We start from the raw sequence: 72,089 nt of genomic DNA, 5'->3' as shown, positions 1-72,089 counted from the left end.
TCGGTAGCGCGATCCGTTTAGCTTCACGAGTCGGTGGGCGGGGCTACAGAAGCAGGCGTACATATTAATCTGTTGGGGCAGCGTTTCACCACACGATGACGTCAAGGGTCGACATATTCTGAGATTGAGCGTTTGCTGGGCCTGGTGTCAATAAAAGCTTTTCGTTGACTAACAAGGACGTTTTCAGCTCCGAAACTCACAGGATATTCTTATATCACGATGAACTTTTATATATCAAAGGCTCAAGGGAAAGTTGATTTCTCAATTCATCACCCCTTTAAATCTCTTTGTGGACGAAAGGATCTGTCTGATATCATAAAATGCATATTTAGTTCAGGATGAACTTAAAATTGCGAGAAATAAAGTCAGAACTGTGTGTCACAGCTTTAAACCTTTGTGTAATAACATCAAAAACAGTTCCTTCTATACCACTACTAACAATGAAGTGAGTCATGATCTGAAATTTAACAGATATACATACATTTTCCAAACTACTGGTCCAATGTTGCTACAGCATAATATCATACAGGTATAAATTCCTTTTTAAATGTGAATTAAATAGTTCACATGCTAGTTTCCATGGCAGAGTTCAAGATAAATCTTTTCATTCCCACTGGAGCAGCCAGTTTGCCAAGTCTCAAATGATTATTAAACGGCAAGCACAAACTATGCAAAGCCTTCCGGCGCATTCAGTGTCCGAATTCACTCACTCGTTTTCATTCACTCCCTCAAGTGGACTATATTAGTGGAGTAATGTAGCGAATAGTGAATGAGTGTTTAGGGGGCAACCCTTGTTATTATCATTGGTGTCTGAGAACTTTTTAATTAAAGTCACAGCAACTAGGCTACAAAAGTTCTGTGTAAAGGAATTGCTGAAAAGATGTTAAGTTTAATATCTTTTTCTGGCCATCTTAACAGTTTGTGCGCCTTGTGGTGATATGCGCCAACTTTTAAGTGATTCTTCTTCTCAGCCGTCAGACGACAGGCCGATGAGCTGAATAGTTGTAGGTTGCGCCACCTAGTGTGCAGGTGTAAAATAAATTCTCGGTCAGCGCCACCTATCATGCAGGTGTGAATTAGCAGAAGGCTAATTCTGGACGGTTGCCATAGTATAGGTGGTTACAAGTGTGTTAATGTTGTAAACTCACGTTACCTGCTTCAACTACGTGATCCATGGTAGGGAATCTCTTGAACACGGCTGTGCTGACGGAGCGCAGGATCAGGAGCGCGGACAGACTCGCGTAGCGCATCAGCGTGCGGCGCAGCATCCTGCCGTGCTCGTCCCCGCCCTGCACGCCGCCAGAGAGCGTGCACATGATCCTGTCCGGCAGCGGGATGGAGGTGTACTGATTCCACCAGCGATTCACTATTAATGTCACGTAAAACCCTGTGTAATATAAAGAGTTTTTTATGAATGCTTGTCATTTGCTAAAATCCCTTTCACTTATTGACATCATCCTCCAATGTTTTATGAGAAAACAACATAAACATTATTGATGAATTCTGTCAGTAAGACTATTTTTTGAGAAATTATTCATTTTATTCAGCAATAAATCACTAACCCTCTGGTGATTTTCGGTCCTTTCTGACCAAATATTTTTAGAAAAACATTGACGAAAAAAAGTTCTGTGGAAAGGAATTGCTGAAAAAAATGGGAATCAATCAAAGTTTCTCAAACAAACTTGAGTCTGTGCTCCAAAACATTCAAGATTTATGATCTCATTTAAGATTTATGATAGTTTAAGTTGGAAACTTAATTTTCAGGTCCATGCTCATACACTCACCTAAAGGATTATTAGGAACACATACTAATACTGTGTTTGACCCCCTTTCGCCTTCAGAACTGCCTTAATTCTACGTGGCATTGATAAAACAAGGTGCTGAAAGCATTCTTTAGAAATGTTGGCCCATATTGATAGGATAGCATCTTGCAGTTGATGGAGATTTGTGGGATGCACATCCAGGGCACGAAGCTCCCGTTCAACCACATCCCAAAGATGCTATATTGGGTTGAGATCTGGTGACTGTGGGGGCCATTTTAGTTCAGTGAACTCATTGTCATGTTCAAGAAACCAATTTGAAATGATTCGAGCTTTGTGACATGATGCATTATCCTGCTGGAAGTAGCCATCAGAGGATGGGCACATGGTGGTCATAAAGGGATGGACATGGTCAGAAACAATGCTCAGGTAGGCCGTGGCATTTAAACGATTCCCAATTGGCACTAAGGGGCCTAAAGTGTGCCAAGAAAACATCCCCCACACCATTACACCACCACCACCAGCCTGCACAGTGGTAACAAGGCATGATGGATCCATGTTCTCATTCTTTTTATGCCAAATTCTGACTCTACCATCTGAATGTCTCAACAGAAATGGAGACTCATCAGACCAGGCAACATTTTTCCAGTCTTCAACTGTCCAATTTTGGTGAGCTTGTGCAAATTGTAGCCTCTTTTTCCTATTTGTAGTGGAGATGAGTGGTACCCGGTGGGGTCTTCTGCTGTTGTAGCCCATCCGCCTCAAGGTTGTGCGTGTTGTGGCTTCACAAATGCTTTGCTGCATACCTCGGTTGTAACGAGTGCTTATTTCAGTCAAAGTTGCTCTTCTATCAGCTTGAATCAGTCTGCCCATTCTCCTCTGACCTCTAGCATCAACAAGGCATTTTCGCCCACAGGACTGCCGCATACTGGATGTTTTTCCCTTTTCACACCATTCTTTGTAAACCCTAGAAATGGTTGTGGATGAAAATCCCAGTAACTGAGCAGATTGTGAAATACTCAGACCGGCCCGTCTGGCACCAACAACCATGCCACGCTCAAAATTGCTTAAATCACCTTTCTTTCCCATTCTGACATTCAGTTTGGAGTTCAGGAGATTGTCTTGACCAGGACCACACCCCTAAATGCATTGAAGCAACTGCCATGTGATTGGTTGATTAGATAATTGCATAAATAAGAAATTGAACAGGTGTTCCTAATAATCCTTTAGGTGAGTGTATATGTATTATACTACTGCATAAATATAATTTAGTACCATAAAATCCCATAAAAAACTAAATATTAAATACAAAATTAAAATACAGTACAATAATTTCATTAAAAAAAAAATGATTTCATTTTTCCCCGACAAGCAGGTTAAATTGATCAAAAGTGACAGTAAAGGCTTTACACTATTACAAAGATTTCTATTTCAAATAAATGCTGTTCTTTTGAACGTTCTCAATCAAAAAATCCTGGGGGGAAAATGATCAATTATAATCATCATATTAGAATGATTTCTGAAGGATCATGTGACACTAAAGACTGGAGTAATGATGCTGAAAATTCAGCTTTGATCACAGGAATAAATTACACTTTAAAATATATTCACAGAGAAATAGATATTTCAACCTGCAATAATATTTCACAACATTACAGTTTTTACGGCATAAATAAATGTAGCTTTGGTGAGCATAAGAGACAAAAATATAAAAAAAATATTATTATTATATTATCAATCCCAAACTTTTGAACGGCAGTGTAAATTAAATCACAAGCATAAAATGTTATGATATTTATTCATCGGATGATCTTAAAACATTAAAACATTCAATACTGACTGAATTAAGTGGTTATACGGGAAGTGCGTACCTAATACGAAAGACATTGGGATGAGACTGGCATAGTGGTTGCAGTAAATGGAAAGCTTTTCAAAGTATCTCTTCTGACCATCCACAAGGAAGAATCTGCTGAAGAAAATGATGTAAATAAAATATGCCTCTCTTTCCAAGCATCAGATGAGGACATTAACACAAACACACACACACCTGTATGTGATGCTGATTGCTGTGTACATGGCGAAGAAAGCCAGGAACTCTTTGTACAGAACTTTATAGATGCTTCCCCTCCAGGCCAGCAGGAGTTTGGAGAAGCCGCAGAAGCGCGCATTGGCCACTCTAGCGGTGTAAGTGACGGTCATCACGCACCACTGACGCCCCGCACAAACGGGGCAGCGTACTGGAAAATAACAAGGCTTAAAGAGAAGATTAATGTCTCCAGAAGCACACCACAGTAAAGACAAGATCAGATTAGTTTAAAGGGTTAGTTCACCCTAAAATGAAAATGATCCCATGATTTACTCACCCTCAAGTCATCCCAGGTGTGTATGACTTTCCTATTTCAGCCGAACACAATCAAGTTATATTAAAAAAATATCCTGGCTCTTCAAAGCTTTATAATGGGGGTGAATGGTACCTTAGATTTTGAAGCCCAAAAAAGTGCATCCATCCATTATAAAAGTACTCCACACGGCTCCGGAGGGTTTAATAAAGGCCTTCTGAAGCGAAGCCAAGCGTTTTTGTGAGAAAAATATCCATATTTATAACTTTATAAACTATAATCACTGGCTTCCGTTAACAGATTTATGCATAGGCATTCTAAAATCAACAACAGAAAAACAGGGGGAAAAACAAGTGCCCACATAACTACAGCTACAATAATCTTCATAACCTTTAAGCTGATGAAAACGTGAAGTGATGGACTGAGCGACTCAGATGCAGCCGTTCTCATGACGGAAAAAACAAGGCATTCATTGGACAAAAACTCCCTAACTTCAATTGAGCTTGATTTTGGTAAAGTGTTCACAATAATGCAAGTATATGATCACATATAAAGCCACAATATCAAATTTGACATCACAGTGTTTAATTATGTATTTTTTCCACTTCCTTTAAAAGTAGCGGTGTGTTTTGGGGGTACGGTGTGAGCCTAAAATTTAAGCCCCGCAAAATTTTGGGGGGGCCTAAAATTAGTTTTTGCCTCTGTCTGTCACAATAAAAGGTAAATCCGGCCCTGCGTACGCCAGTCTAGTTCTGGCGGAAGAGTGACCTCTGACCTGTAGAGTGACCTTTGACCCGACGCATGACGTAGGATGTAGGCGTAGCGCAAGCGTAGGTGAGAGTAGACGCCTCTCTTGCGCTTCAAACAACAAACTCAAGCTCCTCCCACATTTCTCTTGAAAAATTCTCGTTTTAGATTTCTAATTCGTGATCAGTGTTTTGTTTTGCTTCCGTGTTCATCAATATGTCATGCGTCGGGTCAGAGGTCACTCTTCCACCGGAACTAGACTCGTGTACGGCCGTTACCGGAAGCCAGTGATTATAGTTTATAAATATGGATATTTTTCTCACACAAACGCTTCAGAAGGCCTTTATCAACCCCCCGGAGCCGTGTGGAATACTTTTATGATGATGGATGCACTTTTTTGGGCTTCAAAATCTCAACCCCCATTCACTGCCATCATAAAGCTGGGAAGAGCCAGGATATTTTTAAATATTACTCTGATTGTGTTCGGCTGAAAAAAGAAAGTTATATACACCTAGAATTACTTGAGGGAGAGTAAATCATGGGTCAATTTTCATTTTTGGGTGAACTAATCCCTTTTACTGCTATATATTTACATCCAAAAAATAATTATATTATTGTGTTGATCATGTTTTAATGCAAAAACTTGTGCTGCTATTGAGGTGGGATATGGGTAAGGTTAGGCACAGGTTTGGTGGTATGAGTAGCTTTAAGGCTGGGTTAAGGGAAAACTCCACAGCAGGTTTTTCCGCAGAATTGGACCCCCCCCCACCCCCCACCCCCCACCCCCCACACACACACACACACACACACACACACACACACACACGTTTTTGGGCGGGGTTTGAAGAGCAATTGGGCTGGGTTTGTTATGCAAACCTGGCAACATTGTAATTACATAAATGAATTAAGCTTTTATTACATGCAGGTATTGTTTAAAAATAAGTACAATGTAAGAACATGTATGTATGTAAAGCATTGTATCAAATGATTCATTTAAATGTTAGTTATTATATACATTTTATGTTTCAATAAAAATGTGCATATTTGCTAAAACAGCACAAAATAGGTTTCTACATAATATTATTTGGTATTCTTTTTGAGTTTTTATGCGTTTGGTTGAGGATCAGGATGTCAAGATGTGTCTGATATCCTGCTGTGGATCCCATGGGACAAGCGCTTTGTCATCTAAAACACAGAGGCAGGTAAATGTGGGTATAAACGCGACGTTCCCGGAAAAACATGCTGAACTGCCACAGGTGTTTATTTTTCCACGAGATTTCGCATGAGAAACAAACTCACAAGCATTTCTGCCACAGTCTGTTATTCAATTTCCAACACATTTACTTTTGTTTGTTTTTCCAATATTATATACTCAGTATTGCAATAAATGTATAACAATAAATAACAATAATAATAATTATAAAATGACTCTGTTCAAAAAACCTAATGTAAGAAAATGTCTAAATGAAACTATATGTGTTCTTACCTTTTCTCCTCAGCCTCAGAGGAGTGAAATAATTCACTGCATATTTTCACAAGATGTTCCAGAGGAGCTGAGTGTGTTTCTGTCGTTTCTTATGTTCTGACAGGAGCTTGAGGTCTCTGCATCGGGTCAAACGCACCTCCTCCATCAGGAGGTGGGACTTTAACTGAGGAATCATCTCTGCATCTCTCTCAGACTCACTGACGTCTACCGTTAAGATTATACAATATCCACAATGACACAAATAACATACAAACACAGTATTTCCTCTATGCAAGAACACTTTACAAACATGTAACTGTACAGTATGTGTGAATGTGCAGGCAAGAACGGGGCAGGTGGTCACACTCTATAACAACGTTTTGGGTCAAAAGTCTAATTGTGCAAATCGTCACCTTGGAATTATAAGGTTCTACACTCTAAAAATTGCTGGGTTAAAAACAACTCAAGTTAGGTTGAATATGGACAAACCCAGCAAATGGGTTGTTTTGGGTAAAAAAGAGGTTGGGTAATATGTTTGCTTAAAATGACCCAATTGCTGGGGTTGTCCATTTTCAACCCAGCATTTTTTTGTGTATCTGACATTTTGTGTCAAAATTGAGTTATTCACCTATCGTTATTCTGTGACAACTTATTTACATTATGTGATGTTTTTTTCTAAGGTTGTGTACATTTTGGGACTTTTTATTTAGAAACCAAAAAGGTTCTATCTACAGTCAAATGGAATGAAAAAACTTTGAAGCTCAATATTTCAGAACTGCTCAGAATGCAGATAGAACCTTATAATTGCAAAGTGGCGTCACGAGGTCTATTAGAAGTATTTTTCTATTAGAGAAAAAAAAAATAGTGTTCAAAACTGTCTCAAAGCATGACATTTTTGGTTGTGAATTATGTTAAATATTAGTGTTATATTATTTTTTGATACAAGTGAAAGGTTATTTATAACTGATAGTTGTCTCGTGTTTTATATATTGTAGTTTTATACAATTCACAATTCATACAACAGGCCAACAAAGCAATGTTTTGATATGTTACTATTTTTTAACTATTCGATTAAAAAGCCTTTAAACAGCCTATCAAATATTTGAATACAGATCTGTTGTGGAAGATGGATTTTGTTAACTTTATTGATAACTTTTTAATTATTTCATATTTCAAACAAAGTTTTATTGTTGTTGTTGTGAACAATGTCCTCTAATCAAAATTGAATTTACCTCAGAGAAAATTTTAATCATAACTGAAACAAAATTTGTCTCGTGCTTTATATTTGTAATTTGACACAATTCATTACAACAGCGCGGAACAGCCCAAACCAATGTTTTGATATTTTGTTAAAAAAAATGTTTTGCTGTTTCATTGTTAGAATTGTTTAACTATTAAATTAAAAAGCCTTTAAACATCCTATCAAATATTTTATAACAGATATGTTGTGGAAGATGGATTTTGTAAACTTTTTTGATAACTTTGTAATTATTTCATAATTCAAACAGAGTTTTGTTGATGTTGTTGTTGTGAACTATGTCCTCTAATCAAAATTTAAATTACATTTTAATCATAACTGATTTTTTTAATATTTTTTTTTACAAAAGTTATCTCATGTGCTTTATATTTTGTAATTTGACACAATTCATTACAACAGTACAATATTTTGTATACCTTTTAAATTTCTGCATTTTCATTAATTGTTAAAAGACTAAAACGCCTTTAAACAGCCTATAAAATGTTTAAAATGCAGATGTTGTGGAAGATTTTTTTATTTTATTTTTTTTTATAAAGAACTTTTGTTCATATTATTTCATATATCAAACAAAGGCATTTCTTTTCAAATAATTGACAATCAACAGCACGTTCCTTTTGTGACATGCTCCACATTATCTATAAGCAAAATTATCTTCAAAAACACACAAACTCTCAGGAAAATTCACTAAACCAAAAAGTGTGACAACTAGCCCCAGCCTCCGCCTATATTCTGTTGCTATTGAATAAAGACAGACAGCAGTTACATGGAGGTCTTTGATGTGGTAAATCTCCATTGCGTTCCTCCAGCGGTGCGTGGACTGGTCCGGGCCGGAGCCCCGGGGTAAATCCGTGGCCTGCTCATTAGTGAAGACTCCCACTGCGGCTCACGGCCCTGATGGATAGAGAGCGACAGGCAGGCATTTCAGTCTCAACCAAACAGCACTTTCAGAAAGTTACACGCGAATACATTAACGTAGAATATAGATTAAACTTACCATGATGTACATCGACGACCCTAGTTGAATTTATGTGACAAGTTAGGTTGTAACGCATCTTAAACAGGAGCAGCCTGTCTGTCCCCTCTTCTCTCTTGTAACCTTATGAACACCTGTGACATAGACCATTGTTCTGGCACTATGGGGGTCTTGTTTTTGTCCAGGATGAAAGGTGGCCACTGTGGCCTCTATGCAGAAAACGTGCAAACACGTGTCTCCAGACTCCACTTTGAGTGCTTAAAGTCACCATGAAATCAAAATGGACAATTCTTCTTTTTTTATGAAATATTTTAGTATTAATTATAAATTACTTATTATTATTATTATTATTATTATTATTATTAATTCCTGTGCCACACAATCTTCCCCTTCCCTGGTGCAAAGCTCATTTCTTCTCTGATGACGTGTTTACTGGCATGAGGGCGGAGCAATCTGTCACTCACATGCAATCGACCAATAGCAAACCACAACCATTTAATTTGAGCAGTAATGATCTCGGGACCGGAGTCTGTGCAGTAGTGACCTCGGGACCAGAGTCTGCACAGTAGTGACCTCGGGACCAGAGTCTGCACAGTAGTGACCTCGGGACCGGAGTCTGCACAGTAGTGACCTTGGGACCGGAGTCTGCACAGTAGTGACCTCGGGACCAGAGTCTGCACAGTAGTGACCTCAGGACCAGAGTCTGCACAGTAGTGACCTCAGGACCAGAGTCTGCACAGTAGTGACCTTGGGACCGGAGTCTGCACAGTAGTGACCTCGGGACCAGAGTCTGCACAGTAGTGATCTTGGGACCAGAGTCTGCACAGTAGTGACCTCGGGACCAGAGTCTGCACAGTAGTGACCTCAGGACCAGAGTCTGCACAGTAGTGATCTTGGGACCAGAGTCTGCACAGTAGTGACCTTGGGACCGGAGTCTGCACAGTAGTGACCTCGGGACCGGAGTCTGCACAGTAGTGACCTTGGGATCAGAGTCTGCACAGTAGTGACCTCGGGACCGGAGTCTGTGCAGTAGTGACCTCGGGACCAGAGTCTGCACAGTAGTGACCTCAGGACCAGAGTCTGCACAGTAGTGATCTTGGGACCAGAGTCTGCACAGTAGTGACCTCGGGACCAGAGTCTGCACAGTAGTGACCTCGGGACCAGAGTCTGCACAGTAGTGACCTCGGGACTGGAGTCTGCGCAGTAGTGACCTTGGGACCGGAGTCTGTGCAGTAGTGACCTCGGGACCAGAGTCTGCACAGTAGTGACCTTGGGACCAGAGTCTGCACAGTAGTGACCTCGGGACCGGAGTCTGCACAGTAGTGACCTCGGGACCAGAGTCTGCACAGTAGTGATCTTGGGACCAGAGTCTGCACAGTAGTGACCTCGGGACCAGAGTCTGCACAGTAGTGACCTCGGGACCGGAGTCTGCACAGTAGTGATCTTGGGACCAGAGTCTGCACAGTAGTGACCTCGGGACCAGAGTCTGCACAGTAGTGACCTCGGGACCGGAGTCTGCGCAGTAGTGATCTTGGGACCAGAGTCTGCACAGTAGTGACCTCGGGACCAGAGTCTGCACAGTAGTGATCTTGGGACCAGAGTCTGCACAGTAGTGACCTCGGGACCAGAGTCTGCACAGTAGTGACCTCGGGACCGGAGTCTGCACAGTAGTGATCTTGGGACCAGAGTCTGCACAGTAGTGACCTCGGGACCAGAGTCTGCACAGTAGTGATCTTGGGACCAGAGTCTGCACAGTAGTGACCTCGGGACCAGAGTCTGCACAGTAGTGATCTTGGGACCAGAGTCTGCACAGTAGTGACCTCGGGACCGGAGTCTGCACAGTAGTGACCTCGGGACCGGAGTCTGCGCAGTAGTGATCTTGGGACCAGAGTCTGCACAGTAGTGACCTCGGGACCAGAGTCTGCACAGTAGTGACCTCGGGACTGGAGTCTGCGCAGTAGTGACCTTGGGACCGGAGTCTGTGCAGTAGTGACCTCGGGACCAGAGTCTGCACAGTAGTGACCTTGGGACCAGAGTCTGCACAGTAGTGACCTCGGGACCGGAGTCTGCACAGTAGTGACCTCGGGACCAGAGTCTGCACAGTAGTGATCTTGGGACCAGAGTCTGCACAGTAGTGACCTCGGGACCAGAGTCTGCACAGTAGTGACCTCGGGACTGGAGTCTGCGCAGTAGTGACCTTGGGACCGGAGTCTGTGCAGTAGTGACCTCGGGACCAGAGTCTGCACAGTAGTGACCTTGGGACCAGAGTCTGCACAGTAGTGACCTCGGGACCGGAGTCTGCGCAGTAATGATCTCGGGACCGGAGTCTGCGCAGTAGTGATCTCGGGACCGGAGTCTGCACAGTAGTGACCTCGGGACCGGAGTCTGCGCAGTAGTGATCTCGGGACCGGAGTCTGCACAGTAGTGACCTCGGGACCAGAGTCTGCGCAGTAGTGATCTCGGGACCGGAGTCTGCACAGTAGTGACCTCGGGACCAGAGTCTGCACAGTAGTGATCTTGGGACCAGAGTCTGCACAGTAGTGACCTCGGGACCAGAGTCTGCACAGTAGTGACCTCGGGACCGGAGTCTGCACAGTAGTGATCTTGGGACCAGAGTCTGCACAGTAGTGACCTCGGGACCAGAGTCTGCACAGTAGTGACCTCGGGACCAGAGTCTGCACAGTAGTGACCTCGGGACCGGAGTCTGCACAGTAGTGATCTTGGGACCGGAGTCTGCAAAGTAGTGACCTTGGGACCGGAGTCTGCACAGTAGTGACCTCGGGACCAGAGTCTGCACAGTAGTGACCTTGGGACCAGAGTCTGCACAGTAGTGACCTCGGGACCGGAGTCTGCGCAGTAGTGACCTCGGGACCGGAGTCTGCGCAGTAGTGACCTCGGGACCGGAGTCTGCGCAGTAGTGACCTCGGGACCGGAGTCTGCGCAGTAGTGACCTCGGGACCGGAGTCTGCGCAGTAGTGACCTCGGGACCGGAGTCTGCGCAGTAGTGACCTCAGGACCGGAGTCTGCGCAGTAGTGACCTCGGGACCGGAGTCTGCGCAGTAGTGACCTCAGGACCGGAGTCTGCGCAGTAGTGACCTCAGGACCGGAGTCTGCGCAGTAGTGACCTCAGGACCAGAGTCTGCGCAGTAGTGACCTCAGGACCAGAGTCTGCACAGTAATATCCACGGTTTCCGATGGTTGTATGAAAACTGATGGTTTCCGGGTTGTATGAAGCCAGTCCCTCAAAAATATGCAATGGGCTCAGATTGGTTAGCTGGCCCAGTGTGTTATGATTCGCTAACCGCCTAGTCCACGTTTGTCGGAAACATCACGGCCCTTACCTTTACCGGTAGACTGTGCTTTGGTAGTATTAGAAACAATGGCGTCAATAAAACCATACCAATTGGAGCCCGAATCAGACCCAGACAATTTTAGTGAAGATGATCGAGCAGAACCTGTTCAGTCCTCAAGAGTAAAGACTGCGGATCTATAGTGATCGCTACTGAATGGCACTGTTACTTTTGTATTTTTAGAACGATTATAGCCAAATATCTGTCGCCAGAACTATTAACCCAAAACGAACACTAAACATTAGCTTTACTAGTAGCCAAATCAAACACAGAACAGTGTTTAGCATGCCTGTAGATAAACAATACATAAAAGCTCTAATCAAAGAATAATTTACACTAATGCCAAGTTCGCTGTTGAGATTTAAAAAAAAGTTTGTAACATTAGGTGTTTGTCGGATAACGTTAAGTATGAATGAGCATTGTCATACTTCCTTGCTACAACGTACAATTAACAATAGGAACTATTACAGGAAAACACATTGCCGAAAAATAAATCATACTTACAGGTTGTGGCCCGTAAAAAGCTTCTGTTTTTAAATCCATCTTTCAGGACAAGCCGTTGTGCGAATCCTTCATTGAACTTGCAAAGATTGTGGAAGCTTTCCTCCGTGAGATGTGCAGCGGGGGCCGCGCGCGCCCGTTGTGGATTCACACTGGCAGTGTTTGTCTCGCGCAGCTGAACCGCGGCTCGTGTATTGCAAATACAGACGAATATTGTCCATTATGTCACATTTTCCAGTCTTCTGGAAATCTGCTTTGATTTATAATGGGCAGCATATATCTGCTGCCAATGCGACCTGTTCCCCTCTGTCTCATACAAGGCACTGCAACGCACCCCCCTCCCTAGGAAGGCTGAACCAAGTGGACCTGCAATCCGGATGAAAATAACAGCGTTTCGTCTGCATTGCGGCAACAACACTCCAGCCTACCAACTATACCACAACAACGCAGCGATACAAAATGGCCTCGCCCCCCCCCCCCCATATTTAATATTCTCGGAGGAGGGGTTTATGTAAATATTGGGGCTGGTGATGTCAGAGACCCTGGAGGAATGTGTGTAGTCCCTACCGGCCGTTTGCTGTAGTCCTTAGAAATTGATTTCTTTAAAAGCAAATATCTCCCTTTGCTTTAAACTTTGAACGTTGTAACTTTGCAGATGTTGTTTATGCTCAAACAGCAACATTACACGCTAGCTAAAGTTAGAAAAGTGAAATCGTGGTTTACCACCCCTTTAATAAACCATCATAAATGTATGTTGCTAGTGTTTTAAATCCATACAATAGATTTGAGGAAAAGACTGAAGTGCAAGTTATTCGAACTGACATAAAAAAAAAATTTTTAGGAGCTACAATAGTTTTTTTTTTTTAAAAGAAAACAGCTTAAAGGGATAGTTCACACAAAAATTAAAATTAGCCCTTGATCCAAACTTTATCAAGCATTATCTAAAATATCTAGCTTCTGCCAGCCCTATATACTCTGACTTCTGTATTAAACTTACGCAGAAAGTGTAACACCTCTCAGTAAAATATCTAGCTGCCGCCAGACCACCTTCCGTATTCAACTTACGAAAAAAAGCGTAACTGACGCGACATATGAGGTCAAACATAGCATAAGCATTTTGACGTCATATGTCGCGTCAGTTATGCTTTTTTCCGTAAGTTGAATACGGAAGGTGGTCTGGCGGCAGCTAGATATTTTACTGTATAAAATTTTAAATATGGATCTTACACAAACGCATGGTTTCGCTTCAGAAGGGCTTTATTAGCCCCCGGAGCCCTGTCGATTACTTTTATAATGGATGGATTTACATTTAATCATTTAACCAACGATTTTATCCAAAGCGACTTACAAATGAGGAGAGCAATAGAAGCAATCAGACAAATAGGGCGGAACAACATACAAATGCTGTAACTAGTCTCAGTTAGTCTAGCGCAGTACACATTTAATATTAAATAAACAAACAGAAAAACAAACTGTTTTTCTGACAAACAAAAAGAATGAAAATTCTGTCATCATTTACTCACCCTCAAGTTGTTCCAAACCTGTGTGAGTTTCTTTGTTCTGCTGAACACAAAAGAAAATATTTTGAAGAATGTTTGTAACAATTTTTTCCCTACTATGGTAGTCAATGGTTGCTCTATCTACTTTGTTACATTCTTCAAAATATCTTCTTTTGTGCTCAGCAGAACAAAGAAACTCATACAGGTTCGGAACAACTCGAGGGTGAGTAAATGATAACAGAATTTTCATTTTTGGGTGAACTATCCCTTTAAGTGCTAGTCTTAATTGGTCAGGTGCTGCTGGATAAGATGTGTTTAGATGTTTTTTGAAAATGGCTACAGACTCGCTGCCACTCACAAACAGCTACTGTATGGTTTAAGAAGACATGGAATATAGTACACAAGTATATGGACCACTTTCATCGTGCTTAAAAAAAAAAAAAAAAAGATAAAAAGGACAAAGACATATTCTGACAACCTTTCCTTTTTCTCCAAGGAAGAAATTCATAGGCTACTGGTTTCCAACAACATAAATTCTTATTTTAAGTGAATTTAATAGACTACTCACTCAAATTTTTCACTTGAGTTCTTAAAATCTTAGTTTTTCCACAAAAAACTTGTTTTTTTTGTAAATAAATAAATACTTTAACTCAGCAAGGATGCATTAAATTGAACCGTAAGTAGATTTATACAACAGAATTCAGTTTTTTTTTTAAATCAGTTTTTTCATCAAAGAATGCATGTTTTCTACATTTATAATAATCATAAATGTTTCTTGAGCATCAAATCATCATATTAGAATGATTTCTGAAGAATCATGTGACACTGAAGACTAGAGTAATGATGCTGAAAATACAGCTTTGATCACAGGAATAAATTACATTTTATAATATAATTACAATCAATAAAAAGATGTTTTAAAAACATCTTACAAACCCCAAACTTTTGAATAGTAGTGTAAATAAATTCTCGTCATCGAAGGTGTAAAATTAAAACTTCAAAAAGAAACCTAAACTCATTGGATAGTGTTTTTAATGTACCACTGCTGCAGTGTTTGCCACTGAAACTGTTCTGCAGTTTCCACTCGAGATGATTAGTTGTGATGTACAATGTGTGCATGAACAATTAGCCTTGGTATTACACACAAAACATAAATAACTGGACAGAAGCACCTGCTGCAGTAGATGGAGAATAGTGTTTTATTTGCTTTGAAACTCAAGTGTGCTTCTACAAAAAGAAGCCAAAATTTGGAAAGGCAGTAACTAGTTGTAAATGTAGAAGGAAGAAACTTCAGAAAAACTGAATGATGACTGATAAAGATCCCAATCTCTCGTTCTGATATCCTATCAGGTTAGTGACTTCTTGCCCCTGCGCTTCATGAACTAAGGAGCCCACATGCTGTGAAATCACAGGATGATAAAAGCAGGAAAACACACTTAATGTCATCATAACCAGCGTGGCGTGTACTGTGATATTGTGGTCTGGGCTGACAGGTTGCAGTGTTTTTGCAGCAGGTTTAAATAAGCATCTGACCTCCTTGAAGGGTGCAAGTGTGTTCCTGTTGTGATGCATGCGGACTGCCAAATGACGAGGAGGACAAGAACAAGAGAACGAATGTTGTGCTTCACAACTCAAAACCAGAAACGGACGTCGCTTAAATAAATGTTATAGAAGATCTGAACAGAAATTATCTTAATCATTGCAAGTCTATATAAATACATCACTTTAACTAACGGCAAAAAATTAATTAAATACATTGAATCGCAATGTTTGTACACGGTAATTACAGTTTGATTCACTGAAAATAGAAGTTTAAAGGATAGTTCATCCAGAAGTGAAGATTCTGTCATTATATACACATCCTCGTCGTAACAAACGTCATGCAGTCCGTGCAATAGATTTCACATACACAATCAAATAGTGCTTCAAAATATCTCCGTTTTACATTAAAAAATAAAAACCTAGGGTTTGGAACAACATGAGGGTGATTACATAATGACAAAATACTCTCTCTCTCTTTTTTGGGGGTGAACTATCCCTTTTTAACAACTAACTAAAATATGTATCGTCTCCTTAAGTTGGACCCTCTCAGTTAACACCACTACTGAACCAATATAAAGTCTATTAAGACTGACCAGAATCTGAAATAAAGGTTTATGGTGTCATTCACTGACCCTAAATCAGATTAAACTGAATTGGTGATGATTTGTAATGATACTACTCCTGTTCAACCGCTGAATCAGAGCTGAACTGATGTACATTCCTGCGCCAATATCAATTTGAAACTCCTTTCTTGAACACACATCAGGAATGAGTGTTTTTTTCTTATGCTTAAATACAAACACCATCATCACAAAGCAACATAATCCATCAAGATTGTTTTATGTTTCTAAGCAGGCCGCTTAACTCTCGGCTGACATTCGTTACGGATCATTGGAGCAACATGGTGGCATACATGAACAGAAAACCAGAGAGAGTGGAGAGACAGAGGGACGCATGTATCAGAGACAAGCAGAGGAGGTGGGATGCGATGGTGTGTGTTTGATCCGTGGGAATCGTTTAAGTCACTTCTTGGGGGGGATGTAGGGCTCCAGCAGCTGCATGGAGAAAGTGTTGACCTTGTCCGCTCCTCGAACCTCGTGCGGCAGCAGAGGCAACTTTATTATGTGGAAATCTTCATATAAATCCTCCATCTGAGAGAGCGAGAGCGAGAGGAAATGAAATAGAGAGGAAAGGAAAATAGGGAAGGGAAAAAAAAAAAAAGAAAATGGGGAGGAATAGAGGAAAAGGGCATGGATAAAGACAAAGAGGAAAGGAAATGCAAAGAGAAAAGAAATGGAAAATACATAGAAAATTAAGGAAACAATTTGGGAAGGAGAAGGAAAGAGAAAAGGGAAAAGTAAGGCAAGGTGCGAAAATGAGAAAAAGAAAAGTATAAAAGAAAGAGGAAGAAAAATGGAATAATAAAACATTATTGGAAAAGTATAAAGGGAAGAGATAAAAAGTAGAAGGGGAGGAAAAATTGGGAAGGAGAAGAAAATGAGAAAAGGAAAAGCATGAAGGAAAGAGGAAGAAAAAGACGGAAGGGGAAAATAGAGAGGAGGGATATTAGAAATTATTAAGAAAAGTATAAAGAAAAAGGAAAAAATAAACGGAAAAAGAAGGAAAATAAAGGGAAAACAGAAAAGGAAATGGAAAAAGCAGAAGGGGACGAAAAATTGGGAAGAAGAAGAAAATGAGAAAAGGGAAAGCACAAAAGGACAGGAAGAAACCAATAGACAGAAGGAAATTAATTTAAAAAATATATAGAATGAAGAAAAGGAAACCGGGAAAGGAAAATGAAGGAAAAGAAAAAAAAGAATAAGTAGTAAGGAAAAACAAACAGGAAAAAGATAGAAGTAGGAAAGGAAAGAAAAAGGAAAAATTGGGAAGGAGAAGGCAAGGAAACAGGAAAAGTAAGGTTAAGTACGAAAAAAGGGAATAAAAAGGAAGAAGAAAACAAAGATGGAAGGGGAAAAAAAGAAAAAGAAGTATTGAGGAAAAGCAATGAAGAAAAAAAAGGAAAAGTTAAGAGGATAGGGAAAGACAAAAGGAAATGTATACGGGAAAAAGAAGAGGAGGAGGAAAAAGTGGGAAGGAAAAGGAAAGAAAACGAACAGGGAAAGGGGAAAAGCAAAAAATAAGATGGAAAGGAATTGCTCTTAATCATAACAAGTCTATAGAAATACATTAATTTAACAGAAAAAATTAAATGAGAAATTGGTATGGTTTCATTTGATAACAGTTATTGTACCTGACCTAACCTATCCTTCCACCAGTCATTAATCTGTGTTAATGGAAGTTCACAGTGCATTAACTCATGTTAACAGATACAACTTTGATCTTAATAATGCATTAGTAAACTAAGATCTAAAGTATTATTCACTATTAGTTCTGTAACTAATGAAACCTTATTATTGTAAAGCGGAATCACAGGTTTCTGTGCCATATAAATGCCATCATATGCAATTAGTCATAACTTGTCCCAAACACACACCTGGTCCAGATACTTGGACTGGATCTTGTGTCGGGCTTCACACATCTTGCAGGGCCGCTCGCTGTCGGGGAAGACCAGCTGGTTGACGATAATGTTATGCGTGTCGATGCGACACTTGGCCAGCTCCTGGATCAACCGCTCCGTCTCGTACAGAGACAGGAACTCTGCGATGCACACGCAGATAAACGTCGTCTGCTCCTGTACGCATCAGGACACACATTTTGGTTTGTTTTAGAACACATCTGTCCAGGCACTAGCAGGGACTACTGCGACGTGACACTCACCGGGTCCTTAAACTGCTCGCTGACGGAGCGGATGACAGGCAGAGTCTCCTCCAGTTTAGACGCCAGCTGATCTGCATTCATGTCTCCCAGGCCCAGCATGTTACACATCTGCAGTCATTTGACAGAACTACACTTAGAGCTTACATTAAATTGTAGTTTAGAAATGTAGACTTTTTTCTCTATATTACACTATTTCACAAATATTCCGTTTCCCAGAATGCAGTGCGGATACCTGTGAGATGAAGGGGCTGATCTGGTTCTTGATCTGCATGAGGCGGCCCAGTCCTCGCTCCACGATGGTGGGGAAGTTGAGCAGACGCAGAGTGTGTCCCGTCGGGGCCGTGTCAAACACCACCACTGAAAAATTCATGCCTTTCACTAACCTGCAGAAGAAGAAGAAGAAGAAGATGACAGATAAGAATGAGAATGCATAAAAAAAATAAACAATAATAATATATATATTACACTGATCAGGCGTAACATTATGACCACTGAACGGTGAAGTGAATAACACTGATTATCTCTTCATCGCGGCTCCTGTTAGTGGGTGGGATATATTAGGCAGCAAGTGAACATTTTGTCCTCAGAGTTGATGTGTTAGAAGCAGGAAAAATGGGCAAGAGTAAGGATTTGAGTGAGTTTGACAAGGGCCAAATTGTGATGGCTAGACGACTGGGTCAGAGCATCTCCAAAACTGCAGCTCTTGTGGGATGTTCCCGGTCTGCAGTGGTCAGTCTCTATCAAAAGTGCTCCAAGGAAGGAACAGTGAAGAACCGGCGACAGGCTCATGGGCGGCCAAGGCTCATTGATGCACGTGTGGAGTGAAGGCTGGCCTGTGTGGTCCCATCAAACAGACGAGCTACTCGAGCTCAAATTGCTCAAGAAGTTAATGCTGGTTCTGATAGAAAGGTGTCAGAATACACAGAGCATCTCAGTTTGTTGTGTATGGGTGCCCATGCTGACCCCTGTCCACCGCTGAAAGCACCAACAGTGGCATTTTTAGTCCATCTCTGCAAAACGTACTGCCAGATTCTGGAAGATGAATTCTTCAAACAGTGGTACTAGAGGATGTGGTGCTGGTCCTTCAAGAGTCATTCTCAACCTATCTGTCCATAAAGCCTATAAAAAAACCTTCTTCATGTATTTTACAACACTTCAGCTTGTGATTCTTATCTAGTGGGGGTCATTTTTTAGGATTCTTTACCTAACTGAAGTCTCTGAGATCCTGACACCTTGCACTTCTGGAGACTCCAGGTAGGTTGCAGCTTTGGAAAATGGTGGCGCTGGAGACTAAAGGGTTCCTGATGGTTTCACCCTTAATTCTTCACCTTAATTCTTAATTCTTTTGCAGTTAACAGGTGTCTTTTCTCCGCCACCTGTTTTTGTCAGATCCTGCTGACCCAACAAGCATTTCACTGTCCAATGGTCACGCCTTAACTGCAATGTCTAGTATTGCATTAGTATTGCATCCTTCTCATGGGCATTTAATACTTTTTGACTTTTCAGTCTGAGTTAAATCTCTTTTTTGGCTCAATTTATCTGTAAAAGAAAACATGCCTAATAATTCTGCACACCTGAATATAAGGTGTTTTTCATTTCCAGCCTTCATGAACAATTATATATCACTTATACATTATTAAATACTAAATCAATAGTAGTTATTAGGATTACTGTGGTTTGGAATTGGTCAAATGTGCCTGGAAAAAAAATAAGATCAGAAAATCAACGTGCCTAATAATTCTGCACTCCCTGTACAAGCACACACAAGTGAATATTAATGAATGTGAGCAAATATCATTTAAAATAGTTTGAAATAGTGCTAAAAAGGCAAACTTATTTTTCCTTATATGTACAGTAGGCTATATACATATGAGTTGATACTGAATCAAGATATATTAATATATAATTGTTAATATATTAAAATAAATCGATATTTGTGCCAATCACCAACCCCAAATTCCCCGCCCACCACCACAAATTGGTTTCTAATCTGTGGGAAACACTGAACACTACTAATTTATTTTATCACCAGCGCAAGAACCACGAAAAAGAATACAGAGAGAGTCAACGAGCAAAAACTGCAAAAGCAGCGTCGAGTGGTGGCATAAGCGCTCAAAACAAACTCCAGACACAAACGCTGCAACAGGCTTTTATGCTCTGTAAGAATACTACTTGGAAACATCTTTACACCTACATGATGCTGCAAGAGAAGTCTGGGTGGTGTTACTGTTAAAAGCTGGCTGCTGCTATATGTTGAAATATTTTAGTGGCAGGTGTTAACTTTACCAACAGTCTTGCTTGAAAAAAAGGTTCTAAATAGGGATGCACCGAATATTCGGCCACCGAAAATTTTCGGCCGAAAATGGCCCAAAAGTGCATTTTCGGTTTTCGGCCGAAATACTTTTATCACCGAAACAACACGGCCGAAATGTTGTGATGACGCAAACAGAAACCGCGACCTGCACGTGCTTGTCTGAAGCAGTATATTTGAGAAACACCTACGTCAGCTCCATGTACAAGCACTGACAGCCAGAGCTCATGTTCTCGATGAGAAGAGGAACAAACTTCACTGTGAGTTCCCACACAAACATCGATCAACATGTATCACGAAATTCAAACGATAAATGCCGTTTTGACGCTCTTTAATGTGGCATCACTGATCACATCACAGTTCAAGCCGCGGCGCGCGCGCGCGTGAACGCGATCATCTGTGAGCGCGATCGATCATCTCTTCCTTAAGAATAAACATGAATGAACATCTAAGGTATGTTGAGGATACATTAACACTTACTGTCACGTATCATATGTGGTGTAATTGCTCAATCAGTGTTTCAACAGCGAAAAGACGTCAATATAACTGCTTGTAAACTAGCCTAAACAATGTCATGCAACTTTAGCATCACATTTACCTCAGGCAGTCATTCAGTGTCCACAGAATTTTATTCACTAGAGTAAATCAACTCTTTCACTAAATATATGACCTATATTAGCCGTTATATTCATTATATTCTACTTAACCTGTTAATGATATCTTGATTATTTCCTGTATGTTTAAATAAACCTGTCATGAAAATGACAGACACTGTGTATAAATGATTATATTTCAACAACGAATTGGAGAAAAAACTATTTTATTATTAGATTATTAGTTATTGCAAAAACTGCCTTATGTGAAGTTTGCATGTTTGTGTACGATGTTATTTGAGTGTTGATTATTAGACCTAAAAAATAAATAGCAACTGAATTTAGGCTAATAGTTTGGGCTCTGTTGTTAACCTTTAATATTAATGTGCAAGTAAGGGCTCCCTATATAGTTTACAGCAATATCTTCAATACACTTTTAGTTATAATTTAATTCATTTAAGAACAGATACTTTTTTTTTCCAGTAAACCAATAAAAATAAATAAAAAGTCATTTTGTAAAACTGCTGTACCGAACCGTCAGTTTTGTGTACCGTTACACCTCTATTCTACAGTTAACATATGGGCTATGGCAGTCTTTGCTTTGATACACTATTATGTTGAAGGCCTACAGAGAAAATAGTTTTATCTTTAAGCAGTTGCACTTGTTCTGAATGCACTCTCTTGTAGTAGTCCTACAGAGAAAAATTTTAAATGCACTAGACCTAAATGTACTTTGTTTTTATGAGAGAACATTTAATTTTAAAATCTTTCTGTAGGCCTGTACATTATTATTTAATGCACAAATGAGTGGGGTCAAGTTAAACATTTTAGTTTGAATTTTATTTTATACTGTGCATTGTTGCAATGTGCTAAATAAATATTGGCATAATTTGTAATTGATTTATTCTTTGAAACTTTAATATTAATTTATGCAATTACAATGCCTTGATTTTAGTAAAGTTAGTAAACAGTCATAACCATAAATGCAATACTAATAATTGGCATAATTTATTTCGGTGTTTCGGTTTTCGGCCTTGGTTTCCTCTTTTTCGGTTTTCGGTTTCGGCCAAGAATTTTCATTTCGGTGCATCCCTAGTTCTAAATAAAATAAAAATTTAGTCCATACTACCTTTATTTGTTTTGTATATCATTTCAAACTGCATTTCCACATTGCAATTTTGTATAGACTATTCATGAACTGAATTAACAGAAAAATTGCTATATCGTTATGTATATCGTTATCGGGATATCAAATGAGCTATATCGGGATATGAAATATTGGCCATATCGCCCAGCCCTATATATAATATATATATACATTTAACATTTTAGATAGATTAATGAGTTAATAAGTAAAAAAATTTAATTAATTATAAAATGAAATATTTTATATATGTACGTGGCGTAGACAACTAGACTAGATGTAAACAATGGCACTGCATAAAACGGCCAAGAAAGCCAGAGTTTTATATTGTATGACCGTTTGTGTACTGAATTATGTAATTTACAGTAGTTCCTTCCCTCATGAAAGATGTTAAGCGCACACTTTCACCTCTATCTGATTCTAGGATTTTCAAACACTTCTTAGCTTTGAAGATAGGCAATTCATTTTGGAGCGTGTTTTTCCTTCATGACTTACAGCGGTCTATTGAAGAACTGTTTGAAATGCAGATGGAGAAAATGAAAGCCAAATCACATCTGGTCTAAATACCCCGTGACCAGAGCTTTTCGAAACGGCGCATTTGAAAGATTTTGAAATGATTACAGTGGAATAAGTTCAACACATGATGCTGTGCATGTCTGACCTCATGACCTCTGCGTAGCTCATGGCCTCATCGATGCCAGGAAACGCACTCATGGCTTCCTGCATCATCTTCTTCCCCATACTGAGCATGTTGTCCTCCTCAAAGAACTCATCGGGCAGCTCAGCCACACCAAGACTGGGGTCGATCTCCTACAGAGATAGAGAACACAATATTATCTCATGCATTTTATCATCTTTAAGTTGAATTCATTTTTATATTAAATTCATTTTAAACACAGGGACGTTAAACTAAATCTCAAACAACAGGGGCCATTAAACCAGATAATACATCGTTTCTGTAAAGCAATCTTGGTTTCATATCACTCTTCTTCTTGCAACATCTTCACAGTAATTTTTTTTTATTTGGCAAGAACAGCACAAGTTCCTGATGTAAATCACACACACGAGTTTAAAGGGTTAGTTCACCCAAAAATGAAAATTCTGTCATTAATTACTCACCCTCATGTCGTTGGACACCCGTAAGACCTCCGTTCATATTCGGAACACAAATGAAGATATTTTAGTTGAAAGCTGATGCTGAGAAAGGCTTCAGATAGGCCTCCATTGGCATTCAGTACATTGACACTTCCAAGATCCATGAAAGGCACTTAAAACGTCGTTACAAAGTCTATCTCACCACAGTGGCTCTACAATAATCATACAATGCGACGACAATAGTTTTTGTGCGCAAAAAAAAATCAAAATAACACCTTTATCCAACTTGTTCTCGACTTCCGTGTATGCCTCCACGACGCATGCGCGAGAATATGACGCAGATCCGGCGTTCGGACATATGACCCAGAAGCGATTTGTTTACGAGCAGAGGAAGAAGCGCGTGTCTAAGCTGTTGGATTCTACATTGATCGTGCTTTAGGTCTCGGCGTAGTGCTCAAAATGGAGCTTAAGTGTGTATTTCATCGATTCCCGAACACCGGCGCTACGTCATATTCTCGCGCATGCGTCGTGGAGGCACACACGGAAGACAAGAACAAGTTGGATAAAGGTGTTATTTTGATTTTTTTTGCGCACAAAAACTATTGTCGTCGCATTGTATGATTATTGTAGAGCCACTGTGGTGAGATAGACTTTGTAACGACGTTTTAAGTGCCTTTCATGGATCTTGGAAGTGTCAATGTACTGAATGCCAATGGAGGCCTGTGTGAAGCCTTTCTCAGCCATCAGCTTTCAACTAAAATATCTTCATTTGTGTTCCGAATATGAACGGAGGTCTTACGGGTGTCCAACGACATGAGGGTGAGTAATTAATGACAGAATTTTCATTTTTGGGTGAACTAACCCTTTAAACATGTGCTACGTGTCTCAACTTTAAATGACATGTAGGGCTGGGCAAAACTAGTAAGCAAAACTAACCGGTATAATAGAGCTTTTTTGTGACATACTAACCCAAAAATTAAATGTTATCATTTACCCTGATGTTGTTCCAAACCCATAATGCTGCGTTCACACCAAACGCGAATACAGCGTCAAAATCGCGTCTACCGCGTCTAGTTTGACGCGTGGAAATTTTTAATCCATTCGCGCGTCTGCAGCGAATTGGACGCGCATAGAAATTGAGCGTTTGAAGCGAAGTGACCGCAGCGAGCAGGTTCCTGATTGGTTAATGCGGCGCGAATTGACGGCAAAGTAAAAAATGTTCAACTCGGGCGTCAAGACGCGAATTCGCTTCAAACGCGCGAATGCACAAAAAGCATGACTAGCGCATAACGCGCATGTCACGCAAGAAGCTCAAGTCGCGTCCAATTCGCGTGAATGAGGCGGAATCGCGTCTATCGCGCCGCAGGACCTCCAGACACGCGTCAACACGCCTCTCCATTGAAATCACTCACTCCTGGCGCTCTATTCGCGCTTGGTGTGAACGCAGCATAAAGGCCTGTTCACACCGGGACGATTTTCGCACGCGTTTATCGCCGACGTTTAACGCCTCGGGACTAAACAATGGGCGCCAACAGGGCTCCAGACTAACTTTTTTCACTAGGAGCACAGTGGCCCCCAACTGAAAATTTAAGGGGCACAACCAGAAATTTTAGGGTCGCACACCGTAAATCAACATGCTAACCAAATCTACTAATTTCCACTGTATTACTAATAGGGATCGGTATCGTTAAGGTTTTAATGGTATTACTACTCTTACCGATACTGCTTATCGATCCGGTACTTTAACAGTATACTTACTGGTTCTTTTTATTATACTTTATTTAATTTTTTTATAATAAAAAAAAACATAATTAAGAACATAATTAACATGGCTTTATAATCTGAAAAGTAAAATATCTATAGCAAAAGAAACCGCAAAGTTTGAACAAAATATAAAACATCTATTTGTAAATGGACCAGTGTGCAGGCATTCGGAAGGTCTGCTAACATTAATATTACAGTAAAGAACAAACCTACAAAGAAATCTAATAAAGTGATGAAATGTAAAATAACACTGCATAGTTTTCACTGCAAAAATTGATAGATTAATGCTTATAAAAGCTAAAGTTATTAATTCAAGAGATGTGAATATTTTCTATTTGCCTTTTGTTCAATTCGAATTAATGGCTCAATCGTCAGCAGGTTTATTAGACGCTGCCCCTTTAAGACCGATCGAATGTGAACTAATATCATATTCTCCTATTTCTCCAAACTATTTACGCCCATTTAAGATATAAACTGTTAAAATAACTACTCTCCAATCCGGTCATTTTGACACCGGCTATTTGTTGTTTATTTGATGGTTTAGAAGCGCACACGAAGCCTATAAATATTAAGTGCAAGTCGGTCCATTTCGCAGCACACACACATAAACCGCCTTGAAGTTGGAAACAGCGTCTCTTGTGCGGATTATTGTGCATTTAATAGCTCTTTATTATCAAACACATCCCGCAGTTTAGCAACAGTAGAGACTACAGTTTACAACAATCACTGAATCTGACGTTTAGTTTAGGTTTAATGAGAAATGACAGCGCAGCTGTGAAGGGAAGGATGAGCTCGACTGAACACGGAATAGTTTTACCTCATACCATCTTTTTATAATTCTTGGAAGCCAAAATCGAAAATAAAATTAGATTAATATCACAGCACATCCCTAAAGTTTAAGCAGACTAAACTTTTGTGTAGTTCTTGGCCATCGTCACTCATTAAGCTGACTGTGCTGTGGTGTTCGCTGTAGCTCCACGTGAGAGAGCTCACTCGCTTTCTCTCTCTTCTGGATTGCGAATGGCAAAAATGCATCACGGACAAATGGTTTAATATTATCTCATATAGAAACGGCTGGCAAAGATAGAATTTTCGAGACATAACGTCTATCAATTATAATTAGTAAGTGTATTTTCTTAATTTCTCCAGTACCGACAGCAGGCAAATTTACTGGTCGCACATGTGCGACTGGATGTAAAATTCAGTCGCACACTCTCAAATTTTAGTCGCAAAATGCGACCATTTAGTCGCACTCTGGAGCCCTGGCCAATATGAGTGTTCACACCGACGCGCAAAACGCCAGGCGTAAAAGCGTCATTTTTTAAAAAACGCCTCGGGTTCGTTTTTTTATTTTGACGCGGCGCGTAAAAAACTGTCCGACCAATGAGATCGGCGCTTTTGTTCACGTGCCTGGAGCTGCTGAAATGACAGTAAAACACGACTTGGTGGCGCTCAAGCGCAAAACGGTCTTGCTGAGCACACATTGATACGACGAAGAAGTAGTAAGTATACAAAGAAGAAGATGAACTGCTAATGCTGCTTGCCAGTTAGCAAAAAGTGTGTGAATGGTTTTGTCCATATACATAATATGTCTATGGTTTTGGCAAGCACGTAAATACTGTCTCTCTTCTCCTTTGTGTGACAAGCGAGTGTCAGAGGCTTAAAGTGCCGCAGCACCATCTTGTGTACCGGGAGCGCATCGACTGAATGTGCACGTTCACTCGGCGCAGCGCCAGTAAAAATCGCTTGGGTGTGAACACTCGGCACGAAAAACGGCACGAAAAACGCTGGCGATAAGCGCGCGCGATATTCGTCCCGGTGTGTACAGGCCTTAAGACTTTCGTTCATCTTTGTAACACAAATTAAGATATTTTTTATGAAATGAGAGATTTCTGTCCCTATTCAACCAAAACTGTTGAAACCTTTCATAAAGAGATTGTAAAATAAATCAATACGAATCAAGCGGCTTCTGAAGAGACTTGATCGCTTTATATGATGAAACGTTCCAATTTAGGCTTTTATTTACATATAAACATTCATCACCAAATATAAACAGACGCTCAAACGTGCTGCGTAACACGAGAATGAACCTCATTGGTTCTTGCTGAAGCTCAAACGTGCTGCGTAACACGAGAATTAACCTCATTGGTTCCTGAGAAGCTTAAATGTGCTGCGTAACACATGAGAATGAACCTTATTGGTTCTTGAGAAGCTCAAACGTGTTGCGTAACACATGAGAATGAACCTCATTGGTTCTTGAGAAGCTCAAACGTGCTGCGTAACACGAAAATAAACCTCATTGGTTCTTGAGAAGCTTAAATGTGCTGCGTAACACATGAGAATAAACCTCATTGGTTCTTGAGAAGCTTAAATGTGCTGCGTAACATGAGAATAAACCTCAATGGTTCCTGAGAAGCTTAAATGTGCTGCGTAACACACGAGAATGAACCTCATTGGTTCTTGAGAAGCTCAAACGTGCTGCGTAACACATGAGAATAAACCTCATTGGTTCTTGAGAAGCTTAAATGTGCTGCGCAACACACGAGAATGAACCTCATTGGTTCTTGAGAAGCTTAAATGTGCTGCGTAACACGAAAATAAACCTCATTGGTTCTTGAGAAGCTCAAATGTGCTGCGTAACACGAGAATGAACCTCATTGGTTCCTGAGAAGCTCAAACGTGCTGCGTAACACGAAAATAAACCTCATTGGTTCTTAAGAAGCTTAAATGTGCTGCGTAACACATGAGAATAAACCTCATTGGTTCTTGAGAAGCTTAAATGTGCTGCGTAACACATGAGAATAAACCTCATTGGTTCTTAAGAAGCTTAAATGTGCTGCGTAACACATGAGAATAAACCTCATTGGTTCTTAAGAAGCTTAAATGTGCTGCGTAACACATGAGAATAAACCTCATTGGTTCTTGAGAAGCTTAAATGTGCTGCGTAACACATGAGAATAAACCTCATTGGTTCTTAAGAAGCTTAAATGTGCTGCGTAACACATGAGAATAAACCTCATTGGTTCTTAAGAAGCTTAAATGTGCTGCGTAACAAGAATGAACCTCATTGGTTTAAAATTTTTGGGTGAACTATCCCTATAACATTGTTGTGTACATGGAGTGAATAAGAGATGCTTGTGAATGTAGAGCTGCTGTTTTTAGTGTACACGCTGTATTTAGTGAAAACAGTGTGTCGTTGATAACGCACCATGGCAAAGAGGTTGTCGTAGCCCTTGACTTTGGTGGGCACCTTGGAGAACTTCTGGTCGAAGGCATCTGAGATGTTGTGCGCTGGATCTGTGGATATGATGAGGACGCTCTCTCTCACAGCCGCCAACTGAACCGCCAGACTGCAGCTGCAACACAAGCCAAAAATAACACTTATTCTAGATAACTTATACTTCACATCTAGAGAAGAAATCAATGACACTATTACATTATTATTGAGAAAAACTTTCAATATTGATTTGACAAGTCTTGGCTGATTTTTTTGGGCAAAAACAGGAATGTTTTCTATATCAAGTCAATTCAAAAATGACAAGAGAACTTAATTATTGAAGGTCAATCAGAAAGAATTAAGAAAATAAGAACAGTTTTTGAATCATGCCGTTTATAAACACCTGTTGCAGTGAAATTACAGTATCATTTCATGATTAAAGTGGCAGTATAGGTGGCAGAACAAATGTAAATATGAGTTGTTTAAATGGCTAATACCACCCACTTTCATTCATCTCCCTGTATATCTGTGGTATTTTAATATTATTAATGAATTATAACGAAGAAGAAGAATTATTCACAAAGAAAGAGGTTTTAAAAACAACTCACACGTAAAGTATTTTTCTAAAATATCAGAAATTACTATTTCGACTTATGTTAGGTTGCGGGTAGAATATATTTAGAAATTTGTTTGTTTTTAACCAGCGTTTAAGTGCGTTTTAACCTGTATTTTAATACAGTAAAACAGCAGATATGTATGAATAATCTTGTGTTGAAGCTAAAGCAGCACTGACAGCTAACAGCCTCAACTGTAAAAACCCTATCGTTTTTTCACCCACCTGCATGTTGTCTTGCCCACGCCACCTTTACCCCCGACAAAGATCCATTTGAGTGATTTCTGCTCTATAATATTCTTTAATGTCGGCTCTAAAGGCTCTACATCAGGCGCATCTTCAAACTCGTCTTCCACTGAAGCTGCCATCTTGCTCTCAAATCAGTTGGAATACACCACAGAGGCAGCCACAACCCTCCGCCATTTTGGCTCCGCAACGGCGGAAACAACGCACTTGAATGGACAGGCATTAGATCCAAAATGGCCAGGGAAGGGCGAACAGTTTCGAACGGAAGTGTGCTGATTACGCTGATGACTCAGCCGGGCTGGACCAACTACTTTTCATTGAACAAGAATATTCCAGAAGTGATCATTTAAGTTAGATATATTTCTTACTTGTATGAAATGTAAAAACACTTCTGATAGTAATATCGCATTTTGGACGGGTAATAGTAGTGGCTAAAGACGTTTAAAAGTTCTCTCATGTATTGTTCATTAGTGTATGTGGAAGACAGAATCACACACAACTTTGAAGAATTTGGCAACCTTTATTGTGTTATAATCCTACCCTTGTGCCACTATTGCACATGAACAAAACAGATCGTTGAATAGCATATATTTTGTTGGCAAATGTACATTTGTATGGCACCAAGCAACTCTTTTTAAAAATTAAATTCATTTTATTGTGAAACAAAATATAATGTTGTGATGATTGTACTTCACATATTTATTACATTTATTTTTACATTTGTGTTGTGCTAGAGCTACATTTTCAATTCTGAATCGAACGATGGGGAAGAAAATTAAGTAAATCATCCAATATGAAAGAGCAGTATATGTCGATTTCAAGATTTTCAGATGCTGTTCTTGCAATTTAAATCACATTTTAAGTCACAATGATTCAGTACAAAGATACAAAGGGAAGCTTGAGCAGGATGAGATATTTTGTGGCCAAACATGGGCCTTTTAACACTGTTTAGTCCGATTAACATGATTAATCCAGCACGATAACCGAGCAAACAAAACAACAAAAGGTGAAAATCTTCCTTTTTGCACAAGCAGCTCAAACTGGGACAGGCATAAGGTCATATATTCAGCTAACATACAGAAAAGACATTATGAACAGTATTAAAAAAACGGACTGAAGCATGTACTAATTTTTTCATTTCAGTTTGCACTAATCAGGAAAAAACTTTAAAGCCTTCACTGTAAATGTCGACTTTCAGTCATGAACATTTGAAAGGTGCACAAAGTTTGGTGATTGTATCATTATTATTCTCTTCGAAAATAAAGAAAGAAAGCGACTAAATACGGTCCCCACAGTTCTATCCAAAGGCAAGGTCAAGGCGAAGCTAAATGGGGACATACAGGATCCAACACGTAAAACAAGCATTTAGAGTAAAGATGATCCAAAAACCAGTGTAAAAAGGCAACTTACATCCCAGAACCTGGAAAACAGCAGCTGACAAGGCAAAACTCAAGAGTCTACCAATAAACAACCTCATCACCGACCCCGTTACGAACACAAAACGGCGTATCACGACACACTGGTCATTTATTAAGCTATTTGGGATGCACCCATCCGTAGTGATCAGGGACAAAGGACGGAGAAAATCCTATAGGGAAAAAAAAGTCAAACCACCACCTCAAACACCTGTTAGTGCATCACAAGCTTGTAAGTAAGAACGAAAACATTATCATGGCACATGTTCTGTTGTAAATCAGATTTGCTCATGTAAATGAAGGTTTTCCAGCATTCTAATGCAGAGCCTTGAAAGGCACATTCACAGCCAGCAGAAATAAAACCCCGCCCACCGGACTTGTCAAATTCAGGAAGGGACAATCTCATCGGCGGAATTTAGGCGACGGGCGGGTTTCATGTCCAATCAGAGGGAGGCGAGTCCCTCTCGCATATATTGCACATGTAATGAATTCGGTTAGAATGAAAAGAAAAAGTACACAATTGATTCATTTTAACCCTCTTTAGATTGGCCCCTGAAACACTCTATCTTCATTAAAGATGCTTCAGTGTTTTTTTCATTTTGCTAAACTTCACTTTGACATCGATTACATGTATGTGTGTTCGAAAAGCGCTTTGACATGCAAGTGACAGGCCTCGTAAATTGAACACTGGATCCTGTTTTTACAGTCTGTCAACACACACCTTCATTTGTTCATTCTACCGTCCCCAGCATGTTCATTGCATTACGATTGGCATGTCCCGCGGTCCGCGCAGGCACTCTCAGTTCGTCTCGTAGGAAGACAGCAGCGCAGCGTCGACGGGCTCCATACAGGAAGGGCAGGTGAAGGAGCGCATGAGCCAGGCGTCAATGCAGTCCACGTGATAGATGTGCATGCAGGGCAGGAACCGGATCGGGTCGCCGTACTCAAAGTCCATCATGCAGATCACACACCTGGGGGGCAGATGGCAAACATTTTACCGTCACACAAACTAAATCAGTTTCACACACATATTTGGACGCTCCCAGGATACCACGCACTCTTTGATCTTCTTGTCGGAGGGTTCTGAGCCCGGGTCGAAGATCCCACGGGGCAGGTGTTGGATGAGGCCGATGCGCTGAGCGATACGGACCTGCTCCTCCTCCGTCAGCTGAGAGGCCAAGCGCGTCTGACTGGGCGTGGGATGGTACACTGGCACCTGCGCCCGCTCCTGGGGGTCACGAGCGTTTGAGCACATCGTTAATAAAGCCCACGTGTGGTTAGAGTGCACAGAAACAGGAGGAATGGATCAGGGACATGTCTTTGAGGCAGCATCATTCAAAGTATTAATCTACAGTGTAACAAAATAAAGGGAATAACATATTCATCAATATTATCCTTTATTATCCTCATATGTGATTAATGTACTTTTAGTCTCAGTTTTGATTGACATTAAAACGGGCATGACCGATATTTTTTCAAAGCTTTGAATTTAAAACCCTGCGATATTTTTACTTTATTTACAAAACCCAAAACAAAATTATATAATTAACCTTTGAATTATTTTAGCAAAATGTTACAGGGTCAGGGTTAACAAAAAAAAAAACAATTTGGTAACACTTTATTTTACAGTGTCCTTGTTACACGTAGATACTATAAATTATGCATAATTACATACAACTAACCCTCAACCAACCCTCATTCCTAACCCTAACCAATACAGCAAGTACATAAAACTCAGGACTTAAAGGGATAGTTCACCCAAAAATGAAAATGATCCCATGATTTACTCCCCCTCAAGTCATCCTGTATATGACATTCTTCTTTCAGACGAATAAAATCAGAGTTATATTAAAAATGTCCTGCCTAATCCAAGCTTTATAATGGCAGTGATTGTTGCCTCGTTTTTGAAGTCCATTAAAGTGCATCTATCCATCACAAAGGTGCATCTATCCATCATATAACTGCTCCACACGGCTCCGGGGGATTAATACAGGCCTTCTGAAGCTAAGTGATGTGTTTGTGCAAGAAAAATATCCATATTTAAAACTTTATAGACTAAAATAACTAACTTCCGGTGCTAAGAGTATCCCCTGACGCGATTTACAGGAGCATCTCAAGCTTTGACGCCTCTCGCGGACAGTGCTGGGCAAGAAATTCAAGCCCCTCTTCTCTTATATCGAAATCCTCCGCCATTTCTCTTTAAAAATTCTCGTTTTAGACTAATTCATGACCAGTGTTTTGTTTTGCTCTATCCGCTGCGCTTCTGCGTTCATCAATACGCGTCAAGGGTTCAAGGGTCAGGGGCAATCTGCCGGAAGCTAGTTATTTTAGTCTATAAAGTTTTAAATATGTATATTTTTCTTACACAAACGCACCCCTTCGCTTCAGAAGGCCTTTATTAACCCCCGGAGCCGTGTGGAGCAGTTAAATGATGGATAGATGCACTTTTATGGACTTCAAAAACGAGGCAACAATTCCCTGCCATTATAAAGCTTGGATTAGGCAGGACTTTTTAATATAACTATTTAATATACGATTTCATTCGTCTGAAAGAAGAATGTCATATACACCTAGGATGACTTGAGGGTAAGAATTTTCATTTTTGCATGAACTAACTCTTTAAATGTATAATTACACTGTAACACGCACTCCTTAAAAAACTCACATATGTAACACTGATCTTAAGATGTGTTTTGAAACCCTTTTAAACATCAGAACACAAAACAAGACACTTTTGAAAACAATACAAATTCTAAAGTTTTTCAAATTCATGTAATGAATGCTCAAACGCCAGCCTTTTTTGTGTTTTGTTTGTTTTTTACATGTTCAATATGTATTTTTATTGTTGATTTTTGTTATTTTGTCTTGTAACAGTGTAATAATTATATTATATATATATTATAAGTATTGAGTAAAATTAATAAACAACATGTACTTAACTATAGGGTTGGGAATAGGATTTGGTTTAGGGTTAGTTGCATGTAATTATGTGTAATCTATAGTGTACATACACACATACTGTATATTATATAGACACAATTTGACAGCACTAATAATTTCCTGTTATCACTCCAGTAAGTACATGTAATATGTGTAACAAGGACACCAAAGTAAAGTGATAATTTTTTGGGTGCATCATAGTAAATACAATGTAAATTAGTCACGTAAATGTCATAACAATTATGTTATGTCGAACGTTTCGTGGTTATAAAGAAATGAGTATAGATGTGTTGCACTTTAAGGAAGTATTTCTTTCAAATGTAAAGCAGGCTTTCAGAAAAATATTCAGCCTGACTTTATTGATTTAACTTCTTATATCTTAATATGGTAATCGTTTTTCACAGTCAGATATCACAATCAATACAGCCTATAATTATATCGACTTTAATGTGACCAACTGCTTTTCTCAAAACCCTGCCAACAGCAAACTTGTCCTGTTCCTGTAGATGAAGATCACACAGTCATTGCTATCACTACCATACCAAACAATCTGAGCTCGTCTGTAGTCAGACAGTATTGTAAGTTGAATGGCTGTCGGTGGGACAGTGCTGTGGAAGTTTTTAAACACACCTGGTAGGGTGGCGGAGGCTCTCCGGGCAGACTCGCCCCCTCGGACTCGTTCAGCAAGGACAGATCATCAGCGCCTTGAGAAGACAGACAGTTCCCCATTGGGCTGACCCTAAACGGCACAACAAACCCTCCGAATGAACGTCTATGTAGCCTTTAAAAGACTCGTCAGGCTTCGGTTGTGTTCACGGGTTGTCTTTTCTGCAGCCCGTCTGTCTGATGTCTGTCTAGTGTAGAAAAACAAACGCCTCGCCAGCCAACTGTCCGTTTTTTTCACACACACAAAAGATGTTTTAAAAAGCTGGAATCCCGGTAAACGTGAACTTCCCGGCTGGTTTAATCCTCACGGTGTGCCCGGCATTCGTGACATATAATATGCATTTATTATGGCCTGTACAGGGCCATATTTTTAGGTAAGACCTCTTGACGACTCCATATCTCCTTTCATTGTTTACAAACTCTTGGACCGGAAGTCTGTTGATCTGGGGATTGTGGGTAATGTAGTTCCCAGACAGAAAGCTGATATTGAAACAAAATCTTTTGGAACATAAGGACGCCCGTTTCAAATTTGTATATCTAACACATATTTATTTTTTTTAAATCTTCCTGACACCTATCTTTATTTTTCCGGCATTATTCCAAAACACGCATTCAAAATGTCGTTCCCCTCGCGCCCGAAGGATGTCAGTGTGTCAGAACTCCTTCTTCAGTGCCGCTTCACTTTCCAAACCACCAACGAAGAAAATGACGCAGCGGCGCTCCTGACAGGCGTGTTTTTAGCTTGTTAGCTAGAGTGCTACATTTCTAAACGCTTATTAACTGTCCCTCGCTTTCAAAACCAAACATTTCCTTGGGATATAAAAGTGTACAAAGATCTCGAATCAAGAAGAAAGAAGACGACCAAGGCGGAGCAGTCATGCAGATCACACTGAAGACTTTGCAGCAGCAGACCATTCAAATTGACATCGACGATGACCAGACGGTATATATACTCCTTTATTTATCCGCGTTTAAACACGTGAACAGCCAGTAAAAGTAATCTAGGTGCATGAATATACATGACAGCAGTGTATTTCCAGCGAAGAAAGATGTCAATGGGTCAATTCAAAACGTTAATTCATTTATGGTTCATTGGGGATCAACTGGGCGATAGATAGATAGATAGATAGATAGATAGATAGATAGATAGATAGATAGATAGATAGATAGATAGATAGATAGATAGATAGATAGATATATCCGTGTAGATAAGAATTATATGTCTCTATATTGGGTAACGTTAGTGTAAATAAATGCAACTCGCCATAGATAGTTTGTCAGGTTTGTATTTTATAGTATAGTATAGATTGAAAGATTTACACATACATGTAGTATTAATATGTTGTATATGTATTGTCATAACAATAATATTATGTCAGAGGATGTTTGGTTGCTTAAAATACAGTATATTCCTATTCTTTGTATGATTTGAACAATTATAATGATGGTTTTGCCTCAGGTGAAGGCATTGAAGGAGAAGATTGAGGCTGAGAAGGGCCGAGACAGTTTTCCCGTAGCAGGACAGAAGCTCATCTATGCCGGGAAAATCCTGCAGGATGATACACCCATCAAGGAGTACAAAATCGATGAGAAGAACTTTGTGGTGGTGATGGTGTCAAAGGTCAGATGTCAGGCATGTTTAATTGGCAATCAGAATCGGAAATTAATCATGTTGTTAAAAAGATGAAACGCATTGTTTTTTTTTGTCTCCGTCCAGACAAAAGCAGCAGGACCACCCGCCACACCATCAGAACCACCCAAATCCAGCGCTGTACCTTCCTCTTCCTCCTCTCCTCCTCCTCCACCTCCTCCGGCCCCTGCAGCCATCCCCATCCCCAGTGACGAGCGTTTGGACGACCCGCCTGCAACCGTCTCACCTGTACAGAGCCCCGACGAGTGAGACTTAACCATGATTCCTCTCAGAAATGACTTCTGACTTCTTTTTCAATAGTGTTTAAACCACAGTAGATATATTTGCATGACTGAGCATTACTTATTTTCACGTGAGAGCGAAAATATGTCTCTAACAAGTTAAAGAATTATAAGTAATCTTAGATTTTGGTCCATCAAGTTCAAAATAAAAACTAAAGAAAATATAACATAAAGTACCTTGGTAAACTATTTAATTGACTTTATCATCCAAAAATAGATATTACCACATGGTTATTTAATATATAATCATATTAATATTTGAAATTTATATTATCATTCTAATCTGGATTGACATTGACATAAAATGTATTGCATTTTATATATAGTATATACATTTTTCAATTGAAGTCTTTTAAAGAGGCATCTGAAATAATGAACGAAGTGCAATGTAGTGCTGACAAACATATTGATTTTTCGATACTGAAATATCTGAAACGCTTCCAGTCATTTTCCACAGAATAGACACACGATACCTACTGCTCTCTCTCTCTCTCTCTCTCTCTCTCTCTCTCGCTCGCTCTCTCTCTCTCTCTCTCTCTCTCTCTCTCTCCGACAGTGAGTTACACACAAACCCGCCTCCCCTCACTCACTCACTCGTTTCATTTGCTCCGGATGAATATTGTTGGTCTTACAGGGCTTAAATTTCGCTGTGGGATTGTGCGTATTGCGCATAATTTTACTCATTCCGGCAGATTTTGTGCTCACACTCACATAAAGCCGCCTCTCAGTACTAAATTGAGTTCTTTTTCACTGCATAAACAGTCAAACAAACACAAAATAATGTTAAAATATCAATCTTGGTGAGTATTCACGTAAGCACAGTCAGTTGTTTTAAGTGAACATAAACAGTTGAGAAAGGAAACGCATGTGTAACAGTATAATGGATCCGTGCGTCAGCTCTTAAAGTGACAGCAGCCTAATATTCCTGCTGCCAAATTATGAGATATTAAAAATATCTATATGACAGTTTTTCCCCGTTTTTTGGTATTGATGTCAAAATTGTAGCCAGTGAAAATGCTGAGTGGATTGTAACATTGAAAAACCACGAGCCACAGTGAATGGTGAGCAAAAGTGTTAATGTCAAGCCCTGATTCTAATATATTACAATCTAAATTTTATATATATATATATATATATATATATATATTAGGGATGGGTCGCGATTTTCGAATATTCGATTAGTTATTTAATTATAGAATATCGAATAGTATGTGCGATTATCGTCCAAAAAAAATCCCCATGTTGTCGGTGCTGATGTGGTGCTGACGCGTTCATGTAACCAGAGGCGCTGCCAATAGCGCTCCTAAAAGCTGCCAGTCAGCTCTCAGGGTGTTTTATACTGGACACGTTTGCTGCGGTCCGAGTCTGATTGTTCCCTCCGCCTCCGCAGTGTTGGTCTGGTTTCACACTCAACTTGAACCCTGGTGCGTTTGCATCACAAACTTGCACGGGCGTGATAGAAAACAGAACGCGGGTCAATATATTGGGCTTTTTTCAATTAATTTGGTGCTATTATGTGCAGCTGAGTAAACGACACTTGGGTTTACCATATGTGTGTCGCTTGAAGGCCGATTTGCTGCTTGCAAACAGACTCTTTTGAGGAGACGGTGAATTGCCATTCATTTGCTGCCCTGATTGCACTCTATGCGCTAATACACTGCAGGCTCGCTCTCGCGATCGTATCTCCGCTAAATCATCAACACTATCATCTCTTACGTGTATGTTATTGAACTAATGACATTGTAATCGGCTAAAATGCATGCGCTGGTTACTTTCTTCCACAACAAGTGCGCACCCGAGTGCTGTTTGCACATTCACGTGAATCACGGCTCAGCTCCGAGAGCAACCGAACTCCGGTTGTGTGTTCTCGGATTCGGTACCTCAGTGCACACCAAGCTCTGTAGGTAAGCTTTCACATTAGCAATTGTTCATGCTAACCGTGCCCCATTCCGAACTAAAATGCCAGAGTTAAAACGCCCTGAGACAACAGAAGAATAACACATCGTCTCACGCGCACGCTGTAGACTTGTGGCATTTATCAGGTAACTTGGGGCGATGTCACATTACAGTCATATGTTTCAGCATGTTACAATAATATGGCTTGAGTTGATATAGCCTATTCCCTAATGAATTAAACAGTTTGTTATCATACAGATTGAGAGTGTGAATGGTCTCTCTCCCTCTCTCTCTCTGTTTATGTGTGTAGCTTATACATGCGTGCATGCGGGGGAGGAGTTGCGATTTTCGAATAAAAATCGAATAATTCCCAGCGATCTTCGAATATCATTTTTGCTTGAAATGCCCATCCCTAATATATATATATATATATATATATATATATATATATATATATATATATATATATATATATATATATATATATATATATATACCCCTGTTTAAAATGACCCTCAATGCTAGTTAAAATTAAAGTTGGTATGAAACAGAAGTTGCGATAGACCTTTCTTGCCTATTGTGCTGTGAAACGGCTTCTTGAACAAGAACAAATGTAGGGCGGGGCTTGATTTTGTCTATTGGGAACTGATTGGATGGCTGTGGTTTGCTATTGGTGGATCTCATGTGAGTGACGGGTTGCTCCGCCCTCACACCAGTAAACACTTCATCAGAGAAGAGAAGAGCTAGCAGGAGGGAGGGGAAGTTATTTTGATTAGAGGTTACGAGGACATGTGTACAAAAAAAAAATCCATTTGTTGATTTTCATGTTGACATTATTGTTTTGTCACTGAGCATTAAAGTATTAATTATAATGTAAGTTTGTGTGTTTTGCAGCCGCACAGGTATGGTGGCTGATGGGGAAGATGCGTCTTCAACATTAGGTAATTAGAAAATCAAGCTGAGACCATTTCTTCTGGATGGTTCATTTGCAGCAAATGTGTAAAGAAGCGTTCATTAACAAGCATGCTGTACAGTTTCTCTCTCAGATGTTCATGCATGTGTGTTTTGTAGTTACAGGTCAAGAGTACGACGCCATGCTCACAAATATCATGTCTATGGGCTATGAGAGGGATAAAGTGGTGGCCGCGCTCAAGGCCAGTTATAACAACCCTCACCGCGCCGTGGAGTATCTGCTCAATGTGCGTGTGGCTTCCTTATGCTCTTTCTTTATTCTTGTGCATGTTTTTACGAACACTACGTGTTTGTGAATCTGAGTGTGATGATGTGTGCTGTTTCAGGGGATCCCTACTGTCCCGGTGCAGGAGACCCGTCCTGCTCCAGTCCAGTTGCCCACAGACACACAGCCCACTGAAGGTGAGCTGCCTACTCAAATAAATGCGGTTTCTTTCCAATGGTTTTGAAAGAAGTCTTTTAGGCTTTCAGTGTATTTGTTTGATCAAAAGTACAGTAAGAAACACTTCTTCTGAATAATGAAAACAGTGGCTTAATACAGGCTTTCTGTGGGTCTTAGCCCTGGTTTCACAGAAGAGGCTTAAGACTAGTCCCAGACTAAAATGCATGTTTGGGCTGTTTTAACTGAAAGCATTTCTTAAAATATGTCAGTGCCGTTGTTTTGTCTCAAGATGCACATCAGTAATGTTTTTATCTAAGACATGTTTATGAAAGATACTTAAATGTCCTAATTGAACTAAGACCTAATCCTGGCTTAATCTAAGCCCTGTCTGTGAAACCAGCAGGCCATTAAGTCTTAACATCTTAATTTATCCTTACACAAATGAAGACCTTTGATAGGGTTTAAATCACAGCAGAAATAAGGCATGGCATTAGATGTAGCATGCAAATTTGTCATGTTTTCCTGTAAATTAAGATACATTTATTTGAGATGCAAATGTAAAATTAACTAAATTAAGTGAGTTTATACTTAAAAAAAGAAAATAAAAAAAAGAACAAATATCTGTCAATGAGTTATCAGTACGCCCTTTGAATTGATTTTTCTGAGCCCGTTGGCAGATATTTGTTCTTGTTTTAATCATAAACGTGCTTCACAGAAAACAAGACTTCATATTTTAAATGCAGTGTGAGATTAAAGATATTTCTATATTTTGGTGTTTGGGAGCAGAGCGATTCAAGCTTTTTTTTTGTAAAATGAATTGAAAAGTAAGGGATATCTGCTGGAATTTGTATTTTACAAACTCTGAAGTGTTGCTTATAAAACTCAGTGTGTTTCTCAATAGACATTTACATGTCGAGAACATATTGACGCTGTGTCCCCTTCAACTTACTCCTTAAATTATCCTTACTTGGTCTTAAAAAAGTCTTAAATTTACCTGCAGAAAAAGCCTGTTAATATTTTTGTGGAAACCGCAATACATTTTTCAGGATTTTTTGATGAACAGAAAGTTCAAAAGAACAGCGTTTATTTGAAATAGAAACTTTTGAATGGTAGTGTACATTTAGCAAAAATAATCAAGTCACATTTTCTCATGGTTTTCAGTAAGTTAACTGAAAACCATGCTCACGCTGAGACTTTTATGACTATTGAGTAATGACCATAGACTGTAAAAAAAATATGGACGTAGTGTCCGTGACTTCACCCATAGGATTTTGAAGCGTAAAGTAGGGTCGAGCTGGCCTGGCCTGCTGCCATTTACAGTTGTCATGAAGGGCATAATTAGCCGTATAGACCAAAACCACAATTTGTACCAGACTGTAAACATGTTTTATTCTGGATTTATTCTGTAAAGTTGGGCATTTTAACATGGGACTCAATGAGATTCTGCTCCTTCTGGAGCCTCTAGTGGCCAGTCGATGAATTGCAGTTTAAGTCACTTCCGTATTGGCTTCTAGAGAAACTGCAGGAGGTTGCCGCTTGGTGATGACGCAGTCGAATCAGAAGTTTGGATTATAGTTGAAAATTAATCGATGCAAACATGCAAATTTTAAAGACATATTTAGAGAGTTTTGAAGACACCTCTTGGTTGTAAAGGACCAATAGTAAAACTTTTAATGGGGATTTAAAGATTTTGATCAGATAAAATGCACATTCAAATCATTGCAAATATAGTATCAGTGTTATTTACATATTTATGTGTATTATATTGCATTTCTGTCAATAGATCCTCCTAAATATTACAAACTGCACCTTTAACTATAATAACCCTCAGTATTCAATATACGCCCGGCCCTACCATAAAGATGTTTGCTCTTGCTTTAGGTGAGAACCCTCTGGAGTTCCTGCACTCTCAGCCGCAGTTCCAGAGCATGAGGCAGGTGATCCATCAGAACCCGGCTTTACTGCCGGCCCTCCTGCAGCAGCTGGGCCAGGAGAACCCCGAACTACTGCAGGTGATCACGCTTCACTCTTCAGTCTGTTTGTGCATGGGGTGAAGCCTTTTACTCACTGTGATCATGTTTCACCGACAGCAAATCAGCCAACATCAGGAGCTCTTCATCCAGATGTTGAACGCACCGGTGGGCGAGGGCGAGGCAGAGGCCGGAGAGGGGGCGGAGTTTGGAGATCTGGGTGCTATCGGTGACGAGGCAGCGCCCGAGAGTTACATCCAAGTGACGGCACAGGAGAAAGAAGCCATCGAGAGGGTGAGTGAACGCCACGGAGCAGTAGGGTTGGGTACCGAAACACGGTGCCAATATGGTACCTATATAACCGGTCTGTAACCGGTCCGTTTTCGGTTCCGCTTAAATTCAAACGTGCTTTGGCTGGCGCCGAGCCAGAGACAGACACGCTCAGCGCTCGTCACATATCATAACTATTCAGTGTTTTCAACCACATAATGTTTATTTTAGGCTTCAGACATTTACATGCTGTCATCTTATTAAAGCTAGATAGCACACCACTGGACCAGCCTTTTTTTGTAATACCAAACAAGATTCATACATGTTGTTTGTTTTATTGCCATGTGTGAGGATTGTGAATCTAACATAATGATATGGTAAATGTGGCATCCTAATTATGATTGAAAAAATTCTCTAAATGACCACCACAAAATCAGTCATTTTGATCTCACAAAAAGTTATATATTATATTATATACTGAAATCCTGGTGGGATTGAGCTATGAGGAAGTGCAAGTTTAATAATACTTGAATAAATTAATTTGCTTTGCAAGTAATTTTGTGATTCTGCATTTCCTTAGTACGTTTTTTCATTGCGTGAGATCGGTCTTAAATTTAATTCATAAGGGTCTTAAAAAGTCTTAAATGTGGCTTGGTGAAACCTGCAGATACCCTGTATTAACTTAATAGATTAGAAGATGCTATATAGTTTTTATTAATATTTTTTAATATGTCAGTATACACTAGCGTTCAAACATTTGGGATCAGTAAGATTTAAAAAATGTTTTCTCTTCTGCTCACTAAGGCTGCATTTATTTGATCCAAAATCAGTAATATTGTGAAATATTACAATTTAAAATGCCTGTTTTCTATTTGAATATATTTTTAAATGAAATGTATTCTTGCGATGCAAAGATGAATTTCAAGCATCATTGATAATAATCATAAATGTTTGTTGAGCATCAAATCAGAATGATTTCTGAAGGATCATGTGACACTAAAGACTGGAGTAATGATGCTGAAAATACAGCTCACAGGAATAAATTACACTTTACTATATATTCACATAGAAAATATATTTTAAATTGTAATAATATTTCACAATAGTACAGTTTTTACTGTATTTTGATCAAATAAATACAGTCTGCAACATAATGTTTTTGTTAATTTGTATTTCAGTTGTAGTTGTATTTATTTTAGTACCTCAACTAAATGAAAATGAATGTTTCCTTGCCAACTAGCTGAAATAAAACTGTAAGATTTACATTTTAGTTATGTAGGTTAGTAATGGTTTTAGTTATCTATAATAACCCTGCGTCACACAGACAGGAAGTGAATAATCTAAACTGTCCGTGTTTCTGTTTCAGTTAAAAGCCCTGGGGTTTTCAGAAGCTCTGGCGGTCCAGGCGTACTTCGCCTGCGAGAAGAACGAGAACCTGGCCGCCAACTTCCTGCTCAATCAGAATTTCGAGGACGAATGAGAGTCGTGGAGAGCCCATGTGCCCCTTCCCCCGCCACCACACAAGCACTGCATCTACTCGGGACATTATTTCTTTGAGTTTACAAGTCAAGGGGGAGACTGGCAGACTGGTCGGGGACGGGGCGGATGCGATCACACGGTGAACAAATTCCAATGGAATTGACGGCATTTGGGTTGAATGCACTCTAGCATGTTGAAGGGGTGTGCTTGCACGTGTGTGTGCGTGTTCCCTTAGGGAATATTTGACTAAATCAGCATCAATTGAAAGCAAACGCTCTCATAGTAGTATTATGGGCTCTGAGGAGGTTAGAGGTAGGCATACGCATTTGCTTGCTTGTTTTTAGTTGGGACAAGGACTAATAATATGCGTCTAATGGAGGATTTTATATATTTCTCTAAAACCCAGAGCTATTTCTGTATTTCTCCCAGCACACACCACTAAAGAATGATGACCGCAGTAAAATAGTGGAACCAATAGCATTTCTATAACATTCTCAGCAACACCTGAATTGATGCTGTTTTGTAAATTAATCTGTATTGTGTGGAATATTATAATCTGAGTGATGATCGTTTGAATGTAAACTGGCGGAGGATGTCGTGAAATACAAGACTGTCCTAAAACGAAATTTAAAGTCAACATGAAATGGCAGTCGCAAACGCTTTTACTTCTGTAATCTGATGCATTTGCGAGTTAAACCAGAAATCGAATTATAAAAATGCCAGGGTTTTTTTCCTCTCTCGTCTGACAATTTGTTTTGATGAAAGATGGTACACTTACAAATCTTGCACCATGCTTTTAAAAATGTAAATAGTCAATTTCATGTTGACTTTAAAAGCTTCTTATTTGAACTTTGACTCTCATTATGTTATCAGAACTGCGAAACAGGTCACGAGTATAAATAAGGATTATTTTCCATAGACCTGCTTATATTTTCTTCCACGACAGGACCAAAGTGTACCTTTATACAGCAACAAAAAGGCACACTAAAGCTCACTGCATTTCACCAGCAAAAGCAGAGACCTGTTCCAGCATGATGATACGTTGTACTGCCAGATTCTTAATTCCTGTCAAAGAGATTTTCTCGAAGCATATCAGGGCAAAGCTGACAATGGGTTCCTCTGTTGATGTATTTGAAGTAAAGTCTTGTAACACTCACCTCTTACATCTGGATCAGCAGACGGAAAGAGCCTTAGGCAGCAATTCACCATCGTTTTCACTCATAGCAAAGAAATGCTCCTTTATACTGTAGTAGCCAAACTGCCAGACGACACTTGTGTTAACTTCTCAGCAAGCCTACATGAAATCCGAGGAATGGCTTTAAAGTATGGCTGAATCATGTATAATCAAAATCTTTAATAACGGAATGCTGTGGAAATGTGTGGACGCAGATTTCATGTGGGCCTGTTTATTAGTAATTAATAGTTTGATTTTGTATAGCTTCAACTCCTGGGATCAATAAAATCTTATTGCAAAGAACCGTCTTGAGTGGTGGTGATTTCCTGTCATAAAACAAACCCATACCAGGATCTTTGTACAGTCAAGAACATCATTTATTCAATCAGGTGCTGCTCTTTACAAACGTTTTAGTTTTTTTTATAATGGAAAAGAATCTGTAAATAACACATGCAGATTGCCAAGGGCTCCGGGTTTGACGGAGAGCACTGGATCAGAGGCGCTGGACAAACTATTGTACCTAAACACAAGCAAATCAAAAACACATCGGCAGCAGAGACACAATCCGGTTAGATACGAGCGAGTCGGGGCAGGTTCTGAATAAATAAATGCTAGCAATGCTAATAATCCATGCCTGTATAGATGGAGGGATGATTGATAATACTGATTTTGGTGCTACTGACTCACAAGAAAACAGTTGCATGTAAAACAACTAGATGAATGTACACATATTCAATTTAAACATTAACGACGGATTAGTTTAATTTAGATGACACTCGTCCAGTGTCATACGTGCATTGCAGGGACACTAGCATCTCAATGGCAGTTGCTCGACTGGCTCATGCAACCCTGAACTAAGGCCTGTTCACAGCGAGAAGCACGACTATAGCATTAATGCCAACTAACCATAATATGGAAGGACGATAAGGCCAAAACGTTTGAAATTAATGTTTTAACGCATAATTGCGTGTTAAGTATGGAAGGCCAATAGGGCCAAAACTAAAGGTGCTTTGAAGTTTTTGACTGTACTAAAGCATAAAAATACCATAATATGTTTGCAGAAATTTAGGAAACTAAGTTTACATATGCGTTTGTCTGAAAAGCAATGCTACAGCCAGTTATTTCAGTTCGAAATGTGCGTTCGGTGTCTGTTTTTGTTTTGTGCGATACGGCTCGTTGCCAATTTACCCAATAGTATTTTGCCAGGAAAACACCGATTATTGCAGCCGTGGAAGCCAGCGAACAAACGCAGTCAGGGATCGCAGATTTTACCCAACCTAAAAAGCCTCAGCACCCACCATAAAAAATCTCTGAACGGCCAATCTCCTCGCCTTCCATTGTCAATTGCGAGTCTGAGTAGGAGGGGGGCGGGGCAAACAACTCTCCAATATTTAGAATTTGATCTGCAGGACGTATTTCAACCGCCAGCCGTCAATCTAAACGTGTAAATCTAATATCTTAACAGGTTTTGGCGCTATTGGCCTTCCATACGGTAACAGTCTGTTTATTAAAGCGTGACCTGCAGTTTTGACGTCTGCGGATTTAAATCAAGCTTTCAGCACTCCTCTCAGAAACTGAAGCCTCCTTGCCTCGATCGCCCCCCGGTGGCTGGTCCCAGTATAGCTCCTAAACCCCACCCCTCCATGTATTACAATGGACACGAGACAAACTAAATTACACTTCAAATAATTGTTTCCTAAAGATGGTTTCTGTCATTTTAGGCAGTTTTTATCACGATGATTTCATTTCAAGTGTTCGTTTTTTGTTAAATAAGTTTAGTTTTAGTGAGTTATTTGATGTTATAAAAACGGGGGATGTGACATCATGATTGACAGCTGAGATTGACGGCTTCTCTGAGGGAAGTCGTCACTGAGGCACTAATGGACTTTTTTCTGGATTTTCGGGAGGAGATTGGAGCTTTAGCTTAATTTCTACATTTCCATAACTGTTTATTTCACACCAACATAATGAATTGTTCTGCACCTGTGAGAGTGTGGGCGGGCTTTTGATAATCGCGCCTCTACTTCCTGCTCTCTACTGCGCAGACTCGGTCCCAAGATGTCAGCGCTGTGTGCGGCCTCCGAAAGCTTCAACTCTCGTCAGTGGAAGCCAATGAAGTCGCGTCGTCCATATTTTTTTATGGTCTATGATTTAAATGCTCAAGCTTTTTAAAGCAGGATGGAATCTGATTGGCTGTCGGCTGATTGGGGGGTTCGATAACGTTCCTGTGTCATTATCATTGCAGTGTGGACTCCACTATTCACATACAATTAGACTGATTATTCAAATATTATAATTATCGATCATGATACATGTTATAGTTATTGTTCTTGATGTGACCAGGCCTTTATGCATCTATGCCATTTCCTCCAAATATGGTTCACTGCTGAAAAATCTGCTATGATGATTAATTTGCTTGCAAAAATGCACAGAACTTATAGCTGGAATTGAAGTCTGTCACTAGTCCAAGCCATTGACTACGAAGCTGCAGCCACAAATGCATGGCATGCTTTTCTTAGTGCATCGTGTCTCCTGATTAAATCCATACATAAGGTGCAAATCATCAGTCAAGTTCTTTAAGCATCTAGTCTCAAACAACCACTAAAAAGGTGCTTTAATTACGAACGCGATGAAATAAATATAAAGACAAACAAGCATGACAGAGCTGTTGTGCATCCCCTGGTCCAGTGCTCTCCACCTACAGACAAAGCATATCTGGTACCCAGGACCGCACCGCTTTCCAAGACACGCCGCTGGTCTCAGATGTGGGTCAGCGGGACGGTCCCGGGTCGGTTTCCAATCAGAGCCCACTGCGTTTTACCGAAGGGAGAGATGTGTATGATATAAACATGTGAAGCATACAGACAGGGATATAACATTAGAGTTTACAACATCTTGCTCAAGAGAAAAAGAGGTTCAACATTTTTCATCAAAGAAGGGAGAGGGAGGAAAGATAAGGATAGACATCTACAGTGCCAAGAGCGAGAGACCGATAAAGACAGAGGTACAGAGAGAAAGGGACCCTTTTTTTTTTGCCTTTTAAACTTTTTTTTTTCCATCATTGTACAATAAAAAGAACAAAATCACATCCATTTTCGTGAAGTACTATATACTGTGTATACGGCTTGAGAAAGCTCAGAAGAAGGAAAGACGGGTGTTCATCATTTACAAGATGGTGTCTGTGAACAAAAGGCACTTTGAATGGGACAACCTTTAAATGCTCACCTATACACTACAGCACGAACACTATGGGAGCTCATTTACATACAGGAAGTGTTTCCAGGACCATACGGGGCGGCCGTGGCGCACTGATTTTTACTGCCTCTCGCCTCGAACCACGTGTGCTCTAAACTATGACTAACAAAACCCTACTCACGTTTACATCGACACGATCTCACCTAAATGAATCCGAGATTTGGAGCAAATGTGAACTGATTGCTTGTGACGAACCCTCTAGTGTATTCTGAATCTCGACACTTAATAATGGCCTCCAACCAAAACATGCTCTTCTGCATATTCATCTGGTGTTGCAGTGCATTCAAGTCCTCCCGGGAAGTTCGTTCTGACAAGTTGCGAAGCCGTAATTATGAGGGCAGGTGAGTTCAAATCACTGGTCGGAACATGGCGGCGTTGTATCAAACAATACGCAAGGTTGTATTTATGCTGCCTTTACGTGCTATCGGAATTATCATAAATACGAGTTTCCTAGTCCTCTCAAGTCGTATTTACCACTGGGAAGCTCAGTTCCCGAGATGGTGCCATAAACTTGAAACATGGCGGAGGGGAGAACGATTGCTGCTGTGACCATTATACTTTATTCGTTTTTTCCACAACCGTTACTTCACCTTGTGTTGTCGTTAAAGTAGCGCATATTTACATATAATCATTTGAAGCGTATTGTATGTATTATACACAGCGAAAATAGCTTGTATTCGACCGAGAATCGTCAGCAAGCTGACTAGTGTGATGTTGAATGGTTTATGGTCGTCAATGAATGGGACGCTGAATATCAGTTTGGCTTTAATAAGATTTTCCCAACGAATAGGCAAGAAGTGCTTTGTTGTTGGAAAGAATATGAATCATGGAGGATGCCAGGTATATCTTATTAAAGCCAGAATGTATTGAAGATCATTTAGAATAAAATGTAGCATCCCATTGCTGACTATTCTGGAATTTCGGTCAAATAAATGCTATTTTCAATGTGTATAAAACAAACAATATATTCATATAAGTAGGCTAAATATGCACTACCTTAAAGCTACACTGTGTAACTTTTTTAGTTTATTCTTAGCTAAAAACACTTAGTTCTTTCAAAAATATATGTGCTCATTAATGTATATTTACTTCTTTCAAGTAATAAAGTATTCTCGTAAGTTTATAATATGCCATTGAAAATACATACGGGTGAGGGGTTCGAATGCGGGTCGCCATGTTGCCCCTCCATCTTGAAAGTACATTAGCCAAAGAGGGACATACCCGTGAATTCAAGCTTCGCCTTTCGCGTTTTAACACTTAATGGCACCGTGCCGAATGTGGACGAGGTCGAACTGGAAGCCATGTTAATCTTGAACTAAATCGGCCAAGAGTTAAACGAAATCGAAATTGAGAGGAACAGAAACTAATATTCACTGGATGGTCATATACCTTTTCACCGCTAGATGGGGGAAAATATCACACAGTGTAGCTCTAATGGCAAGACAAGATGATGCAGCTAAAAATGGCTGTCACAGCAGCACTCGGTCTCCCGTCCACCATATTTCAAGTTTATGGCCCGCACAACTCAGACACTTGGGTATCAAAATGATCTCCACTTTTCCCAAAAGTAAATACGACTTGAGACTAGGAAACTCGTATTTACGACAATGAAGGCAGCATCAACTATTTCTACAAAATGCCGAACGTGCCTCAGGTGTGTTTTTGCTTTTAATAAATTTATGAAGGTGCTGTGAACTGAATTATAAATTAATTTGCAATTGTGCAATAGTATCGTATTTTTTACATGCAACTTAGCTAGCTTTTTTGTCAATGAAAATAAAAACAACAAATTTACTGGCAAATACAGACACTGCATCAATTCTTTGCTCCGTTTTCCACTCGTAACAACTTTGTAGCGGCGCTCATGTGCCTTCAACTCATAAACTCGATCTTTCCGACAAGACTTGAACGCAGCATTTACCTGGACATTTAAAGGAGAAAGAAGGGGCACTGCTTTCTTAAAGGTTGTAGTAAAATGCCTTTTGTCAGAACCAATATATATATATATATATATAAAACTCTGAACCCCCCTTAGTGAATACAAAAGAGAAGAAGAGAGAAACAGAGGTTCGTAAAAGTCGTCTCATCAGAAACAGTCGGTCTGGTGTGGCATTATTCGCTTATGAGTAACAGAAGCACCAGTATTTTCTTTTCTTTTTTTTCTCGTCGTAATACATTTGCTTTTGTAAAATCGTTCCTTCAGCCCCACCCCTGAAATAGTTTAAAAACAAAAGCTTACAAATAAAACATTAAAAAAAAGATAAATGAAAAGTAAAAATGAAATTCCCCAACGCTTACAAAGACTGGGATTCTTTTTGTGGCCCTCGTGTTTAGAGTCCAGGAGCTTGCAGACTTCAACTCTTTTTGTTGTTTTTTTTTGTCTTTTTTTCACTCGCTTCGCTTTCTTAAAAATCTGAAGACAAACACAGATATCTACCCAACACATTGCACACGGCTCAGTCCACATGGAACTTTTTTCTCTCTCTCAATAATAACACTTTTCAACAGGAAACTGATACACTTGTTTCTGTTCTGAAGGTGTGTTTATGTGTTTTTGATCTGTCCGCACTGACCTGATTCGACACCTGCGCTTCTGGCGTTTGTGGGTTTAATATGTTTGGACATTTTTCCGATGACCTCACTGACTCGGGTTAAAGGTCAGAAAATAACTAGACTGCCGTAGAGCTAATTTCACAGCGGAAGAACTATACATATGTCCATTTATATATACACAGTATGATATGTTCTGGATAACATATATCTATAAATATGATGTTTGCAGTTGCTCACATGTTGTTTGCTAACCTCACGATACATATTGTACATACTTTCTGTAGCTTATACATGAAGTGAAGACCCTGAATTGCATGTAAAGGGGACACCGAGGCACTTTGATGTGTTTCAAGTGGGTGATGAAATCGTCAGCTCTCAGCCAATCAGAGTCCCTGACATGTGATCGACAGCCGGGCAGTCCAGTTATTTAGTGAGGTCAGTGGTTTCTAGTGTTTGTGTTGAAAAGGACATTTTCTTAAATTTAAATACGATGTACATTTGCATACTGTAAATAGAGGGGTTGAGTTTAAAGGCTTCCCTTTGTCCTTTAATAATGTCGGTGTGTGTCATAGTGCAATGTTTGCGTGCGTGTGTGTGTGTGTGTGTACCACTGTACTGATAGGCTAAATGAAACGGCAGCCGTCTGTAGATTGTCTTGCGAGTCAGGCTGAACCGGTGAACTGAAACAAAAAACTGAGTTGTGATGGTAAAGTTATGAACGAACTGTAAAGTGATGGAGAATGTGATCGGTAGGAAGGGCAGAGCACTGTAGACGTATTAGCGACCCCAAACATCTGGTTGCTGAATCTAGAGATTGTCCGTTTGTTCTTAACCTGTTATTCTAAAAACAAAAAACACTTTGGAAAGCACAAGTCCACATGCGGTCCGATCCGCCGGAGCGGCTACGTTATGCAAACTAAAATCGCGCAAAACCAGAAAACAAACACAAAGTGAGAGGGCGAATGTCACAATAACATGTCCAAGTCACATTTCACCACTGAATCAAAAGAAATACATTTTAGTTTGGGTCATTTGGATTTTTTTCAACTGTGAATGCATATTTTCATCCATAAGTAAACAAATTGTTTATTTAATGAACAAAAAAATATATAATAAATAATAATATGCTTTGCATTACAACGTGATAATGAGAATTAGGGTTTTTTGCATTATGGTGATGGGGCTTATTTCACAATTAAATAATTATTTTTGAATTAATTCAATGATCATATTTCTGCTTTTGGTTTCAGGGTGAAATATGACTTGGAAATGACTTTATGACATCCACCCCAAAAATGTACTGCAAAACCAAACGCAAAGTAAAGCGGAAGAAGCCCTTGTGTTCAGGGCTGACTGTCGGATCGATGGTAGTGAAGGGGTCAGCGATGGATGCGGCAAAACCCTCTGGATCATTCCAATCGATCGATTTTAAGACTCAAATCACTGGCCTTTTAATTCATAAACACTACAAAATGAAAAATGATCCTTGAGTCACAAGCTTGACATTCAGGTCACTCGTGCTTGACCCTTCCCATTCCTGTCGTCAGTGGTCTATAATGATGCTGTGATGTGCGTCGAGTGTAGTGATGTGTGTTTGTGTGTTCTATTGCTCTGCTGTGTGTATTACCTTAGAAACATGTAGCCTGACTCCACATCGCAAATCTAAGGCCAAAGCATCTGTCATCCCTTATCATTAATCATATATAGTGCATATGTTTAGGTGAATTGCACACGGTTAGTGTTATCTGTCGTTTCGCTCACAGTCTATTGCTTGTCAACGGGTGAACAGCGAGAGGGTGTCGCGTTCACACTGCACTGGAGGGCGTCACCAAGATCAGCGAATCCGGAGCCAATCGGAAGGCTCCCGCCGAGTCTCTCCGTCCAATCACACGCGTCCGTGAATGACATCATCCAGGTTGCATTTCAAATGTCCCTTTTCGATGAGTTCAACTTCCAAATAGAGTTCTGACTGGGAAGAGATGGATTTTCCTCACCATGGCGTATGACTGGCGGATGCATGAGCAAATTAAAAAAAGGTCAATGGGATTGGTCAATGTGCCGGATGCCTCAGGAACACGACAAAGACGTAGAGAGTCCTTTGGATGGTTTTCCAAACTCTCCAGACTGGCAGGGTGATGCTGAAGTTTTCCAGATTTGCCAGCGTTTCGGGAAATGTGTGTGTATTTGTGTGTGTGTGTGTGAGTGAGACTTTACAGGGGGCTTGTGGGAAAGTTCCATACTTAGCTTCGTGACTCCATTTCCAGTTTTCATTGTGGATTTTTGTCTGTGTTCATGAAAAGTCTTGTCAAAGGAACCATGACTGTAAGAAAAGGAAATGAAGGTGAGTCACTATAAAAAATACAACAGAAACAAACTAAGGGTGTGTTCACACTTGTAGTTCGGTTCGCGTGGTTCATTATTTACCACTCAGATTGGCATTTTAACACTGAACCTAAAGATACCAAACCTAAAGACATAGGGATACGTTCACAACCTGATGGTCGGCTTTTATGACGAGTTGCCTTTGAGAACTTACCAAACATCCAAAACAATGCAGTGTGATAATAAATGCGCTTGTTGTATGTGTGTAGCTACATATGATGGTATTTTGACCAGCTGAGAATTTGTGAAGAGCTTATAAAATGTGTAAAGAAATCAAAACCTCTGTCAAACACACAAACGAAGATCTGCTGCGAGGAGACGCGGTTCTGACGCCTGTACCGAACAATGATGGGCAACATCATGACTATGACAAGAAAAAACAGGTATGAGTGAGCATTCTGTCCTTTTCAGGGTTTCATCTTCCTGTTTTTGGCTCGTTTACATGTCTTTGGTCAGTGTTGCGTTCATATTTCAGTTTAACCGCACCAGAGTTTGCTTGGAAGCAGACAGAGACCCATCTTTTTTCCGCTTGTTTGGTGCGCACCAGCGTTCACACTTATTCAAATGAACCGCACAAACAGACACAATTGCACCAGGGTTCGTTTTAATCCAACCAAACATGCCAAGTGTGAACACACCCTAAATAAACCTTAGTTCAGTCTCACATTCCTGCCTAATATCTAAGATTTCTTACCAACTCATGATGAATGGGTTTTACTCACATTCATGCGATTCAAAACCCAAGACTTTCTTGCTTCCGTGAAACATTAAGGTCAAATTTTGTTTGCCGTAACAAATGTGCAATATCTGAATATCCATAGACTGGCATGAGATTAGTGAAGGAAACAGCTACAGTTATCAGCAAATAATCACTTAAATGTAATTACAATGTTCAAAAGTTTGGGGTCAGTATGATGTTTTTTTTGTTGTTGAAAGAAATCTATTCAGCAAGGAAGCGTTACATTTTTCAAAATTGACAAAATAATATTACAAAAGATTTCGGCAACACTTCAAGCCTTTGTGTACAAGGCATTATGAAAGTATTCATAATAGGGATGCACGATATACCGGCCACCATTTGGTATCGGCCGATATATGTTCCCAATAAGAACATTTGGTCGATATATTAAAGCCGATAAATAGTGGATTTTTTTCCTTCAGCTGAGACACTTCAGATGCGCACTGTTCACATGATGATGGTTTTGAATTGCTTGAAATATGATTGGAATCAATTCAAAAAAGGAAAATACAGTTCTGTCATAAAGGCTACATAAAATTATATGAAAATTCTGATTTAGATTTATCGGCCAATATATCGGTTATCGGCTTTCAAGTATAACGAGTTATCGGTTATCGTATCAGCCAAACATTTTTTCATATCGGTGCATCCCTAATTCATAATGTACGTTATAATGCATTATATGTTTTCATAAATAATTGTAACCATAGTTAAAATTAACTATAATATTTGCTTGTGAAATTGGTTGCTTGTCATGTATTTTAACTACAATTTCTAAAGGTGTCACTACCAGCCAGGAAATGTAATCTTAGATCATATGGGCAAATCATGTATGATATCCCACGAACGTGAACTGTTTTCGGTGAAAGTGCGTTAAAAGGTTTTGCACCTTTTTCCTGGTATAAATTGCAGAAACAGCTCAAATTTGCGTATCTACCGACAATGACACAGTTTAAAACTAGGATAAAGGACTATTTGAGTACTAAATGCACATGTGATGTTACTGGTGATTATGTTGAGATGATGTTAAATTGCCAAATGTCTTTTTCGGTTATATATGTGTATATGTTTTTTTTAATAGTAGGAACCACTATTCTGCTGTCTTGGCCAGGACTCCCTTGAAAATTAGTTTTAGGATTATTTCCAGGTAAAATAAAGGATAATACAAATTTAAAAAAAAAAACCTAAGTGTTACAATGTATTATAATAATTATTCATGAGAACATACAATGCGTTAATTAGGTGTATTACAAGACATGATAAACGCATTATAATTGAATGATTTCTGAAGGATCATGTGACACTGAAAACTGGAGAAATGCTGAAAATTCAGCTTTGATCACAGGAATAAATTACACTTTAAAATATAACAGTTATTTTAAATTGTAATAATATTTCACAATATTACTAGCCTTGGTGACTCTTCTTTTAGAAACCTTGCCAACCCCAAACATTTTAAAGGTAGTGTACATAAAAAAACTTTTCCACTCTTGGAATTCACAATTTAAAATTTCCTTGAGATTTCCAGGTTTCAGGCAGAAAGTCATGTGGTTTTGGAATGACATGAACAGTACAGTGCATGCAAACATTTCGCAGACAGAATTTACACAGTTGAGAGAACCATTTTCTATCAGTGTACAGCACACGATTCAGAGGAGACACGGTGACAGTTCTCAGAATAACCACTAGAGTACAGTGGACGCACTTCTGAACACTCGTACTACAGACCAGCTCAGAGAGCTCAATGTCGCTGTGTTTATGTCACTGATTCCCCTGGCAAAACAAATGGTTAAACAATGATGGTATCTGAAGAGAAAAACAAGACTTATTGATGTTTCGAGTTACTAGAAGTTTAACTTCTAAAATCTGAGGACCCCTGTGGGACCCATTTTATCTTTATGTTTCTTTCTCGCTGTAATCCTCGCCAGTAGTGTCCATCCTTTTTCTTAAGTTCCCTCCTGTTGAAGTTCATGTTAAACTACCTATGACATCATGTCTGGTTGCTGAGGGCAACCAGACAGTCGGGACGTGACACTCTCTCGCTCGCTCTCCCCTTTGTCAGACTTTCTCTCTTGCATAGATCTGCATGTTAAAAGTACTTTTAACACATGTGAACTAGATCAATGCTCAGTCCGTCACAGCACATCCATCCGTAATATTTAAAAACTGTATTACTCGCCAGTCAGTAAGTTAAAGATGGCCCACACTGTGAGCTAAAGTTGAGCTAAACTTTTTTCCTCAGTTGAAATGTTACAACCAGAAGTTTACTAGGATTCATTAAAGACTTTTCTCCCTGCAGAACTCCATGTGGCGGCACATATGTGGAATATTCTTTGCAATGAGGAAGAAAATCACAATGGGTCTTCTTCACAGTTTTGTGACAGGTGGCGTTTATACAAGAGACAGAGACTGACTAATCTCATTTATAATAGAGCTGCACATTAATCTGTGCAGTCATAATTCCAAAGCTATAAGGACAATATATACGTGTATATATACAACATATGCCTATATTAGGGCTGCACGACATATAATTTTAGCATTGATATTGCAATGTGAGCATCCGCAATAAGTCACATCGCAGGATGCGTGATGTGAAGTATAGGGATCGTAGTTGATCCATGATTTGCGGATTAATTACAAAGTTGAACCATCGTAGAGCAAAACTGTATCATTTGCATGTGCTTTTAAGTCCTGTCAGTTTAAACATCAAGTGCAAGACTTGACGTGAACACAGAATTCAGTTCCCTTTCTCATCCTTTTGAGTTTAAACGGAAATACACACGCAAAATTAAGTCAAAGTGCCTCAGCAAGTATTGGCGTAAACACAGTCGGTTATGTGTTATGTGAGAAAGAAAATGGATGCGTGTCATTGTATTGGATCCATGCATTCGTCTTAAAGTGACAGCAACAGCTGTTTGTGTCACCAATGTTAATCGAACAACAAAAGAGAAAGAGGAAATCACTTTTTTGGCTTTAACAAAGATCAACTGTATTAATTCATTAATTATATTAGTTATACTTTATTTATACAGTTAATACTGTTATTCTACATTTGATTATTCAATTTCTGTACTTGAATACTGTTAGATTTACCTGAAAAACATAAAGCTGTGCCTATTTCATTAGGTCTCTGTTCTATTGTATTTATCTATGCTTGTAATTTGTTTATTATTTTCTATGCCTCTACAAAATCACCCCAATCATCCTAGAATTATTAATTCTTTAAAAATAGAGCTATTTAAATCATCTGGTGAAATTGCTTTCATATCGTAATATATATATAGCAGGAAAACAAAATATCACAATGTAGGTCTTTTCCAATATCGTGCATCTATATATATATAGGTGCACGATAAGAAATATATACAGCACTAATATATATATATATATATATATATATATATATATATATATATATATATATATATATATATATATATATATATATATATATATATATATATATATATATATATATATATATATATATATATATATATATATATATATATATATATATATATATATATTAGTGCTGGGGAAAAATTAATCGTGATTAATCGCATCAAAAATAAAAATTTGTGTTTACATAATATGTGTGTGTGTACTGTGTATGATTATTATGTAATATAAATATTTCTTAAATATATACATGCATGTGTGTGTATTTATATATACATAATAATTATACACAGTACACACACATATATATTATGTAAACACAAACTTTTATTTTGGATGTGATTAATCACGATTAATTTTCCCCAGCACTAACATATATATATATATATATATATATATATATATATATATATATATATATATATAAAAGTTTGGGGTCAGTAAGTTTAATTTTTCTTTAAATAATTTTATTCAGCAAGGATGCATTAAATTGATTTAAAAAAAAAAGTGATTTATAATGTTACTAAAGATTTCTATTTCAAATAATTGCTGTTCTTTTGAATTTTCTATTCATCAAATGTCATAAAAATGTTTTCTACCAAAATATTAAGCAGCACGACTGTTTACATATAATAATCATAAATGTTTCTTGAGCATCAAATCATCATAATAGCATGATTTTTGAAGGATCATGTGACACTGAAGACTGGAGTAATGATGCTGAAAACTCAGCTTTGATCACAGGAATAAATTACATTTTACAATATATTAAACAGTTCTTTTATATTGTAATAATATTTCACAGTATTACTGTTTTTACTTTTAAAAAGAAATCAAGACACCAAACTTTTGAACGGTAGTGTATAAAATCGTACTCAAAGTATTGCAAAACAGACTTTCACAGCTGGTAAATGTCCTAAATTCACCCACCATCAACAGATGCAGTAAAAAGTATGTTTTGGACCCTGCAAGTGTGTCAGTGTGTAGGGGATTTACGATACAAAGAAGAGGACAATGTAACGCCATACTTACTTACATAATAAATCTGATGAATCATAAGACATTTGGTTTTGGAGTCAGTGAGGAGGAGGAAATGATTGTTTCCATGTGTATGGTCTCATTGGTAGTGCTTGTGGTTTTTGTAGCTGGTGCGAGTGGGAACACGGCCACAAAATCCATTTGACATGAGCAGCGTGTCCCTCAGCAAACCCCCAGAGAGCCGCTGACTGCTACCAACCACACCACTTAACAGCGCTCAGACCCACTGTACTCGCTGATCAAAAACACATGATTGATGGATGGACTGAGCAGCCTGCTATTTTCAATTTAAAGGAATATTCTGGGGTATTTTCAACCGAATGTCTATGCACCGCATCTTTAACATGATGCCGATTACCACAGACTCATCCCTCAGTGTGTATAAACAAACAGGACATGCATTTACAGTAAACACACTTTCATTAGAAGCCTACCAGACATGCAGGCCCAAGGGTTTAAACGCAGAAATGTGCAACTCGTATGTGTGTTCGGATGAAATCGAAATGGGCGAAATGCTCCCCGCTTGCCTGCTAAGCTTCAATTGAAAGTGTATTTACTGTAAACATGTTTCCCATTTGTTTATACACATGCTGTCTGTGCTAGGCTAATCAACAGCACGCCACACGTGTCCCTAAAGCAAGTCTGCGTGTGTGCATGTACCTGAGTCTGCTGTGGGATGTTCAGAAAGTTGTTGTCCCGTGATCCGATGCCGACAAACCTGTTGGAAGCTGTGGAGCCTGGCGCTGGGTATGCTGCTGGGACACACACACACGTCTGTCAGCATTCACAGCTGTGATTTATCGGCTTGTATTGTAAAGATTTCAAGCTCATTTTTTAATTACTGGCACTAAAATAAACATGTGGCTTGAAGTGTGGACTATTGGCACTATATGCAATTGCAATCTGTTTGTTTGAGTGAACCAAGCAATATTATATTCCTCCAATACCAGGACCGCATTTCTAGGACAATAGTTTGTGATAGCAACACCTAGTCAATTCTACCAAAACAGAGGAGACCTGAATTAAATCTAAAATAAACAGATGCAAAAAGTACACCCATGGAATGATTACATTTTTATTACCTTTCCAACTCATATTTAACGTAAGAGCAGGAGCGACCATCTTAAATTTGGGTAACACTTTATTTTAAGGTGACGTAGTTACACGTTACTACATATACTTACTATAGCAATAACAGCAAATTATGCATAATTACCAAGCGGCAACCTCACGCGGTCTCTCTAGAAACCAACATGGAAGTGACTTAAACTGTAATTCATCAACTGGCCACTAGACTCCAAAAGGGAGTCAAATCCGTATCTCCCCCATGTTAAAATGGCCACCTTTACAGCAGAAAAAAATGTGTTTACAGCCTGGTACAACAAGTGATTTTGGTCTATACAGCTAATTTTACCCTTCATGACAACTGTGAGGGGGGTGATTTTTTTAATAACTCATCAATTTAAATTATATTAAGCCTTAAAGTTCTGCATAATTAAGGGGGCGTTGCCACTTGAGTGACAGGTGGATTGATGGTCGAGCTAGGTGGGCGTGGTTTCAGAAACCAGGCACCTCAGCTCCACCCACGTCCCGCTTCTTTGCCCATTTTCAGTTATCTGGGAGTGACTCGCGGTGATGCACTGCCAATGTTAATTTTGACAGCAAAATTTGATTTAGTTTTAGTCATAGTCTTTTGACTAAAATGCCAATTAGTTTTAGTCATATTTCAGTCACCTGAATTGTTTTTAGTTTTAGTCGACTAAATATCATAAGATTTTAGTCGACAAAATCTACAGTAGATTTAGTCTCCTAAAATCTTATGAGTTTAGTTAAATTGTAATACATTAAGCATTTCATAACCGACTGTCACTTGAACTGACATTTTGACATCATTTTGTTTTTGACATTAAAAATACACGAAAGAGCTCAAATCACTTTTTTTCTTTAAAAAAAAAAAAAATATCTATATCGTTTTTATAACTTTGTATTTCTGCTTTAGTTAGTAGGCCATATCAGGTTAAGCTAAAGCTTCAAATAAGTTTATTTTTTTATTTTATTTCAGTTAACATTTATTTAATTTCAAGTAATGAAGATTTTTAGGTAACTATTATAACCCTGATACTTTGAAACTTTATTGAATATGTGTCAAATACTGGTCTTTCCTCCTGACTATGAATTAAATGGGAATTAAATTAAATACAGTTTATTGTGTAACCAAAAACGAATATATAATGCGTGACTTTTAATTGCAAACAAGCTCGAAATACACATTGACTCTTATTTTGAAATGTCTGTGCCTTACAGTTGCAGGAGCTCATTCAATTCAGGAGATAAAATATTCGTTGTTACAACCGTCTAAAACATATTACTATATAAACATGGTAAAGTAAACATTGTCATTATTCATCAGCATTAGTTCATAAACAATTGCCTAGCATAAACGTGCGCTATTCATTGATTGTGAGCCGCTCTGGAGCGCTGGATTGGGGATGAGTGAGCCTGTAGAAGCGCAACAGCGCCGTGTTTTCCAGTGGTTAGATCAGCACGCTCAAATCAAATGTGCGCATCTGTTACACAGGACATCAGGGCTGCGTTCAGCCCCTACAAAACGTTGCAAAACGTTTTTTAAACGGAAACGGTGCTGCGTTGAACACCCTGTTCTGTTGACGCAAGAGATGTAACTATGGCAGCCGAGAAGGCCATTCTTTGTGTTCTTCTCGAGGAATTTTCGGAGCCTGATGAAATCGAAATAAATACTTGTTTAATACTGTAAAATACATGCAGGCACTGCCCTTACCGTCCAGAATAAAAGACAACATCCCAATCCCATTTAATTAACCTTTTTTTTATCTCCTGGTAATTTTATTTTATTTCTAGTTCTTACTTTTTTAATAGCTTGTATTTTCTTTCTCATTTTTATGTAAAGCACTTAATTACCATATATGAAATTTGCCTTGTAATGAAGCTAAAAATATAAATAAATACATCATCATGTTGATATATATGCTGTATTTTTTTTACGACAATCATGTCTTCTAATATCTTCAATTGTTGCGTATACTGATCTGTTGTAAACATCTTTATCCATTTGTAAACATCTTCACTTGGACCCATTGTGAGAGCTGTCTCTTTAATACCGCGTGGTTTATGTACATGTTGCTGCTGATTGGACTGACATTTTTGACACACCCACCAAACGAGATCAAACGCATCTCAAATCCGTTGCACACCGTTGCACACTGTTTCCAGGAAACATGACGTTCAACCGGAAACCGTAGCAAAACGTTGCGCACCGGTTTGAGCTTTGAACGTGCCCCAGTTCTGACTGGATCTCTTCCCTAATCGTCCCTCCCTAACATTTTCGTCTCGTTTTTATTTGTTGACGAAAATGACAGTTGATTTGTCATAACTAGTGTTGGATGACAAAAACTTTTATTTAGTTATCGTCTCGTTTTTGTCAGTGAAAAAAGGTTGTTGACGAAAATTATTCGTCAACGAAATTAACACTGCTGCCAAGATGGCACTTGCTCTTCAAAAACCTACTTCCATATATTTTTTTTAGTAAAACTAACCTAAACCCAGTGCTCGAAGTGGGCCGGTAATCTGTAGCGTACCCTCACTTTGTCTTGTGTACCGGCACTTCTCACATGTTGCTGGTACTTGCACCGAAACATAGAATCAGGCTATTAATTAATTATATACATCGTGCGTTTTGAGATTTTATAAGCTATACGAACCGAACAGATCAAATATCTGCGCAATAGCCCAATTGTTTGATTTTGCAAGCGTGCAAATCACCGTAGGCGCATTCAACATCGCACTTCAAAAATGCGATGAGATTTGCTCAATGTGACATCCTTTCAAATTCTATTGAGAATGTTCCTGAGAAAGTCGAACATTATCTAAAACAGCCACTAAATGACTGAAGAAAAGAGGGGAAAACATCATCCTGCACCAAGAAAGCTTTTTAAACTACTCATGACCACCTTTACTAGAATTTATCACATTCTATTGAGGTAAATTTGGAGTAAATTGTTGTAGAATTTATAATAGATAATCTGTTAGGGGAACTGTTGTAGCTATAGTTTCTAAATGAGTAGGTTGCCATTATTATTAAATGCTTTAGATAAAATAAAATAAAGAAAAAACACCAACATTGGCCATAGCATTGTAATGAGGACCATCAATGGTCTTGCATGTAATGTCTTCCAAATGCTACAGTTAAACAATTACAAGAACTGTTACCTTTTCATAAGTTAGAATCAAGAGCATTAAAGTCTGGATCTTCTTGAATTATTGACTTAACTATTGGTTTTCCCCATGTGTAAAATGTGTGCTGCTAATGCCAACAGATATTAGGGAAATCCAAAGACATGACAGGAAATTAACATTATAATCAGTATAAGAACATTTTAAGTAAAGATCGTTTGACTTCTCAAGGCACTTTGTAAGCAAGTTGTTAACTATAGGCTACTTTATTGCAGTCATGGTCACAACCAACTTGTGTGGACTATTTAACAAAAAATGCCCCATTGGGGAGTACCGGCACTTCATTTTTTACACTTCAAGCACTGCCTAAACCAAACCCTAACTCTATAGTAAGTACATGTAGTTAAGTAATGTTACTTATTAGAGTAATAAGTACAATGTAACTACATCACCTTAAAATAAAATGTAACCTAAATTTGAATATTTAAGGCTTTCGGTGTCACATGCAGGCATCTCCAGTTATTTTAGCTGTGCAAAAACGGTTCATTATGGTGATTGACGTCGTAAAGTGGTATTTGTTTTTGTATTGTTTTCATTTATTTACATACTGATAAACACACTGGTTTGTAGCGCAAACAGTTTTACTGTTTACTGCACTTTGTTAAGTCGGTCACAAACCAGATGAGAAGCGCCTATTGAAAAGTCTCATGTCGTACATACACAGAAAATATCTCGTTTCTGTGTTGAAAAATACTTTAAGGTCTTTCTTTCCATCTAAACTGAATTTAAAACCCGCCTATAGGGCCTCATATATTGAAACAAGTTAGGTTAAATATTTCGGGAGGGTTACCAATGGTTGTGTTTAGGGTTGGGGGTTGGTTAAGACAATATATATATTACATTTAAACAGTTTGAAAATGAATAATTCATATACAGAATTGAATAGTAAGAGCTCTAAAATAGTATAAACTGCTAATACATACAAAAAAGTGTCCTAGAAATGCGGTCTCACTCAAATCAAGGAGTCAAGAGTCAAGGTTTGGCTGGTTACCGCCAGTTTGCCTTCTGCTGCCTTTAATGACACAGCTCAGGATAGTCAATATTGAAGGGCTTGGCATTGAGAACCCATAATCAAACATAAGCAAGCGCACCAGCCAAAGAACTGCCACCGAGATGAATGGGAATGCTAATGGATAGATTTCTCTAGGTATTATAGTCCTTGGACCAATGGCAGACAGGATGAGTGCTTGAAATATGCTTGAAATCATTTTTCAATTCAGTTTTGTGCTGCTGGTTGTGCAGAAATCACATTTATTTATTCATTAACCGATTTATAGAGAATGTATAATTTTCATTGGAGCCATGATAACTATATTTGCCTGGTCAATAAGTGCTAAAGGTTTTCAGGAGGATTTGACTGCAACAAATAAATAAATCAAACTTTCAGTTGAAAATTTCAATTTTAAATTCAAAATTCACGACTGTTGTGTGAAGTAGGAGGGAGGATTTAAATGGAAAAAATACAAACTTTCAGTTTAAAATTCACTTCCAAATTCAAATGTCAAATTCAGGGCAGTTGTGTAAAATAGGAAGGACGATTTGAATGGGGGGAATCAAACGTTCAGTTGAAAACGGCAAAATTTAAGGAAAAAAATTTAACTTCACTTTCAAATTCAAATTCAGGGCAGTTGTGCGGAGTGGACTCCATGAGATAAGAGATGTTAATGAGACTGAGTGTGTTTGCAAGTATGTGAATGTGTGTGTGTGTGTGTGTGTGTGTGTATGTGATTGTCTGAAATATGACTGAAAAAGGCTGTTGTGTGTAAAAGCACCGAAAGATGGAAGGTAAAAACAAAAAAAAATGGAGGGATACGACAGGTTGAGACCGATACACCATTCCATAGATATGAAATGAACGGATGAGAAAACACAGTAAGAAAAAGAACACTCATGTGTGAGAAGGGAGAAAAAGAAGGGATGGTCTTCTGAAAGGTTTCGCTCGACCAGGCTCCTCCTTTTGCCCACCCGCCCTGCTGACAGCACCCGACACACACACATCCCAAGCAAAGACCCACAACCCAGTGCCGCCCGCTCTCACACACTGCCAGACACATCACAAATCCCTTCACCTGCACGTCTACACACATTTCCTTTTTGTATTTATCTTGATGTGTCAATGGAAAGGCGCTTAATGTGGGGGCGTCATTTTTTTTTTGTTTGTTTGTTTGGAGTCCATGCCAGCTGCCCTGAATTTGATCTCTTGAAGGAAGAAAAGAAAGAAAGAAAAATGAAAAGTGAGAGCGATGAGGAGGGAGGCTGATCTATGGGAATGATTGGCTGTTTTGTTTTTGTTTTTTCTGCTTTGTTTTAGCCAATGAGAGGCAGCAAAGTGTCTCCATCCCCATTCAATTGCAAAAGTCTGTGACTGATAGCAATCGGATAAATAAATGGAAAAGCAGGATGAAAAGGGAATTGAATGAGGAAAATGAACAAAGAAAAAAGTCAGATGGAGGAGAGCAGGGCATCTAAAGCCAGAAATATACTTTACGCAAGTATGCAAATACAAACAGGAATGCTTAGTCTGGTACTGTACATTAAAGTGTGTGTTAACATTTCAATACTCAAGGGGGCGCTAGAGTTTGCTAAAAATATCTGTACCACTAAACCTGTTATTTTACTATCCAAATAGCTAGATATAAACGTAAACAGTTTAACTAACATTTACAGAAAACGGACCGATATTTTAAGCAAATGCTCGCTATGTGCTCAGAAAATTTTGGGAACGCATTAACAGGCGAAATGAAACTTGTGTAGCTAGAACTGTCTGCGTTGGTGTACTTGCGTAGGGTATGTTTCGGCCCAAATAGTCAAAAATCGTGGCCCTATCACTCAAATTGATGAGTTGTTTTTAGCGCAGCGGTAATGGGGCGATTTCGAGGGCTCTGGTGGGTCTGGTGCTTGAGCGGACACTTACAGGGCGAGGCCGGGGAGCCGACTCCGCTCTCGGGGTGTGTGTGGCTGGGTTTGTGCTCGGACAGGGGGAGGGGCATCGGCACCGGCCGCGCTACCGGAGGAGGAGGAGGTGGCAGTAAGAAGGAGCCGGGCAGTTTGTTCTGACCGCTCCCGTTAGGCTGCAGATACACACACACACACATACAGATGGTGAGGGGGTGAAAGAGGCACACACACACACACACACAGATACAGAAATGTGGAGGCGTGCAATCACAAAAGTGAGATTGGAATGTTACAAACGTACAAAGACATTGAAAACTTAATAAACATACACATATACTGAGTTATTAAAGTGTCATATAACATCAAATTTAAGTTCGGATCAGTTTTGAAAGAGGATAAAACTGCAGTCCAACTACATCTATTTCACACACTGAACTTTTGCTAAACTCTGATTTGCAGTCTCAGTTTTTTAATCATGTTACTGCATTTTATTTATAAAACAAAAAGGCAGGCTTTGCAGTTCTCTCCCACCTACATAAGACTAATATTAAATGTTTGTATCATTTAATTATTATTTGAATGTAATTATTTTTATATAATAATTTAATTATTACTAATTCAATATGTATATTTTTTATAATTCATATAATAAGAGTGAATGTTGCTCTGAGAAGGACATAAAAGCATCATAACAGTAGTTCACATGACACAATAGCTTTGTATGAGGAACAGATTTCAGTTTTAGTGGCTACTCCAAGAAAACCGTCACTAAAATATCATGTGTTCATGCGTTTAATCACAAAAAATATGATTATAGACAATGGAAGGCAAGATATTGTCGGTGAATAACTTCAATTTCAGCTATGGTATGACTTGAGATATAGTGCATACGTTGAATGGATTATATTTACTATGCTTTTTTTTTGTGATTTTCATAAATGAAGTTTCTCCTTATTTGGGGGATATATAACGTTTTTTAAGCTTGGCAGTGGTGCAAAGAAAACATGCTTAATGACTAAACTGATATGGTTTATAATGTGTCCTGCACCACTTTTTCGACCATTTACAGGTTGTTAACACATCTATGTCATGTCCACATGATGAACCCTTAATTTTAAAAATGTAACATCTGTTTTGAAAAATATATTTTAGTGTTTCATGACACTTTATAAGGAATGAGAGGATGAAATCAAACTCAAAACATGAAAAACGGAGACTGTCAAGTGTTAGATAATGGAGAGAAAGAGAAAGGAAGAAAAGAGAAAGAGAGAGGGACTTTAGCAGAGATGTGTGTCAGTGTTGTGTGTGTGTCCTGTCCACTGGTGCTGTTTGAATCATGATGGTGTGTGTGTGTGTGTGTGTTACCTGTGCCCCCGGCTGCCCCGAGCCGTCAGCACAGACGAACTGGACGAACTCTTTGAGCGGGTCCTGATGGTGGTGATAGCGGATGGTGGGGTGGGTGAAATATGGACTGGACTGCTGGATGATGGAGGGAGCAGGGAAATGAAGTGCAGAGGCTGAGGCACGCGGACTCCCTGAGAAAGAGAGAGACAGAGAAAGAGTGAGCGATATGTGTGTGAGATACACAGTGTATTGGGATATTAGCATTTGTATGTATGTGCGTGTGTGTTCATATAAACCTAAATTCTTCAAACTCGTCCCTCTTCAAATAATGCCCTTTCCTTAAAGGAATAGCTCACCTAAAAATTTACATTTTGAATTGACCCGCATTGAAACCCAAAATGAGGCATAAAGCTGCTGCTGCTTTCCATATAATGAAAGTGAATGGAGGCTTTTTAAAACCTCTTTAAAGACTTGTACATTTTTATTACAAATGGTGCCTTTTTAGACCAAGTAGGACAAATATTTGCAGTAAATTAATTAAAATTTCAATGGAAATATCATATGCTACCACTCAAAAGTTTGGGGTCAGTAAGAATGTGTTTCTTTTAAAATCTTCTTTTTGAAAGAAGTCTCTTCTGCTCACCAAGGCTGCTTATTTGATCAACAATACTGTAACATTTTGAAATATTATTCCTATTTAAAATAACTGTTTTCTATTGTAATATATTGTAAAATATAATTTATTCCTGTGAATCATCATTACTCCAGTCTTCAGTGTCACATAAATCATCCTGATATTTATAATATACAGTCAAACCAAATTCTATTCAGACACCTTCAACATTTTCTCACATTATCACAGTTTATTCGCTATAGTTTAGAAAATGGTAAGAAAATATGACAAGAGCTGTGTCAGAACAAATTCATCTTGATAATGTCAGATAACTTTGATAGAAAGGGATGTAATGGATTACAATCAACCAATCAGCTGTTGAATTTAAGTACACATTTAGAAAATACTAATTTAGATCAACCAATGTCCAAGCAATGCCTCATTTTGTTCAGTCTGTGGTGTAAAAGGTCACATTAGCATTTAAAGAAAAAAAACACGGTCAGGTCAAAGTGTCTGAATCATTTTGGTCCCAGATGTTTTATCAATTTTCCTGCTAGTCCACTGTATGAAGAATTTTTGGGGTAAAATATGTCTCAGTTTACTTTATTTTGCTATCCTCACTTACATAAATTAACTATAGTGTACTGCACCGTGCTAAAAAATTATATCTGGTATCTGAATAATTTTTGGTTTGACTGTATATGATGCTCAAGACACATTACATATTATTATTATCAATTGCTCTACATCATATTTTTGTGGAAAACTCGAAAGAAGCATTCATTTGGAATATAAATCGTTTGTATGTATTTACTACTTTTACTACTACTTTTTACTACTTGGTCACTTTTACTGCTGAATAAAGAAATAAAGCACATAAGTTAAATGGACTAAAATAACAGTACATGTTTGCAACCCATTCACTTCTGTCGGATGGAAAAGAGCAGCATGGACATTTTGAGTAACATCTCTTTTCCTCATCCACGTAAGAAATATAAGTCATACAGGTTTGGTAAGACACGGGGATGAGTAAATTCATTTTTGGATATACTGTTTCTATAAATGCCATTTTCACCATCCTCTCTTTCCTCTCTTTATCTATCTCATCCTGTCCCTCTTTTTTTGTCTATCTCTAACTCCCTCTTTTTCTCTAGTCTTTCTTTTTTTTTGGTGGTTCTTAATCTCATTAGGTACTGGGCAGGAGCCAGGCGCTATGGGGTGCCAACAAACACACACACACACACACACACACACACACACACACACACACACACACACACACACACACACACACACACACAAATGCACTCATAAACGCCCTCACACACACACACACACACAAACAAAAACGGTATCTTCTCAATCTCCACAAGAGTTATTCATCACTCACAAAAGCAAACCACAGTATCTCTTTCACAACAGCGGCCAACATCCATCCATAACTCACACAAACACATTAGAAACGGCAGTCTTTCTCATATGCACACGCATTCTGCCCTCTTCCCCCGGCCTAACGCAAACCTTGCTTTTTCCACTGTCTCGACTCTGCATAAACATTCTAACCAGAAGCGTCTGCCGGAGAAAAACTTCCATAATCACACGCACGTATAATCCATTTAAAGCTGCCGCTCTCGGTCCCGCTGACCTTTACTTGATTAGGCCTCGCCGGCTGCAGCCGGACCCGGACGGATAGGAATTCCGCCATTTCCCAGGGCCATCGGATGGGATTAAACATCCGGGACGTCAGGGAGAACACGGGAGGGAGCTTTGAACCGCTCTCCTTTGGGTGGGAATGGAGACGTTTCGAGTGGCCTGTGAGAGTGCAGTCTTAATGCCTCTGAATATCATCGGGATTTTCATGGCGTTCCGAACACACGCCTGCCAAGAAAGAGCCCGATAAGAGCATCATCCCCCACATGCACACGCTCTCCTTTGCATTTCGTCCTGTGCCAACATGAATGACAGCATGCCTGTATAACAAGCAACATGCTCGCTGGCTAATTTTAAAAACGGAGAGAGCGAAACGTACAGTTTTTATACGATTCTCTTGGTCACGCATCTGTTACGCATTGGGAAGCTTTCTAAACATTCCCCCATGGCTTCTCCCATTTGTGTCTCCGTCCCTCTCCTTTCTCTTTTCTTCAACCGCAAATAGTCTCTGGTGATTCACAAGGAAGTTGAAATGTGAATGTTTGAAATGAGAACAATATGAGCGAATCAAGAACTCAACTCTCTGTCGTTCTGCACGCTCTTCTTTAATGATTAAATGAGCACCATTTATCACAAACGTCTTGGAAATGGTGAAAATGTAGCATTAAATCAAATACCTTCAGTACGGATTCTGGTTCTGTATGGTTCTTCTTGAGTGTAAAGTAGAATGCTAACTTATATGAAACAAAAAACGGTCTTACAAGCCTTCAGTGCGACATAACGCAGCGTCCTATGTATATCGTATAGGTGTATCGTCCAGTCAAACAGGACAAAAGTAATAACTTGCAAGTCCAACTGCTCTGAGTTGATTCATAAGTATTTTTGGTTCTCTAAAAATAACTGACTCATAAGAGTCATTTGTTTGGGAATTGGACTACCCTGTCCAATTCCGTGTTTTTCACACTGAAGATTTTCGTCCACAATGGTCAAAGAATGAATGAAATTCATTAAAATCAGATAAGAATCGATACCTGGCCCCAACCCAAGCAAGAGCTTTAAAACGGCACAGTATGTGAGGTTTCACAGAACATCTTGGATGTGGTTTCTACATACAACGACACATTTAATTCGCTTAAAATGAATAAAACGTAGGTCACACATTTAAAGAAACATGAGGACATTTCCACCAAACACACTTGAAAATGGAGGGAAAAGCTGCGGATGAAATGATGATGAGAGAAGAGAGGAAAAGATGGAGAGCAAGAGGGTTTGAGGATGGATGGTGTCGTTCATGAACTGTGGCAGCTCCTTACTCTCTCTGTCTCTCTGCCCAGCCAATCAGAGGTCTCCATCAATAACTCGCCACCGTTTAGAGCCAATCAAACGCCACCGAGGGCAATTTTGGACTAGTGTGGTGCCATGACGGGACTTTTGGACCAATCAGAAGCCTACGCTGCAATCTAATACTTTAAATCCCTCCTTTCCCCCTCCATTCTCTCTCTCTCTCTCTCTCTCTCTCTCCCTGCTGGAGTGTGTCTGTCTCACCTGGTCTCACGCCTGCCAGCATGGGCAGCGGGTGGTGTGTGAAGGCCATTCGGGGGGACCTCGTCTGTGCTGACAGGGCGCTGAAATCGAATTTCCCCGCTGGCTTCTTTAGAGACCCAGGAGAGGACAGCCCTGCCAGAAACCACACGTCAACAACAACAACAGCAGCAGGGCACAGCACACACCAATCAAACACTCGCTGACTAGCTCAACTAACTATCTTAAATGAGCATTTCTGGTTTTTGACGGGAGGGGACTGATTTATGACAAACTAAATGAGCCTGTTCACTTGTTTCGAGGTAATCGTCTGTCTTCTCACGCTGACGAATGGAACAAATCAAAATGGGCGGTATGAACAAAAACTTTATTACTATATGCTGGTTATTTTTGCAAGATTTTTTTGCATTTTAATAACTATTTGGTAGTCTATTTTTTATGGAAGGTTGTTTCCGCCACAGAATTTTTTAAAGATAATTGCGACCTTTTATCTCACAATTTAAAGAATTGAGTCAAAGATATAAACTCACAATTCTGACTATTTCTCAGAATAGTGAGATATAAACTCACAATTACGATATTAAGTCCAATTCTGAAGTTTATATCTCATTATTCTGAGAAATAAAGTCAGAATTGCGAGATTAACTCACAATTGCAATAAAAAAGTCAGAATTGTGAGTTTATATCTTGCAATTCTGACTTTATAACTCTTTATAAATAATTGTGAGATAAAAAGCTACAAGCTTCCATAATTTTTGGATAATCTAGTAAATAAAAAGATCTTCATCATATATGATTATTTTCCCTATTCATTTGGAATTTTATCGACAAGTTCTAATATTTTTAATATAAAAAATATTTAATAATATTATTACACTTTTTTTTATCAGTGCAAGAACACTTGAGTTAAAAGACTTAAAAACAGCACAATTAATATTATAAAAATGATAGTTCTGACTCAAAAACCTGGATGAGCCACACTGTAAAATAGCCCAAATACACACACCTGTGAACAAGTTGCGACGTTACTTGCCGACCATTAACAACTAAATTCAGCTTCACTAAACAAGTTACTCCTCGTCTTGGCTCGTTTGGTTCATGTCCTGCTTTGTATTTTCACATTCCTCCACATTTCTTTGCCGACTTTAATGTGTAAATAACGTAAAGCAGTCCTTTCCGCAAATAGCCGTGCAAATATAGCCTGTAAACGTTGACACATTTCTACCTTCGCACAGTGTATAGCGTCATACCACCCAACCGTAGTCTTCGGTAAGTGTTCCTTAACTATTAAATTAGCAACACCTCAACTGGTTCAATCCATCACCAGAAAGATGAAAGAGAGATGAAAATAACATGAAAAGGTGAGAAATTGCAGGAGAAAGTGATAACAGAGCAGGGATGGCTCATAATTGGAAGATAACCAAAGAACACACACACACACACACACACACACACACACACAGTCCTCCTGGCACCCATTCCTCAGTATTACTCATACACACACACACACACACACACACTTGAACTTCACTTCAGTTTAATGCTATTTTTTCCTCTCTACATTACAAAGCATTAAATCCCATTTCAGCTTAATTCCCCTTTCTCACTGCACTTTTGAGTGCGTTTGTTCTCGCATGTGTGTGTGCGTGTGTGTGTGTGTGTGCCAGTGAGAACACCCGTGTGTGTGGGAGTGTGCAAATGCGTGTGAAAGTGTTAAGTCTGTATAAGTATATTTATCACGAAATGTGTACACATGCACACAACACACTCTCGCCTCCTGGTTCTTTTGAAATAACAATTTGATGCACTATAAAAATAAATTCCAATATTCACAGCGCAAAAACATTTACAAAAACTAAAGTCGGCTAGTTTTTTTTTTTTTGTATCATCGGGGAAAATTGAGTGAAAAGCATTGCTTTCTGATTATGACATTCACACACAAACGCAGAGCAGATGTCTCCCACTACTGTAGATACACGGAAGAGCCATCTGGGACCAGAACACAGACTGAGAGTGTGTGTGTGTGTGTGTGTGTGTGTGTGTGTGTGTGTGTGTGTGTGTGTGTGTGTGTGTGTGTGTGTGTGTGTGTGTGTGTGTGGTTAATGCATGG

At 39.1% G+C, this 72,089-nt stretch overlaps 5 protein-coding genes across 23 annotated transcripts in view; 1 reads left to right on the top strand and 4 right to left on the bottom strand.

Moving 5' to 3' along the window:
- Positions 1-6,430, bottom strand: part of best2 (bestrophin 2) — a 14,281-nt gene extending 7,851 nt beyond the window's left edge. Inside the window, exons 1-4 of the mRNA XM_079812127.1 lie at positions 6,333-6,430; positions 3,808-4,013; positions 3,632-3,726; positions 1,154-1,387 (exon numbers count right to left, since the gene is read on the bottom strand). Of these exons, the coding sequence (XP_079668253.1) occupies positions 1,154-1,387; positions 3,632-3,726; positions 3,808-3,959 (481 nt within the window). The 5' untranslated portion in view covers positions 3,960-4,013; positions 6,333-6,430. The remainder of the gene's footprint in view (positions 1-1,153; positions 1,388-3,631; positions 3,727-3,807; positions 4,014-6,332) is intronic.
- An 8,476-nt stretch (positions 6,431-14,906) lies between these two features.
- On the bottom strand, positions 14,907-29,386 carry get3 (guided entry of tail-anchored proteins factor 3, ATPase). Its single transcript, XM_079812739.1, has 7 exons — positions 29,175-29,386; positions 28,328-28,475; positions 22,922-23,070; positions 18,445-18,595; positions 18,213-18,320; positions 17,929-18,126; positions 14,907-16,585 (listed from the first exon to the last, which is right to left on the bottom strand). The coding sequence occupies exons 1-7, from the start codon at positions 29,315-29,317 to the stop codon at positions 16,457-16,459; spliced, it is 1,026 nt and encodes a 341-aa protein (XP_079668865.1). The 5' UTR covers positions 29,318-29,386; the 3' UTR covers positions 14,907-16,456.
- A 312-nt stretch (positions 29,387-29,698) lies between these two features.
- On the bottom strand, positions 29,699-34,648 carry rnf11a (ring finger protein 11a). Its single transcript, XM_079812738.1, has 3 exons — positions 34,181-34,648; positions 31,669-31,838; positions 29,699-31,581 (listed from the first exon to the last, which is right to left on the bottom strand). Exons 1-3 carry the CDS (start codon positions 34,277-34,279, stop codon positions 31,410-31,412), a joined length of 441 nt encoding a protein of 146 aa, XP_079668864.1. The 5' UTR covers positions 34,280-34,648; the 3' UTR covers positions 29,699-31,409.
- On the top strand, positions 34,630-47,346 carry rad23aa (RAD23 homolog A, nucleotide excision repair protein a). The gene is made up of 9 exons (XM_079812735.1): positions 34,630-35,159; positions 35,676-35,837; positions 35,934-36,112; positions 38,939-38,985; positions 39,116-39,243; positions 39,343-39,418; positions 41,280-41,410; positions 41,489-41,662; positions 43,005-47,346. The coding sequence occupies exons 1-9, from the start codon at positions 35,094-35,096 to the stop codon at positions 43,116-43,118; spliced, it is 1,077 nt and encodes a 358-aa protein (XP_079668861.1). The 5' UTR covers positions 34,630-35,093; the 3' UTR covers positions 43,119-47,346.
- Positions 47,347-49,708: 2,362 nt separating this feature from the next.
- The window catches only part of nfixa (nuclear factor I/Xa), a 135,099-nt gene continuing 112,718 nt past the window's right edge, over positions 49,709-72,089 (bottom strand). For 7 of the 19 annotated variants that reach the window (XM_079812715.1, XM_079812729.1, XM_079812727.1 and 4 more), the window contains 5 exons: positions 69,983-70,114; positions 66,196-66,365; positions 64,847-65,003; positions 58,324-58,418; positions 49,709-52,419 (listed from right to left, as the gene is read on the bottom strand). In XM_079812715.1, coding sequence (XP_079668841.1) covers positions 52,405-52,419; positions 58,324-58,418; positions 64,847-65,003; positions 66,196-66,365; positions 69,983-70,114 — 569 coding nt within the window. In that variant the 3' untranslated portion in view covers positions 49,709-52,404. Of the gene's footprint in view, positions 52,420-58,323; positions 58,419-64,846; positions 65,004-65,970; positions 66,047-66,195; positions 66,366-69,982; positions 70,115-72,089 lie in introns of those variants that run through there. The other 12 variants (XM_079812726.1, XM_079812723.1, XM_079812722.1 and 9 more) reach the window with 6 other exon arrangements.

The sequence above is a fragment of the Gobio gobio genome (assembly GCF_949357685.1).
Source record: "Gobio gobio genome assembly, chromosome: 3".
In the NCBI taxonomy this organism is placed as follows: Eukaryota; Metazoa; Chordata; class Actinopteri; order Cypriniformes; family Gobionidae; genus Gobio; species Gobio gobio.
The sequence above is the reverse complement of the archived record's forward strand: the minus strand, read 5'-3'. Positions and strand labels throughout refer to the sequence as shown.

Coding starts and splice junctions, on each gene's coding strand:
- get3 (XM_079812739.1), bottom strand. CDS start 29,317: ATGGCAGCTTCAGTGGAAGACGAGTTTGAAGATGCGCCTGATGTAGAG. Junction 18,321..18,444: donor TCAGCCCCTTCATCTCACAG/GTATCCGCACTG, acceptor AAATGACTGCAG/ATGTGTAACATGCTGGGCCT. Junction 16,586..17,928: donor AGTCCAAGTATCTGGACCAG/GTGTGTGTTTGG, acceptor TCGCTCTCTCAG/ATGGAGGATTTATATGAAGA.
- rnf11a (XM_079812738.1), bottom strand. CDS start 34,279: ATGGGGAACTGTCTGTCTTCTCAAGGCGCTGATGATCTGTCCTTGCTG. Junction 31,839..34,180: donor AGCCTCCGCCACCCTACCAG/GTGTGTTTAAAA, acceptor CGTGACCCCCAG/GAGCGGGCGCAGGTGCCAGT. Junction 31,582..31,668: donor TCCGACAAGAAGATCAAAGA/GTGCGTGGTATC, acceptor TCTGCCCCCCAG/GTGTGTGATCTGCATGATGG.
- rad23aa (XM_079812735.1), top strand. CDS start 35,094: ATGCAGATCACACTGAAGACTTTGCAGCAGCAGACCATTCAAATTGAC. Junction 35,838..35,933: donor TGGTGGTGATGGTGTCAAAG/GTCAGATGTCAG, acceptor GTCTCCGTCCAG/ACAAAAGCAGCAGGACCACC. Junction 38,986..39,115: donor AGATGCGTCTTCAACATTAG/GTAATTAGAAAA, acceptor TGTGTTTTGTAG/TTACAGGTCAAGAGTACGAC.